This window comes from Harpia harpyja, chromosome Z, assembly GCF_026419915.1.
Source record: "Harpia harpyja isolate bHarHar1 chromosome Z, bHarHar1 primary haplotype, whole genome shotgun sequence".
Taxonomy (NCBI): Eukaryota; Metazoa; Chordata; class Aves; order Accipitriformes; family Accipitridae; genus Harpia; species Harpia harpyja.
The window spans coordinates 53,909,495-53,975,051 of NC_068969.1; the positions used below are offsets into that span (position 1 = coordinate 53,909,495).

General features: G+C 37.6%; 2 long non-coding RNA genes across 3 annotated transcripts; both read left to right on the forward strand.

The window, feature by feature from the left end:
• Positions 1-5,545: 5,545 nt before the first annotated feature.
• LOC128137659 (uncharacterized) lies at positions 5,546-8,144 on the forward strand. Of its 2 annotated transcripts, none has more exons than XR_008233779.1 (3): positions 5,546-5,790; positions 6,193-6,281; positions 6,924-8,144. It is a non-coding gene; the product is annotated as an uncharacterized LOC128137659 (long non-coding RNA). The 2 variants fall into 2 exon arrangements; XR_008233778.1 differs by having other exon boundaries at positions 5,546-5,675.
• A 1,950-nt stretch (positions 8,145-10,094) lies between these two features.
• LOC128137660 (uncharacterized) lies at positions 10,095-37,389 on the forward strand. Its single transcript, XR_008233780.1, has 3 exons — positions 10,095-11,428; positions 35,653-35,704; positions 36,084-37,389. It is a non-coding gene; the product is annotated as an uncharacterized LOC128137660 (long non-coding RNA).
• The last annotated feature ends 28,168 nt before the right edge of the window (positions 37,390-65,557 follow it).

Sequence of the window (65,557 nt, forward strand, 5' to 3'; positions counted from 1 at the left end):
TTAATGGAACCATCTCAAATGTGTGTTTTTCATGATTAACACAGAAATCACCTGATTTTACTTGTATTATTTTCTGTTCCTTGAAATAGGAAAGTATTCTGTTAATATCCAGAAAAAGAAGCCACACTCACTTAAGATTTTATTAGGAGTCGTAACACATACTTAACTACAGAATTTTACTTCATGTAATTTCACTTCATGTAATCTAAAATATAATTTTTTGTGTGTCTTCACTGTCCTTTTTTTTTTCTTTTTTTCCTTGTCCCACATAATCTAGAACAGCCCTATCAGTTATTATGGGATATATAAAATTAATACAGAATTCTAATTTCTTTGCAGGTGTTCCTATTTTATTTATTACCAGAGCATCTGAGTGCTTCAGTGATATTAGTTACTTTTCTTCCCTACTTCTTCTGAGATGCAAATAAGTTATAACCATAATGAAGCTATATTTATTGAAACACAGGTCTACTGCCTAATACTAAGAACAGCTAAAGAGGTGTTAATATTGAATTTCACAGCTGATCATTTTCGAACATGACCTGATGTCAGCATCTTGATGTCAGCATTGGCCTTGATATACAGACACAGATGTGTGTGATGCCTGTTCAGTAGGACAATTTTATGTATTTGAACACTGGTAATGCTATATGCCTCTTTACGAACTGTATAGTGTTCCCAGGCAGCTATCAAGGATCTGAATTTTAGTCTGTATGACAAATACATCAGATTAGTCTTTTTCCCAAACAAGTATCCTAAGTCATAAAGATATCTAACTCTCAAGTTATGGTTGAAGGCCAACATGAAACACTGATAGTATTTGGACCTCTTTATAGTTGCACTTCTTTACTGCAAAAATTCATTGTAGCTAGTAACTCCACATGAGTTTTCAAAATTAAGCTCCACAGATTTCAGAACTGGGATGCAGAATAATACAACTAGTGGCCATTACAGTTATTTTTAATTGGAATAATTTTGTTTGATACAGAATGTGATTCTTTCCCTCATTGCTATCAATCCCGTGCTCCTAATGAGGCAAAGATTCCAATGGAAATGCAGTATGCAACTATTTTGAGAGTTTATGATAACTCAGTGTCCTCCACTACTTTTGTGGTAGTCTCCTTTCAGAAAATAGGCGATGTTCCTTGTGTCACCAGGCAAGGAAACAGAACTTTAGTTTTGCCTGATCTTTGTGCACACTTAGTGCTTTCACTGAAACTATTAGCAAATGCAGTGAATAGAATAAGTGGTAAAATCTTTCCAGCCTTCCCCTCTTGAAGAGGCTGTCTTACATTTAGCATTCTGTCAGACAGTAGCAGGAGCATGAACATATGTACTTCATAACACATATACACAAAGCAGGTAATTCTGAGTATGAAATACAGCACATTAGGGAACTGAGTTGCTAATTATGACCCATCATCAGTCCAACTCCATATGCTGTATACCTTGTTTGTTTAAGTGCAGAAAATCTAATGCATTTAGGTTGGATTGTTGTTACTGAGCACATTCATCTCAATTGTGCAGTGCATGAAGCATCAGGTTTGACTGTATTCAGGAAAAGCAACTATAATACCGTGCTTCAAAGCTAGCTGTTCTCCGTACTTCAGGCTTCACATTCAGGCTTCCTTGACATGCATGATTTTTTTTTATGCCAGGGATGCATAGTTTATATCTAAACTATCTGCCAAAGCAAAAGAGAGATGGGCTAGTTCCTGTTCCAGGCAGTGCTCCACAGGCTGCTGTCGAAGCTGATATTTCTATTTCTGGAAAATGACATTTTCTGTTTGAGGTGCCTAGAGGAGAATACATTGTCTCTTTCTGGAGTACAAGCTCTTCAAGAAAAATTGAAAACAGCAACTAGAATGATCATGGTCATAACATTGCTAAAACATAGATGCTGAGGGTGTACTAGGATAATGGAAGAAGGAATGGTCTAGAAAGTGGCCAGGCTTGTGAGCTCTACCTAAACAGCATCTCTTACTTGTACCATTGCAACAGATCAGTTGGCTTGATGGAAGGTTAATGAGATTTCTCAATAGTTACTAAATTTTATTGCACTAGGAAAGAAGGAATTCCAAAACTTTATGGTTTTGGGCAAAACCCACAGTCCAGGTTTAAACAAGACAGTGAGAGAGCTCAGGGAATGGCTGCCAGGATCCTTCCTAATAGAGAGCTGACCTCCAGATTTTTATAATTAATACATTTACTTGAAAAATCAAACATTAAATTGTCCTGAAAACATAAAATCAAAACATTATAGCATATACAAAAACATTCAACAAATGTAGAATCCTGTTTAAAATCCTGAGACTTTAACTAAAAAAATTTCATGAGATACCTTAAAACTTGCAGGATTTAAACATAGGTCAGTAGATCTTCTGTTGTCCCTATTACCTGGTAATTACATACAGAGGAAAAGCTGTCTCACTCTGAAATGGATGACAAATTTTCATTTAGATAAGACAAGGAATTGAACTACAGTACATAAAGTATATGTAAAACTTCCTATGATGTTTTAAAAGTACACAAAGATATGGCAAAATTTAAGCATATAACTGATTTAGGAAACATTACTATTGCACTGGAAAGAAGTGTACAGTTAAACGTTTTCTGAATTCTCTTAAAAGTACTTTGAAATGTCACAAAGAACAAAGACTAACAGAAATTTTAGTAGCAGTAGAGGCACTGGCAAAATGTATTAAATATATACGTTTACACATTTAGAAGTCCATAGTTAAATTTAACTAGTGCAACAGGGATACTTGAAATTAAAGTAAAAACTATAATTTAATTCTGCCCTCCCGAATATGAAGGGCCTGAAACTTTTATGAAAACTGGTCAAGAACCTTGATACTGAGAAGATGTCCTCCTAGTTCATTAAGTTATGCTTAAATTATAGTTTATATTTGCTTATTGAATGTCTCCAAAGTTTGTGTAATTGTAGTTTCAAAACAAGGTTACAGCCCTGATCTTGGACTATTTCACCCACTATTGAGCTTTGTGAAATATGTTCTGTTACATGTAAAAAACTTAATTTACCTGCAGCTGCCTACAAACATTCCGTGCAATGTTTTCTGTGAGATTTCTTTCTTTTTTTTTTAGATCAGAGAAATGTCTGTGTATGTTTCACACAGTTTTTTACACTGTCTGGATGTGTGAGGTATTATTCCAGCAGCCCTTCATGTTTGAGGCTGAATCTGTTAAACAGAGGTATACAGAACTGGTATATTTCTAATTGCATAAGCCTACTTCATGTTCACTTGAAGAGTTATCAGATGTCTTGCAGAGAATAGTTGTGTACTCTCATTGGGCAAAAAATATCCAAGGATCACCACTCTCCAGCAACAACAAAAACCTTGTTGCTAGAAACACCAATATTTTTTAAATTTTAGGGATTGTAATTTAGGGATGCCAGCCACCTTGCTTCAGAAAGAGTATACCAGAGATAATTTCAAAAAAATGCCAGTAGAGAAGAGGCAGCTTTTTGTTTTACATGGCCAGCTGTGGGATAAACTTGTTCACTGGGTGAACTGATTTACTATGTGAGGTCCAGAAGAAAATTCTTCTGTGTTTGTTTGCTGCTAACAGCTAGTGACTGAAATACTAAAACTTCAGTCCCATCATACAGTGCTATTGACACTGAGATGCCAAAAATAAGACTGTTTGTACTTACTAAACAGTCCAATCATCATGAGCATTGTTACACTATTCATAGAATCATAGAATGGTTTGGGTTGGAAAGGACCTTAAAGATCATTTAGTTCCAACCTCCCTGCCATGGGCAGGGACACCTTCCACTAGACCAGGTTGCTCAAAGCCCCCTTCAACCTGGCCTTGAACACTTCCAGGGAGGGAGCATCCACAACCTCTCTGGGCAACCTGTTCCGGTGCCTCACCACCCTCATAGTGAAGAACTTCTTCCTTACATCTAATCTTAATCTACATGCTTTCAGTTTAAAGCCATTACCCCTTGTCTTATCACTACATGCCCTTGTAAGAAGTCCCTCTCCGGCTTTCTTGTAGGCCTCCTTTTAGGTACTAGAAGGCTGCTATAAGGTCACCTTGGAGCCTTCTCTTCTCCAGGCTGAAGAACCCCAACTCTCTCAGCCTGTCTTCACAGGAGAGGTACTCCAGCCCACTAATCATCTTTGTGACCCTCCTCTGGACCTGCTGCAACAGGTCCACATCCTTGTTATGTTGGGGGCCTCAGAGCTGAACACAGTACTCCAGGTGGACTCCCATGAGAGCAGAGTAAAGGGGGAGAATCACCGCCCTTGACCTGCTGGTTACGCTTCTTTTGGTGCAGCCCAGAATACGGCTGGATTTCTGGGTTACAAACGCACCCTGCAGGGTCATGTTGAGCTTCTCATCAACCAACACCCCCAAGTCCTTCTCCTCAGGGCTGGTCTCAATCCACTCATCCCCCAGCCTGTGTTTGTGTATGGGATTGTCCTGACCCATGTGCAGGAACTTGCATTTGGTCTTCTTGAACTTCATGAGGTTCGCACAGGCCCACCTCTCAAGCCTGTCAGGGTCCCTCTGGATGGCATCCCTTCCCTCCAGCATGTCAACCGCAACACACAGCTTGGTGAGGGTGCACTCAATCCCACTGCCCATGTCGCCAACAAAGATGTTAAACAGTGCTGGTCCCAATACCTACCCCTGAGGAACACCACTCGTCACTGCTTTCCACTTGGACATCGGGCTATTGACCGGAACTCTTTGAGTGTGACTTTCCAACCAATTCCTTATCCACTGAGTGGTCCATCCATCAAATCCATGTCTCTCTGTTTTAGATACAAGGATGTTGCACGGCCTAATATCACATGCTGTGCACAAGTCCAGGTAGGTGATGTCAGTTGCTCTTCCCTTATCCACCAGTGCTGTAATCCCATCGTAGAAGGCCACCAAATTTGACAAGCACAATTTGCCCTTAGTGAAGCCATGTTGGCTGTCACTTTTTGTGCACAGATGCCTCTCACCATTTGTAATTTGAATCATAAACAGTATGTTCATGACATAGTCCTGTATGACTTATTACTCTTTAATTACAAATCATTCTTTTATGTTTAATTTTGAAACTACTGAAAACAATAATAATTTTGAAGAGAGGATTATGTAATGGGAATTCCATTTTACAAAAATGCTGCCTATAGGAGAACAAGTTCTTCTTTTTTTCCTCTGTGCTTTTCTTAAAATAATTATTTTTCCAAATTATTTGCCATTTTATCATGGTATTTGTTAGATTTTAGAGTTATTTCCTTTGCCATGCTGCATTGTTCTTGAAGATTTGTTCAGTGACTTTTGGCTTTTCTCATAGCCTTCCTTAAAAAAGTTAGATTTCAAAAATTAAATGAAGATTAAATGTCAGCCAAACCAACAATCCAGAAGCTCAGTGACCCAATTATGAAAATAAAGAACTGGCAATCTCCAGAATGGACGTCATACACACGACCTGAATCCCCTTGACAGATGAGAGTTATATTTTGCCTTTTATTGGACCATCTGTCATTAACTCATCTCTAACCTCTAACTGCTGTTTCTCATGCTTACTTTGCTCTGCAGTGATCTGTTCAGACAGTGAAGTGGGTAAGCATTGGAGAAAGTCTTCATCCTATGTCTCCCAGAAGCTAAGGGCGAAATTTCTATGAAACAGATTTCGAGTCTTGCAGGTAAATATCTAGATGGGTAATCCCTGTAGAAAGGAAGTTTTTGCTTCTGAGGAGAAACCACAACAGCATGACAACAACAGGAAAACTGGACTTTTAGCAAAGAGGAAAAGAAGAGGTGAGAGATGAAGCCATCTTGCTTATTATTTTTCTTTGTGGTTTTGTTTTTCCACCTTCTCCTTCTCCTCCTCCTTCTCCTCCTCTTCTTCCTCCTGGCAAGCAATACTTTGTCAGGTGGGATATTCCAGGGCCTCTACAATTAGAGTAGGCACCTAAATCCTTTAGACCACTTTTCAGTAAGATGAAGATAAAATGTAAATAATATTATTTATTTGCAGCATCAAAAATAGAGAACAATTAAATATTTCTTTAAGGCTAAATGAAGTAATGAAACTACATTACACCACTAATACTCTTTTTAAATTAGAAAGATTTTTTGTCTCTTATCCAGATGATCTTTTACTTTCTCCTGGCCAGGTAGTAACCTGGGTTTCAGTCCTGTGTATATTTTGTATCACAGGTTACTACTGTTTGCGAGACCATAACTCAAACAACTCACCCATTAGCAATAGTGCCTGTCAGACAAGACCTTTGGGAGGATCTTCTCAGGTTAGTTCATTTTCCAACTTCTTTGCTTTCATAGCTAATCCCTCCCTTGCTGTCTTCAGGAGGTCTAGATGGATTTAATTTCTCACCCTAAATCATTATATTCCTTACCTACTTCCTTGTCATTAATTGAAACATGCTTTTTTGTGTTTGTTTTCTGGTTTTTTTTGTTGTTGTTTTTTGTTTGTTTTGGTTTTGCTTGGTTTGGTTTGGTTTGGTTTGGTTTAGCAGAGGTATCCTCTCTTGAACCTGACTTTTAGTTATTGTTTATTTAGTTATTTTGAACCAACAAGGGATAAAACTATCTTCTTTCTTGTCATTACTTTATTTGTCCTGTTTTAAGTGTCTTTTGAATGGACCTTATATGCTCTATCAGCCTCTACACTACCCCCCCCCCAAAAAAAAGTAAAAAAAAAATCAAGAAGCAACAAGAACAAAAAAAACCACCCTGCCCTGAAACAGACACATGCATAGCATAAATTTAATTTGTTCATTATAGGCCTATGGTTTAGCTCAGACACAATGGCCACTAACGACCACTGATGAGAAAATGGACATGGGATAGCTGATATCCAAACATATACACAACAGACTATAGATAAATTATCATCACCATTAACTGTATCGTTACTAATATTGCTACAGAAAAGTTGTTCTACAAGAAGTTGGACCATCAGTAAGATTTGACCAGCTTCTGTAAAGGTGAGTGCTATTTTTCCTGCTGTTTTAATAGATGAAGTAGTCTATCTAGGTGCTAATACCACTTCTTATTATTGTACAATATAATAAAATTTTTCCTCCTCTGAATGTGGTGTCTAGATGCTAGAAGATATTTTACCTGTCAAGGAAATGGCTAAATGGATGACAAAAAACATATACTTCTTTGCTTAGTAAATGACTAAGAGAGAGAAGGTAAATTAAAATGGTCCTTGATGGAATTTATTTAGTAGATTTATCCTTCAATTAAAACTAATGATCAGAAAAGTGATCCTTTTACCTATGGACAGCTTTCTCTGTTACAAAGCAAAAGTCATTATTCCATATTATTCTTATTACATCTATCCATCCTGCTTTAATGTAAAAGTCACACAGGCAAGACTGTCAAGTGCAGTTCAGATTTTTTTTTTATTGGTTTTGATAGCCTTTAAAAGACAGTTCTAATTTTGGACCTCAAAGCTAACAGTGACCTTTCATTGCAAGGATTTTTGAATGCAATGAGCACATTTATTAATATTAATCCCAGGTTAGCTCTTATGTGAATTCCTCCTACTGACATTTACAGCAACCCAACAACTATGACCTTATTTTAAGGTTTAAAACAACCCTCTCAGCTGCTTTATTAATGATAAGAATTAAAACAAAATGAAAATAAGAACTTTTTTTTAGTATTTATTTTATTTCTTAAAGATTCAGTGAGATACAAAATGAAAAGAGTTGTACTTTCTAAAACACAAATGCTGTGATGTTCTTTTATAAATGTCATCCTCAGCTACAGGGTCAAATAATGCAGAAAAATTGATTCATGAATATTTTCATGAATAGCATTGACAAGACCATCTGACTTGAGGTCACATTATTTACAGTTGATAAGTGACTTGGTTGGTCACTTGGAATTAGTCAACATGCTCACAATTCCGAAGTCTTCCACTTACTTTGCTACAATTATGACTTTCATGGGAATGCGTGTGTTCTTTGTTTATTCTTTTTTACTGCTCTTCTGCTGAAAATGGCTATGTGTGATCCATAATGAAGTAGGAATTTTAATTCATAGTCTTTCTGCTGAGAGCGCAAACTAGATAAAACATTGTTGTGGTTTAACCCTAGCCAGCAACCAAGCACCATGCAGCCGCTTCCTCACTCCTCCCCACTCCCAGTGGGATGGGGAGGAGAATCAGAAAAAAAAAAAAAGTAAAACTGGTGGGTTGAGATAAGAACAGTTTAATAACTAAACTAAGCTAAAATCTAATAATAATAATAATTACAATAATAATAATGATGATGATTAAAAGAAATATAACAAAAAGAGAGAGAAACAAAACCCAGGAAAAGACAAGTGATGCACAATGCAATTGCTCACCACCGGCTGATGGATGCCCAAGCAACGATCTGGCCCTCTTGGCCAAGTCTCTGCAGTCTATATACCGAGCATGACATCATATGGTATGGAACATCCCTCTGGGTACTTCAAGTCAGTTGTTCTGGCCATGGTCCCTCCCAGCTTCTTGTGCACCTGCTTTCTGGCAGAGCATGGGAAACTGAAAAATCCTTAACTTAGGATAAGCGCTACTTAACAACAACTAAAACATCAGTGTGTTATCAACATTATTCTCACACTGAATCCAAATACACTGTACCAGATACTAAGAAGAAAATTAACTCTATCCCAGCCAAAACCAGGGCAAACATATGGGAATTTAAATAACTAGCTGCTCTTCTGGGTTTTCTGTCAAGAACTTGGCTAAAAGAGACCTGTCTGAGCATAACAGCAAGCCTAGCTTGACTTTGGGCTATGTTTCTTACTTTGTTTGGTACTCCCTTCAGTTTCATAAAAGCATCTTCTCTATCATGAAGGACACTACTGTGACTATGTGGCAACATAAGGAAAAGCAGTGACAACATTAGGTTGCAGAAATAATATTAGAATAAAATTGTTTCGTCTCTTTTAGCATGGGAAAAGTTTAAAATGGAAGCAGAAGGCAGAAGTCCTCAGACATGGAAATGAGCAAAGGCACACTTGATGCTTGATTTTGACTTGTTTTCAAGGCATTTTTATAGGGTTTTGGTAACCTGAGTGTTTTGTTAGATGCAATTTAACAAAATAAGATTCATCTTCATGTATCTCAGGTTTGAACATAACTAATTTGTTGAACTTGTAAGGCTGCATGACTATAGTCAATACTGAATTAATAAGATCAAAAAAGAATCAAAGATCATGAGGACATGTTTGTTACTATAGATTTCAGTGTGCAAAAACCAAAGTAATAAGATTATTCATTATGCCAGGTCCAAATTTTTCACAAAGCTAGGAGTGAAAAACATAATCTAGCAGGTGGAATCTCCTCAGTAGCCATTTGAAGCACTGTGGTTTCATGATTGCTGTCTGCCCTCCCTGATGATGAACCTTTAGGTTCTGTTAAAAACCGTATTATTTTGTGGATACAGGTGGGCAGGGGCATTGTGTCTCATAAGGAATTAAGCACTTAATAATGGCTAACCAAGCATAAAGAGAGTCAGCAACTGACTCCTGTGGTAGATGAGGACCACTGATGACTTGCTTTTTGGATAGGGAGAGATACAAGAAATTCTTTCTATTTTGGCTTCACAGGAAGGAGATGAAGGTATATTCAGGTATAAAGAGCAGAGGAAGGACTTAAATTTGAATGAACTGCAAAGTTAGGTCTGGATTTATATTTAGTGTCATGCAATAAAAACTTCAGTGGGAAGTAGAGACTGGAGCTTTGAACAGGTTGTTTATAGAAGTTTATGGAGGAAGAAAAATCTTGTGTCTCTCATTTAATGCCATCTTAAATGAATATCTAGGATATTTTCCTTTCATTTCTATTCAGTCACTCGTACAAATTCTTCAGCTGCAATGTCTGCTTTTTGTTTAGTACATGAATATCTTTATTTGCTATTAGACTAGTTTTGAGAATGGTTTTAGTGTGGGGAAATCTGAAAGTATTTAATCCCTTTTGGGATGGTTATTCCAAAATCAAAAGCTTCTGGATGCCTTTGATGTGACCACCAATCCGTCACATATTCCCCCAGGTATCTAAGTAGTGAAAAGGATTTTCACTGCTCTTACTGTGTGGGCTTTCCTGAGAGCTGGAAACAGGAGCATCTGTGAGGAATATGTATCTTCTAGACTCCATAAGACAGAAAATCTCTTCATAGTGTGGCAAAATAGTGGGCAACATGCCTGAAGCTTGAGCGTCCCAAGGGACATGTAACAACTCAAGATAATAACTTTACTAACTAAATTAGGGGAATACTATGTGATTTAGGTAACAAATCACATATTATCAAATAATGTAGCAAGTGACTAAAGCAGCACTCTTAAATTATTTCAAACATATCCATATAAAGTATAACATTCATACTGAGTGCATCATTACAAATCAGTCTGGGGAAAGTTTACCAAGAGAAAAAATAGAAACATTGTTCCTTATAAATAGTTAGCCTTTGTGTTTATGGAACAGTCAACATAATTTATAGAAAGATTTTCCTTTTTGGGGAAATGTTTTTCTAGCATTTCCCTCCAGATACACAGTATTTGTAATTTGCTATACTTTATTCACATATATATGCATATCATCTACATGGTGGTGACAAACAGACATTGATAAATTGAACTAATTCTGTGGGGGTTTTGATTTAAATTCTCAATCCCAGTAGACAGTGTCATTTTAATATGATGAATAAAGCAAGCAAATAAATATTTCCTTTCTCCCAAATGTGGAATGAATTATTTCCTTTTCTCACAAAAATATGGACTTCCCTTCTACAAACTACAGTGGAACAGAAGAATATTTAAATTACAATCTAGAAGTAATTAGAGGTAAGGTAAGTTTATGTATGTTTTGACCAAGTCAGTCTGGAAATAAACTGCAATCCTTGCCAGAAAGGATTTTTTTTTCCCCCTAATTTTCAAAGATCCTGTTCTAGGTGCGGATACAGTACACACAGGCTATTTTTAGGCATTTTAAAAACAGAAGGGAAAACAAGACTTTTCACTTTTCCATACTTCCACATGCAGAAATCTTGTACTGTTGATAAAGGAGACCCTTGGTATTAAAGGTGGAAACAAGGTGTTTTATTTTGAAGTTATTTTAAAAAAACTCTTTAGAATTAGCATAGTTTTCCTGTACAATGTTTAATACCTTCCAGTATAACAAACTTTAGTGCAGAGACTGTGATTTTTTTTATTCTTATTTCACCTTAGAGACCCAGCCAATGAACAACATGAAAAGATGAAATGCAGAGCAAAAAGAAGCCCAAACCCATAGCTGAATTACTGCATACTGTGGGAAGCAAGCAATGAGTCACGTGACATGCCAAAGTAATGTTGATACTTTATACTAACATGTTACATTTCCAAGTGCGTATGTACTTCAGCATGGTGTGGAGGCACTGCTGCTTCAGTCTGGTTTGTAAGTATGTGTTTCACTTTTTAACTAATGACCAATTTTAATAAATACAGCAGAAGAATATGCATATCTGAAATAAAGAATGTCTTTTTGAGCTTTGCTGTGCAGTAGAGACTGCCCAGACCATTTTAGGATCAAGCCCACAGAGAAAATTTAATGCAGTTATTACAGTAAGCACCTATAAGTTACTGTGTTAAAGGTATATGCACTCTTTCATTGGTGAAATAAAATAAGTAATATGTAAATAGTGGTTTTGTAGTGATCATTTTAGTGATATTCAACTTTTGCCAAGTGAGACATGTTTGTTTGAATATCCTGCTCTTTGCAGGACAGCTTAGTAGTATGCATTTTCTCTACACTGTTCTTCAGCTTTAAAGCCAGTGCAACAGGGAAGGGAAATAGAGGACATTTTCTAACCATGTAAAAGCCACTTTCTTATTTGTTATTTTTCTTAGATTCTACATATGTAAGAATAAATTGTTATGGTTCTAATTACCTGCTAGCCATGAGATTCCAAATGCCAGATTTCCAAAGATATTTTTTAAAATTATTTTAAAAAAGTAAGAATTAATTTTCACTAGCATGCTTAAATCACAGGGTTCACTTGTCACTTTGTTTTCTGCTGTGAGAGCTGCAGTGGGTAAAGTACCTCTCAGAGGAGTTAAAACAGCTCTGGCTCCCACAGAAAATATCGCAGCCTCTGGTGACAGTACTTCAATCTAACCATAGTAAAAAAAAAAAAAAAAAAAAAAAGGGGTTGTAGCTTCTTTGCTTGCTTATTGCTTCCAAAACCTATGAACTATTTTGTATTCCACTCAAATTCACCCACTTCCAGTAAGAAATGTAGCTTTTTCAAAAATCAATAAAATATGCCAAGAACTGAAGAAAAGCAGGACATGCAGCTGAAAGCATGAGAAAGGTTTTGTTGTCCGATTATAATTTCTAAGACTGGCTGACAATTCAAGGAATATTCACATTCTTAACAAAAACGTCAGTGACTGAAACAAATTCTTCCAAACTCCATTTTGTCTGCCATCCACATCCTCTTTTAATGTCCTTTAAGATTGCAACTCCTGCATGCATAGCTGCAAGTTAATTGGAAAAAAAAAAAAGTGGGGGCAACTAACTGTAGCAATGGAGCTATTCATTTTGGAAAATATTTTGAACTACATTCATTTGAATGGTGAGGTGATATTGCTCTGGACTGCACATGTACTGCCAACAAAAAGTTAGGTATTCTTCAGATATTTAAGAATAAGGTCTGTATTTCTATATGATGTTCTAAAATGTCTTCTGATAAGAGGAAATTCTCATCCATGTGAAAACTAACTGTAGAGTTAGTTCAAGAAATTCAGCTTAGGACCCTGAAAATCTTTCAGTAGTTCCCCAGAGTTTTCCAGTTGGCTGTTTTGAAATCCCAAAAGAAACATTTAATGGGTGGAAGTAATTTGATCATTGACTTCTGACCTCCACTTGCATTCCATGCCACATCATATCAGGATATCTTCAGAAAGCCTTTCACAATTAAAAAAAACAACACTAGAAATCACCCCTAGTTTATTGAAGAAGCTGTGGGTGGCAAAACCTACTTGTATCTGAGTATTTAAAAATCTTTGGTAAAACAGGGAAATGTTCTGAATGAATAAATATGTGAATAAAAACAATTTTAGTGTCCAGAAATCTTGCTGTCTAGAACTCTTAGGAGCAATAAATTAAACAAATATGAGATAGTGGAGTCCATTTACCTCAGTGTTTTTCTTGACTTGTTGATACTTGGCAGGACTCCTTAAGCATATCGTACATTCTTTGAGGAGAATTTTAAACAATTAAAAAGCATCCTCTTTCAGCAGGGTTATGGTAAGTTTGTACCAGCTGCCAATCAATGAGATTTCATGATTCAGATTTGTTGTCACTTGGTATGAATTCCAGCTTTCTCCTTAATGCAAAATATTAGAACACTTAACAAAGTACAGATAAATGAGCATGAAGAAGGTAATGTGACAAGTTTTCAAAAACAAGTAGAATATCAAAAGACCCATTTCCAGAAGAAAAACAGTATGAGAAAGATGACCAATATTGATGAGATGCTATTCCCTATCCTGCAAATTTGCTAGAGATCTTGAGGTTTTGGGGGTTGTTGTATTTTAAACATAAATATTTTAAACACTTTTTTTAAGATGTTGTAAATGAAGAATAGCTTTTTAAATATAATTTTTTTCTCAGAGACTAAAGCTTTGTTTTTAGATTTTTTTTCTTTGCTTTTCTTCTAGTAAAATCTCTAACATAACTGGGTGGATGAAAAGGCCAGCAGCTAATGTGCTGATTAAAAGTAAACTTTAATAGATTAATCAGAGTTTTAAATTGAAGCAAGAAACCGCAAAGAGAAATAATAAATTCATTAGTTTTAGCAAAAGGACTATCAAACAAAAGTTAACTGTTTTAATAAAAAGATAACTGTTTCATGTCATTATTGTAATTTGTCATTCATGAGGGATTTTCTGTCTGAAAAATACCTAAATATTACTACAGTTAGTTTAACAATGTTAGTGGTCAAACTGTACTTTTATGGTTCACATTACATTTCACACAACATTGACAAATTGTTCCTTACACAACCTGTAATTTGGTCAGCTTTGCTTTAATACTACAGTCATTTATCTTTGTCTTGAGAACTTGACATCTACGTATGCAATTCAGTAAAGCTCTTTTAAGCTCATTTACTTTACAGTATGTTACTAAAGAGGTACTTATATTGTTCTGGTTTTGAGATTTCAGACCTGCTACTGAAATCCTAATACAGCATTGTCTTTCAAAAGGACAAAATCTGAAGATATAAGGAGTATTTGCTAAAACTATTGACTATAACTTCAAGTTTCTTACTATCACAATTGTAGTGAGAACAGTGTCATTGAGGTCACGTAAGAGGTTCTTTACATATTTTGCATCATTGCCTGGTGTTTCATGTGCAATGCACTGCTACTAGCTCTAACAATGAAAACTGGATTAAGAAATTTTCCTTGAGAGTTTGTAGTCAGGCATGTAAACCTAGTACATGATTCTGTGCCTTTCACTGCTCCTGGATGTCTATCTCCTGGATATCCTGCTTTAGTGTTTTATCCCTTTGCATAGTGTAATGAGTCAGAAATTGTCAGTTATTTGCTAAATGTGCTAAATATACTAAGGCTATTTTTATGGAACAGAACATAGCAAATTCACTCCAAATTTGAATGATGCATTCCATCTGTGGTAGTGGGCTGAACACCTGGGATTCACTTGCCTACGCAATATACACTTATGTAGAACCATCTCACTAAAGAGAATACAGAGAGCATTCAATCTTTTGTTTAATATTTTTTTCCCCATTGAGTGGTCTACAAAAATGATTATATGTTGAGACTGGTAATTAAAGCATTTTATTTCAATGATTTTTTTTTCTATATAATTATAACTTTGATTAGTATGCCACTTTTTAAAGTTTACTATAATATTTATTTCATTTTCAAAGGAGATGTAACTGAAATAAATGTTTCTAATTAGAGGTAATGTAATTTTGGAATAATATAGGTTTCTTCAGAAAATGCTGATTAATCAAAACTGACATTTACCTCATTCAAGGCAATTCTGACAGACCTCCTAATTTAAGTAAAAGGATTGTAATTTTTTTCTGTTTTGACATATTCAACATAAAAAAATTTGCCTTTCAGTTAGAAACAATCTTTCTTTTTGGCTATTCATTAATTTTTATTGTTTCATTTGGAAAGCTAAAATCTAAACTAAATAACTGTGTTGAGCAGCTTTGATTCTATCAAATTTTCCATGTTCCAAAACAATTTAAAGATTTGGTTCTTTCAAATCTTAATTATAGTTCAGTCCATATTCCGAAGATCTAGACTGCAGAAAGTAACTTATGCATTCTGTCTATCCATACTGCATGGCAATAGCTAGGTATACCTTAGTACAACAGTCAGTGTTACTTATTTAGTAACACTGCAAGAGATTTTATGCCTTTGCACTTAAATACAGTTACAAATGTGTCTTAAACCTTTCTGTAGAAGTAAAAAAGATTCCACTATACTGAATTATACTGTTTGAATTTGTTTAATTTATTTAATATTTGTTAAATTCTTCTTTTAGGAAAAAGTCTTTGTTTAACATTTATTGTCAAATAATTCATGAACTTTAACAGTCCATATCTGGTCCACATTATAAAAAATCTCCTTGAAGTGCTTATATAAATAAAGAAAACCCTTGAAAAATTTTAATATGAAACAATAAATCTAGTTTTTATTCAGGATAACTTTTTATTCACTTCAACAAAAAGTGAACTTGACCACTGAACCCCTTGCTCTAATCGCTTGTTGTTATAAGTATTTGGGTATTAATCCTTGGTCTGGCCCTTTCTTTATCCCATCAGCATACACCTATTAATCCATGCCACCCCAAATTTACCAAATCCAGCTCCTTTACTTAAGACAATTCTCATAAACAATTTATCTGGAAAACAATATAAAGGAAGGAAGAACAATTATCTTCCAATCTCTGGCATTTCCTTCAATGACAGTTTTAATTTCTATTTGAAGATCCAGAGTAATATAAAAATACCAATACTGTTATTAGTTAGTGCATATATTTTTCATAAAGAAACTTTCTCTTCTGTGGGTAAAAAGATAAGTATAAGTATACTGAATAATATTTAAAGCACAATGCCTTATACAACTGGAAGAAAAATGACCTTAAGGGTAATGCAGAGACCAAAAGAAAAAAAGCTGTGATTAATTAAATAAATTACCACTTTTCTGTCCTCAAAGTCTTGTAGCTGTAAGAATAGAGGTATAATTAATTATCATTCTATATTTCAGATTTTTTAACCTATAACCAGAGTTTATCTAACAAATAAGTCAGCTCTACATGTGAGATGGGAACCTAGAACAAAAATTGTTAAAGAAAAATGTCTAATTTTGATGGTGAACAGTCTGTTTGTATCAGACAGTTGTAGTGTAGCCAGACAAGATACACTTCAAGAACAGAATTTTCATGAGAAGTATAGCTGTACTTGAATTTGCAACAGTTGTCTGCCCTTTTCAGATGAGATTTTTACAATTCCCATGGAAACAGTCTTCTTACTTACAATCAGACTGTTGAAAGACATAAGATTACTTTTGGTCTTGGGGAAATATAGACCTCAAAAAAATCTACAAGAAAGCATAAGCATCTGATTTTTTTTTAACTGTTTTGTTTTATTTTATTTTATTTTATTTTATTTTATTTTATTTTATTTTTAAGCAAAATTGCTTGAAATTGAGCCAGATCCTCACCCTGCTGGAAATCTAACACATGGCAGATTAAAGAAATTATAAATAATTAACTAAAATACTACTGGAGTTACTGAAATACTATCTGGAATACCACTGTTCACTGGTCGCTTTTGTGTGCTTACTGGAACATGTGAAAATTAAGACTTAAGAAAAAGGACTTTGGTACAGACAATTTGTCTTTGGTCGCAAATAGTGACATGAGAACTTTGCAAATAAGTGTGAGAACCTTTCCAAATTTCTATTTTTTAAAGATAACATGAGGAGTATTACCAGCTAGTGCAAGGGATGTACACCTGGATCAGAACACAAAAGAAAGAAACTCTTTGGTTACAAAACATTCAGAGGTGATTTTTCTAAGTAAGTGTAGTATTACCAGGTAGTGATTTTGTTTATTTTTTTAATATTCTTGTAGCTATATTTTAACAGGTTTCTTTACCAGAAATGGTTTTAAGATATTTCTGGTCAAGGACCAGAAGGCTGCAAATTCAAAGTATTTGTACCATTCCTCAAATATCACCATGAAGAGAAGAGAAACAGTAACATGATGCATAGGAGAAAGTCTAAAAATAATTCTATTTAGGGAGAAAGTAGAAATTATACCTTACCATGTTAATCCTGAATGTTTTCTTTTTTTTTTAGTATCTGCCCTACTCAGAAAAACATAAGCACACACTTATTTCAAATCATAACATTACTTTTAAGTTACAGTTAAACATTCTTTTAAAATAATGATGTCTTCCTGAATCTACGCAAAAAAAAGTTGAATCTTTCTCACATGAAGCAAATCACCAGCACCTTCTGGCATCAGTCTGGAATGTTACTTTTCAAACTGCTGTTCCTCATTTTCATTAGGAGTCCACCTACGTACACTATTAGGAAATAAGGGTCCAAAGTACTTTTCAAGGATTCTGGTCTTAGGTTGCACTTCCAATGCTTCCAATGTGAAAAATGATATCACAGAGCAATCTGAGACTATTCAGGTCCTGAAAGTTCAGCAGGTTTTACTTCTAAGTCAAGTCTATTTCTTAAGCAAAGAAAACAGGATTTTTTTGAATGTTGGAAAACATACAGGGAGCATCTTGTAAAGTCTGTATCCAAATTGTATTAACACATGATTAGGAATTCCACCACAGAAGAAACCCCTATGATTATTCCTTCTGTGAATATCAAAGTATCCTGGGAGTGAAGTATTTAAAGCTGAAATCTTTCCATCACTTGCAAAATTTAAATGCAAAATTAAATTGTATTTAAATAAAATCATCTCACTAACAATTCAGAATAAAGACTTATAAGTAAATGTGTCATTCTGAAGTAAATTTGATTTTTAAAAGTTATTATGAAAAGCTTAATGAAGTATTGTCCCTTTGAAATTGAAATTTATTTATCTGTCTTGCTGTAAGTACGTAATATGATTAAAGACATAATATAACAGAAAACATCACTTGTTAGCTACAGGATTCTAATTATCTGCCATTGCACACACACACTTTTTACTTCATCAGCTTAGTTCCATTTGTTCTCTAATACCACTACTCTGGTCAAAATGTAATATACCAGACAGCTTTTTAAAAGAACTTTTCACTAATGTTTACTCTTTCAATTCTTGTTTGTTTGTTTGTTTGTTTCCTAGTGGAGAACTTAGTGACCTATCAATTAACATCAGAATGAACTTGCCATTTTTCTGCTCAATTGTGATCCATGCAGACATATTATCATACATGTTCTTTTTAGCATTTATATTTCACATAATAATGAGTTAAGTTTAATCACTAAAGTTCTTATGCAATTTTTTTTTCTATATATTTACTCATGGAATGACATATTTGGAAAAAAGAATTGTGATGCTATAGGGAGAAGTCCGTGACATTATAGTGTCACTGACTGCTAAATCCTGTCACCTTTGTTGTCATGATCTTCTGTATTCTGGGGGCTTGTAAATTGAGCAGTAAAATAAATTCCTTTTGGAAAAAAAAGAAGAAGAATCAATTTGTGTTTAAGACAAGTGAAAGGAGAGAACAGTCAAATTTGACCAATTTATATTAAAAAATGCAAAAAAACCACAGGGACTTTCTGAGGGAAGTTTAGTGCTTTCCCTTATTGTATTTTCATTTTACATTTTGATCAGAAGACTATTTGTTTTATCAAATGTGAACCATTTGTTTTTGCTAATTTATTTACTAAATAGTTCAATTTATTCATAGACCATTTTTACATCTCAGTATGTTTCCTGACGAAAAAGATGTGTGCCTGAAAACTGTAACGGAATTCACATTTTATGCATCATGCTTAGGAGAAAGCCTCTAGCAAACCAGAACCATATAATACATCAATAATATTTAAAGACATGCTAATCTGCCTGAGAATGCATGCTGGTATATTTATAAAAAATTGTACATTTAATTTTTTTTTCATTAATTCAAATAATTTTCTTGTCTCTGGTTGACCACAGTTTCCCTCACAAGCCATTCTATCTGTGAGATGATAAGACCTTACTGTAAATAGATATCCAACACAGGTTATTTTTTTTCCTTTTCTTAATTACCTTCTATGACATTACTTTTAGACTTACATCACTGTAAATTACATCATATCAATCAAAAGACATTCGTCATGAATTTGGAAGATGAAGGTCTGGTGATCAAAAAGCACTAATTTGGCCAGAAATGTACGTTAACATGAACATCTTAAGTTGTACAAAGTACATCAGTGGAAAAGCTTTTCTCCAAAGTTTTTCTGACCACCTGAACTCAGTGAAGAGGTTTTGGCTGCTAAATACAAGACATGCATGCTTGCATTAATAGATAGGGTCAAATTTGAGTGAACAGCAAAGGGGCACACAACACCTAAGAACTGAACATCATGACATCAGTTACTGGTTTGGAGACAGGAAAGATTAAAAAAAAAGAAAAAAAGTGATAGGAAAACTAGACATTGAAAAAGTAGTTGGAAAAGGAGAAGGAACAGAACAGGAAAAATTTATTACCTAGATTTATCTTCTGTCTGTCACTATATAGGTTAGAACTAGAAAACAATAGAATTTAAGTTTATTTGCATGCTTCATATCAACCACAGATGCTCAAAGCCTTCTAAGAAAACCAGATCTGGTCTGTATCAGCAGAAGTTTGCATCAACATCATCATCTTGTTCTCATAACTGGTCCCCTGTTCCCTTCATCCACATTTCCTTATCCAGATGAGTGAATGGACTAGCATTCACCTAACCCTGTCAGAGAAGACCTAGACAACTAATCTGCTGTCTTCACTTCAGATTATGAACTGAAGCCTGAAGGGCTGAAGAGGTGGGTTGTGAAGATGGTTGGCTTTATGTGTGAGAAAAGATTGCTCAAATTAGAATAATCCAGTATAGAGGAGAGGAATAACCATGGGACTTTAATGTGGTAATAAAATTACAAAATGTTTAGTGATGTCTAATCAATCCCTCTCTTTTATATTCACCTTCAGTAGCAGAACAAAAGGGCACTCAAAGTAGTAGCAATTAAATTCAGGACAAATGAAAAGGACATTTTTTACATGATACATATTCATTGCATGGAATTAATGGATAGAAAAAAATCAAAATTAAAAAATGTGGGTGGGGTTTTAAACTGTTTCCTTCATGCTGAAGTAACTGCAGCTGATTTTCCTGCCATGAATTCGATTTAAATCACTAAGGACAGAGTAAATGAATTCCTGACAGCCATGTGAACACCAGTTATGACATGGGTTAGGAAATAATTTTCACCCCTTGTCAGAATTGCACAATTTTCTCGTTCATTAGGGGAAATTTGCTTTGGGTATCTCTTCCATTACCCTGATTCAATGACTCTTAGCTGATTTAACAAACCGTCTGTTCCTGTATGATTTTATCAAGCTCAGAAATCACAGGAATATTAGTTATTTATTTCCTTATGAAAATAAGCTTGTCAATATCCCAAACTTTTAAAACATACCAACTTTTTTTACCAGAGGTGCTGGAGAACTTTAAAAATATCAATACTTGTTGAATCACAACCCTAGAGATATTCAGTCCTTCCCAAAATGAATAGATATATGTTTCCTTGAGTGAATGGTAAAAAGCAGAAAAGCATAGTAAGAAACAGCAATTGGTTCCCTAAAGGCAAGACCAACACCAACTAGGAATGCAGCAGAACAAGTACTGGAAAAACAATGAAGAAATCCTAACAGTCCAGCATACATGGTATTTAATAAAACAAAATATGAATTGGCTCATTCAGAGTACAGAATTTAGGCCCCATATATAGTCAGATGAAGAAGTTTTATACAAAGGTAACTAGGTACGTCAGAAGAGTAATCCCAAAGTCTCACAGGCAGAGCAGGAAACAAGGAGAAATACTGAGCTCTGACCTCCCAACCCTGTCAGAAACGAGACCATCTTTTTTAGGGCTACCTAGCAGATGTTTTGGTCACTTGAGCATACCCTTTCACAGGGTAGATACTTAAAAGCATAAGGCTTAAATTTCTTCCAAAACCTCTATCATTCATTAACATTTTTATAGCTCTTCTTTTTCATTCAGTTTTAATTTAATTAACACAAGACAAAGGTTTTGAAATACATAGTTTTCATTGAAGCTTGTGCTATGAGTTTTCTTTTTCTTCCTTGTCATTTCTTTCTTTTGTGGGTGGAAAAAAAACCACAAAAAAACCCCTAACCAAAACAAAAAACATCCAACCAAACAACAACAAGAAAACAAATGCAGAAACTCAACTTTGAAAAGAGCCCATAAAAATATAGACTGCAGTTCAACCTTTTGGCAGTTGGACTAGGTGATCGTTGCAGGTCCCTTCCAACTGTAAATATTCTATTCTATTCTATTCTATTCTATTCTATTCTATTCTATTCTATTCTATTCTACATGACACAAAGCCTGCTGGCAACAGATAGGGTACACCTGTCTCAAAGCGGGGAAAGGATCTTTGCAGAAGAGTTAGCAGGGCTTATTGAAAGAGGGATTTGAAGGGGGAAAGGGATAAAACCAGGCTTACTAGAGATAAGCTTGGGGGCATCAAGTTTGAGGGACAGTGGGCTAGCAAGGTCCTTCAGTCTGCTCCACGATGTGCTGAGTACACTGGAGCACCTTTGAAATGTCCCTGTACTAATGTGCACAGCACCCTAGCCACCTCAGTGGAGGTAGGGCATGGGGATCCACGTGGCAGCAAAGACGTGAGAGTTGTTGATGTGTTAGAAAGCACAGAAGCAACTGAGAACAGTCACATAGGAATTAGGGCTTGTCCCCCAAAATAGGTGGCAGGATCAACAGCCCAACTGAAGTGCATCTACACCAATGCATGCAGCATGGGCAACCAACAGGAGCTGGAAGCCATTATGCAGCTGGAAAACTATGATATAATTGCAATCATGAAAACATGGTGGGATGACTCACAAACTAGAGTGCTGCAATGGATGGCTATAAAAACTTCAAACATGATAATCAAGGAATGAGAGATGGTGGGTAACCCTGTATGTTAGGGAGTATTTTGGCTGTCTAGAGCTTGACAACGGTGATGAAAAAGTCAAGTGTTTATGGGTAAGAGTCAAGGGAAAGGCCAACAAGGCAGATATCATGGTGGGAGTCTGTTATAGACCACCTAACCAGGATGAAGACAGATGAAATATTCTGTAAGCAGCTGGGAGAAGTCTCACAATCACTAGCCCTTGTTCTCATGGGGAACTTCAACTTACCAGATGTCTGCTGGAAATACAATACAGCAGTGAGGAAAGTTCAAACAGTCTAGAAAGTTCCTGGAGCATGTGGAAGACAACTTGCTGGCACGGTTGGTGAGTTAGCCCACTAGGGAAGGCATCCTGCTGGACCTATCGTTTGCAAACAGAGAAGGACTTGTGGGTTATGTGATGGTTGAAGGCTGTCTTGAGCACAGCGATCATGAAATGATAGTCTTCAATTCTCAGAGAAGTAAGGAGGGTAGTTAGCAGAACTGCTACCTTGGACGTCCAGAGGCCAGACTTTGGCCTGTTCAGGGGCCTGGTTGAGAGAGTCCCTTGGGAGACAGTCCTGAAGGGCAAAGGAGTCCTGGAAGGCTGGTGTGCTGGTTTTGGCTGGGATAGGGTTAATTTTCTTCATAGGAGCTAGTATGGGGCTACGTTTTGAATTTGTGCTGGAAACAGTGTTGATAATACGGGAATGTTTTCATTACTGCTGAGCAGTGCTTACACAGAGTCCAGGCCTTTTCTGCTTCTCACCCCCCCCCCACCAGCAAGTAGGCTGGGGGTGCACAAGAAGCTGGGAGTGGACACAGCTGGGACAGCTGACCCCAACTGACCAAAGGGATATCCTGTACTATGTGACATCATGCTCAGCATATACAGCTGGGGGAAGTAGAAGGAAGGGGGGGATGTTTGGAGTGATGCTGTTTGTCTCCCCAAGTAACCGTTAGGTGTGATGGAGCCTTGCTTTCCTGGAGATGGCTGAACACCTGCCTGCTGATGGGAAGCAGTGAATGAGTTCCTTATTTTGCTTTGCTTGTGCACACAGATTTTGCTTTACCTATTAAATTATCTTTACCTCAACACATTAGTCTCTTCACTTTTCCAATTCTCTCCCCCATCTCACTGGGAGGGAGTGAACAAGCAGCTGTGTGGGGCTGAGTTGCCAGCTGGGGTTAAACCATAACAGCTGGACGTTCTTCAAGAAGGAAATCTTCAAGGTGCAGGAGCAGGCCACTCCCATGTGCTGAAAGACGAGACAGCAGGGAAGAAGACTGGCTTGGCTAAACAGAGAGCTTTGGCTGGAACTTGGGGGAAAAAATAGAGAGTTTTTGACCTTTGGAAGAAGGGGCAGGCAACTTAGGAGGACTACAAAGATGTCATGAGGTTATGCAGGGAAAAAATCAGAAGGGCCAAAGCCCAACTAGAACTTAACCCGGCTACCGCAGTAAAAGGCAATAAAAGAAGTTTCTTTAAATACATTAACAACAAAAGGAGGGCTAAGGAGAATCTCCATCCTTTATTGGATGCAGGGGGAAATATAGTGACAAAGGATGATGAAAAGGATGAGGTACTTAACGCCTTCTTTGCCTCAGTCTTATACAGTAAAGACCAATTGTTCTTAGGCTACCCAGCCCAGTGAGCTGGAAGACAGGGATGGGGAGCAGAATGAAGACCCATAATCCAAGGGGAAATGGTTAGTGACCTGCCTACACCACTTAGACATACACAGGTCTATGGGGCTGGATGGGATCTACTCAAGGGCACTGAGGGAGCTGGCAGAATTGCTCACCAAGTCACTTTGCATTATTTTTCAGCAGTCCTGGCAAAACAGGGAGGTCCCAGCTGAAGTTAGCAAATGTGATGCCCATCTACAAGAAGGGCTGGAAGAAGATCCAGGGAACTACAGGCCTGTCAGCCTGACCTTGGTGCTGGAGAAGGTTATGGAGCAGATCATCTTGAGTGCCATCACACCGCAGGTACAGCACAACCAGGTGATCAGGCCCAGTCAGCCTGGGTTTATGAAAGGCAGGTCCTGCCTGACTGACCTGATCTCCTTCTATGACAAGGTGACCCACTTAGTGGATGGGGGAAAGTCTGTGGATGTTGCTTACCTGGACTTTAGTAAAGTTTTTGAGACTGTTTCCCACAGCATTCTCCTGAAGAAACTGGCTGCTCATGGCTTGGACAGGCATACTCTTCACTGGGTAAAAAACTGGCTGGATGGCTGGGCCCAAAGAATGGCAGTGAGTGGAGGTAAATCCAGTTGGCAGCCAGTCACAGCTGGTGTTCCCCAACGCTCAGTATGGGGTCCAGTTTTGTTTAATATCTTTATCAATGGTTTCGATGAGGGGATTGAGTGCACCCCCAGCAAGTCTGCAGGCGACACCAATTTGGGCAGGAGTGTTGACCTGCTTGAGGGTAGAAAGGCTCTACAGAGGGATCTGGACAGGCTGAACTGATGGGCTGAGGCCAGCTTTATGAGGTTCAAAAAGCTTAAGTGCTGGGTCCTGCACTTGGGTCACAACAACCCCATGCAATGCTATAGGCTAGGGGAAGAGTAGGGAAAGCTGCCTGGTGGAAAATGACCTGAGGATGTTGGTCAACAGCCAGCTGAATATGAGCTGGCAGTGTGCCCACGTGGCCAAGAAGGCCAATAGCATCCTGGCTTGTATCAGAAATAGTGTGGCCAGCAGGACTAGGGAAGTGATTGTCCTGTGTACTCCGCCCTGGTGTGACCGCATCTCAAATACTGTGTTCAGTTTTGGGCCCCTCACTACAAGAAAGACACTGAAGTGTTAGAGCGTGTCCAAAGAGAAGCAACGAAGCTAGTAAAGAATCTAGAGAACAAGTCCTATGAGGAGTGGCTGAGGGAACTGGGTTGTTTAGCCTGGAGAAAAGGAGGCTCAGAGGAGACCTTATTGCTCTCTACAACTAGTTGTAGTGAGGTGGGTGTCAGCCTCTTTTCCTGGGTAACAAGTGATAGGACGAGAGGGAATAGCCTCAAGTTGTGCCAGGGGAGGTTTAGATTGGATATTAGGAAAAATTTCTTCACCGAAAGAGTTATCAAGCACTGGAACAGGCTGCCCAGGGAAGTGGCTGAGTTGTGAAAAGACGTGTAGATGTGGCATTTAGGGACATCGTTTAGTGGTGGAATTGGCAGTGCTAGATTTACTGTTGGACTCAATGATCTCAATGGTCTTTTCCAACCTAAGTGATTCTATTCTATTCTATTCTATTCTATTCTATTCTATTCTATTCTATTCTATTCTATTCTGTTCTGTTCTGTTCTGTTCTGTTCTGTTCTATTCTATTCTATTCTATTCTATTTGATTCCATTCCATTCCATTCCATTCCATTCCATTTGATTCCATTCCATTCCATTCCATTCCATTCCATTTGATTCCATTCCATTCCATTCTATTCTATTCTGAAGAAAAGACAGTTAAAAGAAGCCCAATGTGTTGATCCTTGTCCCCAGGTGGGACAGTTTTTATTATCTTTGCTCCTTTCCAAATAAATCCAAGAAAAACTTTCTATCAAGAGCATCTTCCTTTCTTCCAAGCCACATTCTTATTGCAGGCCTTTATCCTTCCACTCATCCTTCAAAAATTCTGCTCAATCTCTGCCTCTGGGAAGGATGAACAGCATGATGAAGTGTCTCTATTTTCAATCCTGGTGTAGCTTCCAGTCTCTCCTCTCACTGGTCACAGCCAACAGGTCACTCAGCTCCTTCAGCTCTTTAAGCGCACATCTTCAGTGTCTTGAACTCTCAAGTATTCAGACTCAGGTCTGAAAAGATTAATCTTGCCATCATAGACGCAGTATGGTGGGGGAAATCTCTTAATAGCTACTAATTTTTTCTTTTAAAAGCTTTGTCTCTCTCATTCTTTGATTTCCCACTAACAAAACAGCCTCTTTCACTTAACAATTTGCAGTCAAGGAGAAAAATATGACAAAAAATTGAAGAGTTTGTAACATTTAAAAATTAATACGGAAGACTGTTCTATTACTGAGGGAAAATTTCCTTCAACATTCAGCTGAGTGAGTACTAAGGGAGCTTCTTTTCCTTCTTGGCTCAGTGGTAACGATTAACTTTTATTATATTAGCCCAATTAAGAATTAAATAACAGAATTTTAAGGAAGTTATTTATCCCATATTTTCATTCTCTGTTTTCTTTTTTGGCTTACCACTGTAGGAATAATAAAAACGTAAAGGATTTTAACTCAAGTCAGTGGATTTTTTTTTGACTGATTGCATAGTTTGTGCAGGCTGTGGAATCTGACACCAAGACTTGGCTATTAGTATCTTTCATATCCTTGGGACAAAAAGAGGTAGTACAGAGTGGAATTTAAGATGCAGTATTTAGCTACATCTATGATTGTTTATTAAAATAAATAATATATTTCTATAAATACAAAAGTAGATTTTTTTTTATAGACTACAGTAAAATAACAAATATTTGTAAATTATTGTTAGATAAATTCTCTGAACATGGAAATTTACAGCTAAAGAAAATTGATGCAAGAACAGAAGTTTGCCTTTATATCCCTGTTGACATGATTGATTTAGGGCGGTATATGGTAGGTACGGGGGAAACAGCTTTTTCTCTATATCTGACTAAACACATGTCAATATTGCTTAATGATGTATCCTGCCAGTGTTGAAGACTTCTCAGAAATAGCAGCACCTTGCTACCGCATTCACGCTCCTTAAGCATACAGGAAACTAGTTTTTAATATTTGATTTACAAAAAATACTCTGAAAAGGCAACTGATTTGTGTACAAAACACTGTTATTTTTCAACTAGCATTTTAAAGTTCCTTTCCAACACATTTCTAAGAAAAATTCTTAACCGGTGTAGGAACAATTCTTTGAGTTTGATATTTAAAGCTCGAGCTGATATGGTTTGTTTGGATGCATGAATTACTCAATTTTCTGTCACCAAATGCAAAAATATAATTCATTAACTCATTCAGTTTGTGGCATTCAACATTGCCATCATCCAATAGGTTTCTGAAATTCAACTTCATAAAAATGATGCCGTATTTAAGCTGTTCTCAATGCAGCCTATGAGAGGATTGATGCCATGAATCTATTCCCTGTTTTAAACTCTGAGAATAATTGCAACAGTTCATAACATGTAAGTAAACTAGGCTTATGGTCAATTTGATGTTTTGACAACTCTCTGTGGCCACAAGGGACCTTCTTTACAGCTTGGTAGGCTAAACATTTGCTTTTCTTCTAAAGTATGTTACTTGTGCTAGAAAATATTTTGGGTAACAACCCTAGAAATTCAAAAGAACTTTGCTTGATTTCTATTTTCCAGGAAGGTATTCCAGGGGGCAGAGCATGGTCTGTGATAATGGCAAACATTTTCAGCAGAAAACTGGAAAAAAACCACAAACGCCCACAAACAATAACACAAAAAAACTCCAAGAACAGAGATGTAAGAAATGAAATTTGACCAGTGATCAAGGAGTCAACAAGATTTTTCACTGTTCATCAGATATAGTAGAAAATAAGACAGAGGGCATTTCTAAGCTTTTCTTCTCATAAATTGTTCTAGTCTGTTTCCTTTTATACTGGTTCAGTTTCTTGTACTCACCACACCAGTGTCTGAAAGCTGCATGTGATTCGTAGGTTTATTAATTTAAATATGAAATAATTCAAAAATTTTTCTATTGATTCTTTGCCAACAATTGAGAAGTGGAGTAACTTCAATTAAGTTTTTGTAAACTAGTTTCCTAGTTAATGAAACAAGCATCTGAAATATTTTGGATTTTGTACTTTTTTTCAGAGCAGCTATTGACATTCACACTCACAGCACTAATTCTGGAAACACTTAGAATTTATATAACTAAAAATATAACTACTGGATAAATATATTTTTTCAAATTCTATTAATGAGTCCATCTTTATATTAGCATTCCTACTTGTTATCACAAGTCCCAGATTATTGATTACAAGGCACTGTCTTGAACTGGACTTCTGTGGAGTGAATCTAACTAACATGTTTACTTTATCATTAATCTTGTTGGTCATTATATCATTTACTGTTCATTATAGCAAGAGATGAATTGCAGAAATGCTTAATATTGTTAGTTCAGCTTGGCTGCATCCTTTAGTGACACTAATTCTACCGAGCAGTTGGGCAAAATCAATGTCCGATGTGCGATTTGTATTAAATTATGCTTGTTATATGATTGAATCAACACTACACAGAGTTTTCTCAAGTTAATTGATCAACTCCTACAAAATAAATTAATATGATACATTAAACTTAAGCTGAACTGTAGACCATAACAGAACAAACATGAACACTGAATGAAAGCCAAGTTGCATCAGGCCACATGATCTATTCCTTGGTTTAGATGGGATCAGGAAGTCACATTTTTGTGTTTTGAAGAAAATATCAAAATGCAAGTTTAAAATGAGATTTATCAGCCAGAAAGCCTATGAATTATCAAATGGATATTCCCCCAAATATTTTTCAAATTAATTCCCAAAATTTTACTTAGATTCAAGTTTAGCAGAGAAATTCAGCCTGCATATGACTCAGCCAGGGATTCAATTCATTGCATGCAAGACATTAAGCATGAATTCACCGCTCTTTTATCCAAATGTGTTTAGGAGGGATTTGACGGGATTTGACCATGTCTCCTCTGCTAGCTACTTGTTGCTTCCTACTTGTGAAGTCCGAATTGGTCTGCTAGGTCTGCTGCTCATCTAAGCCCCTCCTATTTTGACTGTCAAAACGAGTCAGATTAGTTTAAACCGAATTTTGTGAACAGTTTAGGTAGGGCATGAGAGGAATGATAGTCCTTGATTGTACCTTGTTCCCTCACAGGAGTGGAGGGGGGACTTGAGAGGCAGCAGAGAAGCGATTTTATTCTAAGTAAGGATAAGGGGAGAGAAAAGACTTAACTGTTCAGCCAGCTGTTATGCTCCCCTTTTACTGTGATTGATCATGGCTTATGTTTTGTTGTGCAGACTGCAGATGGGTAGAGGGCAGGAGACATTCTTCCAGCTGATAGATAATCTTTCCTAGCAATCATAAATAATCTTTCTTACGTTTCTTTCTGGTTGCTGGTGTCTCTGTCTTAATTTATAGCAGGGCTATGAAGCCTTTTCACCACATGAAGAGGGATTCATCTCACCTACCTTTTGGCATCTACAGTGCAAGCCTCCATAATGGGTCTCTGATTTATTTACCCTGGGCTCACTTTCTAATCCATAGGGAGAAATCATGAACTTCTGGGGCACATCTCCTTTGACCTATATTAGACAATTACATTAGGATAAGATGAATCGCATACTAAATGTCTCCTTCTGTTCTTGGACTATTTGGGGAGCAACAGTTGAATAGTTCAGAGGTTATTCTATAGATGTAGATACCTGCTAACAGGAGTACTTGTTCAGCTATCTTTCACTCCAGATGCCTATCATCTGATCTCAGGCCTCATAGGTTTGAAGTCCTGAATCTTAGGTTCAAGTATGGAGATCCCTGTTTTGGGACCGACCAGAGGCAGGCTTTCGTTCCTCCAGCCTATTTTACATGCATTCCACATGTGCCAAAGCACAGCATGTGCTGAGGCTACCAAACTGGATGAAACTGGTTTGTTTGTTTCCTGGTTTGTTTGTTTTCTATCTAATCTGGCAGAAAACTTTAAATGTCTCAACATTTCTCCAAATTTCTTGCATAATGAATAAAAGTCTAAACCAGGAAGTACTTTCAACTCCTTGAATCTTTCACGTCATTGTAAAGTGTATATAAATAAGGGACCGACTGCCTTATTTTGGGTCTATAACCAGTTAACAGAGCCATTCACTTGCAATCATTAGGTGTAGTATACAATTGTCTGACATTTTCATTTTTAAGTCAATCGTGACTAGATTTTTAGATCTTATTATTCATTGCCCACTTATTTTGGTAAACAATTTTAAATGTGCAATTAATTGTGAAATAGCTGCACTGTGGTGAGTGCCATATCTCCTTCATTATCGCCTTTAGTAAAGAGATTGTAGGTGGATCTCTAAGACATTCTCAAATGAAACATTAGAAATTACTTTGTAAAATTTGGCCCAATAAAAGATATTACATGCAAACTATGAATTGAATTTTATGATACTCTGTGGGTCATACTTTATAAATGCTGTTTGAAACCACTCATCTAAGTTTTCCATACTATCAAACTTTTTTTAAAATACATGCAAGTTATCCTTTGTGCTTGTCTTCTGTTGCTCCTATGCTAAGAGGTTTAAGATACACATTACAAATATTGGTAAAAAATCACAGCAATAGAAAAGTTAATGGATCCTATTTGGAACTAACTAACTTTCTTAGAGCTGATGGTATAAATATCAAGAGTGTATGACAAAGTTTGGCAGCACAGTTAGGCCTTACTTAGTTGGTGACTCAGAGCTCCCTCAGAGAAATTTCTATTAAGTGTGTTTATTATATGTAAAATACATTAGAAGTCTACTTAGATCAATGCTGAAATATCTATTGCAGATTAAGATTTCAATAAAATTTTCCTAAGAACATAACTGCAAAGCAATAAGAATACAGGCAGTACAAAACTTTGAGAAGCTTCTCTGCTGAAGTGAAATATGGCGCAGAACATGTTTTAGGTCAATTTAATTTGGCATTTATGGAAGGTAGCTGTCACTGAATGCTCTGCTGGAGTCTTCAGAGGTGGTTCTTACCACCTTTTCTTTTTTCTTTCTTTTGAAAGCCTTTTCAAAAGGCTTCAAAAGCATTTTCAAAAGGTGGAGGAGGTTTGGGTTTCGTATACTGTAGTTGTCATAATGGGAATTAAATGTTTAAAGTATTTTGTTTCATTGCATGCCCACTGTCAGTAACTCCTTTACATTTGTACTGGTAAATGGGTTCCCTCAACTTTTAAGAGGAAAAAAAGGCAAAAATTTCTGGAGCAGTGTCCCGATCCAATGTCGGGGAAGGTTTCGATATGATCCCAAGAGCGAGATTAAGACACAAACGAGGTCAAATGCTGTATAGTCAAAAGAGCTTCTATTATCAAAACTATCAAAAGTGGAAAATGGTGGCAATAGGATAGAATGGAAGAAAAGGTAGAAATTAAGCAAGCAGTCGGGATAGGATTGCTAGGATAGTCACCACCACGGATCCAGCGGCATCCCGTTGGTCCTCAATCTTCAATTCTTTGGTGGTGAAAAAGGCCACCACAGCTTGTCTCTACAGGTTTTTATAGGGCATATTTCGATGATGTCATGTGCTGCAGGTTTCGTCTATCACACGACCTTCGCGTGATTGACACCAGATCAGCTCCAGCCTGTTTCCTCCCCTGGATGCCTCAACGGCCTGGCAATCATCCTTATGGACAGAGGAGTGTCCTGCTTAAACAGGCCATCTTAGAGACAAAGGGCTCGAGATAAGCAATTCACAGTTCCTTGAGATGACAGCCCAGTCCCTCACATCTAACAATCTTTGAGGCAAATGGTTCAAGATAACAATTCAGTCTCTTACAAGCAGACAGAGCAGAGATGAAGTAGACCATATACTGCCCATGTTAAGTTACATATCCAGCACCATAACATTCTTAAGCATTCTGTAAAATAGACAGATATATGTATATGTGTATGTATGTCTGTGTGTATAAAAAGGAACATAGAATTTAACTTCCAGTGAAGTCCTTAAAACTTAACAATGAATCTGTTCATGCAAGACATATTTTCATCTTCATTCAACCAGGGATTGAGTATGATAAATACATGTGATATAACTCAGGCTAGAATTAAGCTCATGAAGAACTCTGACAACAAGTAAGACATGGATCTTTTACCACAAAGATGATGATTTACATCACTAATCCAGGCTGTGCATCGGTGAATATCAAATCTGTGCATGATTTGATCAGTGGCAGTAAAAAATTACATAAGCAAGCAATGATATTTCTGTCAAATTAGTCAGACTACAACATTATGCTCTTTACACTGAACGGCAGTTTGAAACTCACTGAAGTTCCCATACCACATCAGAAACTCTATCCTCATCGGAAAAAGGCTGCCTATCTTGTGTGGAATGTTTTAGTGTGACTGCAACTTACAGCAACCTCCCTGTCCATATACAGCTGAAATGGTTATGCTATTACAATGTGATTTAAATGTTTTTATCATGCAAGAAGGAAGATATGAATGATATTTTTCAGCTATTTTTTTAATGCTCTTGCTATCCACAGTAGAGAAGGCCATCTTCCTAGCCTTTCACCTTAATTTTTTTTTCTTCAAATCACATTATTCATTCTTTGAATCTTTCATTGTAAACCCAATCCTTAATATTAAACTACTGGCAAATTCAACCTTTAGACCTAGGATGCACTCCTTCCTGGATTTGCAACTGAAAAATCTAAGCAATATTGTGTTACTAATCTTTAAATATAATGAATCTTGGAAGACACTAGAAAGACCTGTTTAAAAATTGGTATCATTATATGGTTCACTATGAATATGTTGCCGAAATCCGGAATAAAACTCCTTAACAGCAATGAGAAGTTAAGAAGCAGGCACTCCTTTATTGCAGCGCTGGGCACACCCGGGATCGCTCCACCTATCGTGTGCACCTGTCTTGTCTAACGATACAGTTAAATACACACCTGTTATACATATTCACTAGATTTCCGAGAAACATTATACATAATCATTAGTTTTCCGGGAAACTATTAACATATGTAAATGTCCTTTATGCAAGCGCAGTAAAGGTCTCTGGTGGTCTTCAGAAGCCCTCTGGTGGTCTTCCATAGTCTTCCTCACTTGTCCGCTTCTTGACCTCTCAGGTGATTCTGCGCAGTACGATTCTCACTATCATCTATATTAGTTTACATAAAAATGCATACTATGTCTATTCTTAAATTTAACCTTTATATTGATTGGTCCTTCAGTCACACCATTTTATTAATATTCTTATGTTAAAACAATCATTGGTTAATCTCTCTTAACTCTACTGATTAGAATCCTCGATACTCAGATCGAGATGGGAGGGGTAAGGGGTTTCCAAGCAGCAAACTGGTGTCCATGACGGTTTCCTTAGCTTCCTAGAACAAAACACTATAAACCAATAAATCTTTGTCAAAGTTTCTGTGGTTAACTGATTTTAGACAATACTTGTATTCTTATAGTCACATATAGTACATTTCTTAAAGTTCCTAAGTTCCTATGACTACATTTCAAACTTAACATTCCCATACCTAAAAGCAATCATTTTCTACTTCTTAATCAAACCAAACTCTTATATATATAATTGGATTTTAATTTCTTTATCAGAATATTTTCAACAAATAGAATTCACAGTAATTTCACAAAGTAAAAAGACAATGAAGAAGACATCAAAGAGAAAATCAAGTGGACTAAACTTATTTCATGTTCACTGGATTTGGGCAGTCCGTTGCTGAACCTGAAGCTTGAACACTAGTAATTCTACACCATGAAATTTTTCTTCATTTTGTGCACAAGGTAATTTATTTTAAGATTATTTTCCTTATGTATATTTGTTAAAGCAGTAGTACTTGAGTAGCATTACTGGAAACTTTCTAGGTGCCCTGGAAATCTATATGCATGTTTAGAATGCAGTGTGATGTTTAATTTCAGTTCATTAAATTGGGTAACTCCAGAATCAAGAAGAGTTATAATGTCAAAATTATGCTGCAAAGTATTGGAGATCTGCTGGCTACAAGGGAATTATGTCAATTCAAACCCAGCGAGACTCTGGTCCAATACTTTCAGAATACATGCAGCTATGTTTCAATCTTACGAGTACACAGGTTTAAAATATAAGTGGTTAGTGCAGGCAAATTCATTGCTGTTTGCTACTATGGCTCTGGGGGAGGGGAAGTATTTGAAAGCTGCACAGATTTACGTATTTAATTTTTTTTTTTTTTTATATGAGAGTGATAAAACAAGAGAAGAAACTATTTCAATGACAAATCCAGGCTAAAAGAAAAAAAAAAAACAAACCACAAACTTTTCACAAGGAAACATTTTAAAAACTTTTCTACAAGTACAGACATCCTTCTCCCTGACATTTCCCAACCCTACGATTTTCCACAGATCATAAGCCTCAGAGACTTAGTTACCATCAGGAACAATAACGCAAAAGACACTGTATTTATTGATGTGATGACCCATAATTTGATTGCCACAGTGTTTTTTAAAATATTTACTGGTAGGCTAGTAAAATGCCTCTGAATCTTACAATATTTTGGTGGTTGATGACACTACCTCTTTGTCATCTCCTTGACTTAACCTACAAATGCCTTATAGCACCAAGGTCATCTTCTCAGCACTGATAGATTTATTCCACAACTGGTTTTATACCTAGTGTTAAATATTCCAGAGCTTTTCCTTTAGAGCTTAGAAGGTAGAGAATATAAGTAAATACTTTTTTGGGGGGGGAATATCTCTGCTGCATTTAATGTATTACAACAAATGTAAGCAACAGAGAAGTAGAGGAACAGTTGATTAATATGTAGATAATAGACTTCAAGTTTGAAGATCCTGGGTCATGTCTTTATTAGTTTTAAATGCAAATTAGTTCAGTGGTATTGGAGTAGTCCCCGGTGAGTGTCTGTCTGCATTGCAAGAGCACAATCTATTTATATTTTGTGGATGTTTGCTTTTGAAATGCTTAGTAGCAGTGCTACAGATTTACAATAAGAGCACTGTTAAGTCTACAGTTTGCTGGTGATCTAACAGGCATCCTGCCTCTTTCCGAGCCTCATTTATAAAGGATAAATAAATAAATAAAAATCATAAAGATAAACCTTAGCTTCTGAATCATGATAGTCTATATATGGTGTAAAAGTTCTCAGATAATATATTTTGACATTCCAACAGAAATGTAATTCAGTAAATGCATAAAAGTGAGGAAATTTCTGACAGGTTATTTTCCTTGTGTTTGAGATCTGTTAGAAATTTCTGTCTTTTCCTATGTACTTGTGTATCAGATGTACTCCAGCCAGGAGTAACATATCTATGGAAATCATGGCTCTTCATGCTGTCTACAATATTTTCAAAGTATTAAAATCTAGGTGTTTTTTTTTCTTCCATGTATTACTTTGCATTTTTTATGGTTCCTGTGATTTGTATTCTGTTGTAAAATCTTATCCTAGCACTGTGGCTTTGTTTTTGGGATCAGATGTTTGATGTATGTTGAAGTGCTATCTTACAATTTGTGTTCCGTGATTCATGATAATACTTGCACTGAAACTGATGATTTCTATAAGGTTAACATAGCAGTAGATTGTTGAATAATGAAGTAGGATTTAATCTGCCTAAAAGCTAATTAGGTGAAAGATAAACAGGTTTAACAGCACTTCTTGAGCTAATTTTTATGTTAATCCATGCATTGTTCAAAGTATACACCAGTGATATCAGTGAAAGGAATACTGTTTCTCATTATTTCATGTTTTTAGGCAAAATGCAAGGCAACCCATTCTCAGCTATTATTCACTCTAAATATATTGAGTGAGTATTTTTCATAGTCATTTGCCTACACACATTAGACTTGTTTAGTATGTTTCAACCATACATTATCTTTAATTATTTGAAAAATATGACATATACTTTTAAAATTTGTGTATTCATAAGATACAGAAGAAATATTATCCTAATTTGCATATGTTAATTAAGAGCATATTAATTCTATTTTTTAAACAAGTAATTTAATATTTTGGTGAAGATATGACAGTAATTACATTAAATCATTTTTAAATGTCAAGGTTTAACAATATTTCTTCTACATCTGTTGAGAAAAGTTTAACTGTAATGAATATCTTTGTGTATTGTTGATTGACCTCTGCTACATCAACATATGCTCAGTTTGTTCTTAATTTTCCTCCCTCAGACACAGGACTGGTGATTAATATCTCTTGTTGTGTTACCTTGGTTGTTAATGAAAAACATTGGGTGTTCCCTTCACTACGCAGAGTGCAAACTCATAAAAAAAAAAAAATCACGGGTGAACTCCTTATGAACACTTCTAATTGCTCAGGCACAGTGTTTGAAAATCTCAAGTAATTTGCCATTAAAATAATGAATAGCATAAACTGTAATTCTTCATAGTAATTAACTTGTGTCAGCACCATTATTTTTCATTAATTATAAATGAAAAAGAATAAAAGATCACCTGCAGGAACAGATGTGTGAAATTGTCTCTGAGGTTCTGTTGTAGCCTTTTTTTCTTCTTCCCTCCAACAAGTTATATTGAGAATGGTATCCAGCCATGCAAGAATGCAGATGGTAGAGACAGTCCAGGAGAGAATGGGAAAAAAGATATTTGATAATGTTGCTCTCCGTGAAGTCTAATATTTTAATGAAAAATGGAATTATTACTGGCCAAAAAAAGGAAACAGCAAAAAAATCGAAACATTTTGTAGCTTACAGCTGTAAGAAGTTAGGAAGAACAATCTGACAGTAAAATTCATTGGGTTTTGGTTTTGATTTGGGGTCTTTTTGGAATGCAAAAGTCTAATTGCATAGTTTGAAGCTTTATGTCTCAGTTTAACTTAATTAAAAACTCTTTTAGGAAATATTCCTTATTGTCTCAAATGCTGTGGGGTTTTTTGTTTGTTTATTTGTTTGTTTTTAAGGAGGTCAGTGGGGTTGATGAAAAATAAAGTTGTATACCATTAGGTGTTTTCTCTGTTGTGTCCATCTTCTACACATCTCTTTCTTACATTCAACTCAAGTCAGTTTTGATCCCTATAGGGTTCTGCTGAATTATGAATGTTTTACAAATAACATACAAGCTTAAGTCCTGTTGATACCTTCACCTAAAGTCCTTTGTCTACTATATTACTAAACTACTGCCTGAACATCTACTAAACTATCATATTAATAAAATCTGGCCTTTTCTAATTAGAACAGAATGATAGAAAGATTTAGGTTGGAAAGGACTTATGTAGGTCAGCTGGTCCAATTCTCTGCACAAAGTGGAGCAAACTTCAGTTAGAGCATGTTGCTCAGGGCCTCATCCAGTTGAGTTTTGGATATCTCCAAGGATTGAAATTACTTGTTTGGGAAACCTGTACCAGTGCTTAACTTCTCCATTGTACATATCACAGAAATGTGTCATAAAAACATCTAACAAATGTAGATGTTATTTAGAATAATTTTGCTAGTAATAAACTGGCTATATTATAAACTCTTGCAAATCACAATCTCTTGCAAATAAAATGTATTCCTAAGTATAACATTAATATATTGTAGGTGGCTATGTATTTTCTTACAATTTGTAAAGCTTTTATAAAAAGGAAGCAATTTTTATAACAATATTGCAGACACTTAATGCACACTCTTAGCTAGAATGTACAACCTGAAATTAAGTCACTGCATAGTCTATTTTAAAAATTCTATAACTATTAAATGGAAACCTTTCAAGGCTGATAAATCATCAGTGCTTATATGCCCCTATACATTAGTTGATGTATGGTGTTCCTGCATATACACACACAACGTGTGTATATTGAATCTAGTCATTCACCTAAGGACAGAAAAGTTAGAGAATAAACCAGCAGAAGATCTTTGTAGCCTGGTACTTTCTCTCTGAGAACATTCAGTGATGGATGTCTAAACTACAGCATGAAAGAGACAACTCCATGACTTTGTCTTTCAGTCACATTCTCATCACAGATTTTGACAATTTGGCACAATGACTTACTAAGCTAGAAAATCTTAAAAACCTTTCAAAAGATTTTCTGCCTTACAGCACTAAAATTTATCCCTGAACTAGATTAAAAGTAACAAGTACAAAATAAACATAATACGTAGATGACTACATGTCATTTCCTACACACTATCTATTGTAACACAACCCATCAGTCACTAGTTAGGATACTTTTCTTATTTAAAAATTGTATAAATTTAGTTCACATATAATCCTTAATCCTCCTTTTACACAATATTAACTTTATATTTAGCTTCTGTTCTTTTGTTTTTACTCCAAAGGTTTTGACTAAAAAAGGGCAAAATTGTTATTAACTGGAATGCATGAACAATTCCTGAATATATGTTTGAAAATGGAGGCAAGACACGTCAGGGGATTTTCAGTAAAACTGTATGCAATACTCAACATAAATTAACAGTTCTTATGATTTGTCCTTGTCAAGGTCAGTGTCCTTTTTTGGAGGAGCATAAATCTTATGAAACTTTTCATGTAAGAGAAAATTCTTAAGTGGGAACTATTTCAAATATGTCTATAGATGAAAAGTAGTTGCTTATTTAACACCTGGATGAGAATAATTATTTAAGAAATAATCCAAAAATTGAGATGAAAAAGGTTATAAGCATAAAAAGTGACATTAACATGTCATTATTTGTTTTTCCCGTGTGGTAAAGTTAGTGTTTTTACCTTCATTACTTCAGTTGCCAACTGGTTAACATTTCCTTCCCTAGTAACAGCCAACATGAGTATTCACCCTGGCTTCAGAGATGTGCCTTATTTCCCTTGAGTAACTCCAATTATTAGATATTTTGATAAGAAATACAAATTCTTTCATTCCCAAGTTGCTGCCAACTTGAGACCATATGGATTTTTGCTGCAGAAACCAGGGCATCAACTGTAACTCTCAGAGCTAGGCGTGAGTTAGGGAGCACTGATGAGAAACTTCTGGCTAGGCAGAAAGTGGAGATGAGAAAGCCCCTGGCCACCAGGGACTCTGCAGCAGCTTCTCAGGCATGATTATTTCCCATCCTGCTGATAAGCTAAGTAGTAGCAACTGACCTCTGAGTAGCCATGGACTCCTTCCCTCAGTTTGTGAACTGCTGTATTAAAAATGGTTGTAGTGGAATAATTTGGTCTTAATCCATGCTTCCTATTCACTATAAAAACAAAACCCATTTTGTTCTTCCAAATCATACTCCTTAGTAAAAAGAGGCTAGTGTTCTTCTTAACCTTTGACTACAAACATTTGAATCCCATTCTAAGAGATAGTGAACACATATTTCTGTATGGCAAGACACAGAATACAGAGGAAAAAAAATTTTTTCCATTGAACAGAAGTACGTGTAAAGTACATTTTTAATGATCAAAGCAAGGAAAATTTTGCTTTCTAAAAATGAGTTATCTGGCTTGTAACAAACAAAGTTATTAACTCAGAAATCTAGAGGAACTGAAAGCAAATATAGTTATAAATATAATTAGCTTAAATGTTTGCTTTCTATGACAGATCACTTGCAGAGAGGAACTGGAGCAGAATAACTTGCTGCTGGTTTTAATGTGATACATGATTTCTTAACTTGAGAATGGGAGGAACAAAAGGAACAGCTCTTCACTGTCAGTGTTTTGAGTCCATATGGATCATGTAATGTTTTCCAGGTCAGTAGGAAATCTATAATCACACTGAGAATATTGAATCATGTTTTAAAATTTCATCTTTTATAAAACAACAAAAAATCCAAGAAACGAGAGATTCATTGGATCTTTTTGATCATACATGCCACATTTCCCAGTGTTTTCTAGTTTTCCTACAGTTTTCTTTACTAGTCTGTATTTCAGTTAATCTTTGGTAAATAAACTATGTATTTCTGTTTGTTTCTTACTACTAGTCTAGAGAAAACAAATATTTCTCAGGGTACAAGGAAGGAGAATGGTTATATTCAACATTATTCAATACCAGAATGATGATGTGACTCTTGTCTTAACGAAACAGTTTTGCTGCATACATCTCCAGTATTCTGCTAGATAATATATTTTGCTTGAAAACAAGCAACATTATTGTAAAATCTTGCATGCTTTAAATAAGTTTTCTACAAGGAAACCACGATGGTATAGGGCATCTATTTCTATAATTGCTCAAGCCTCAAATGCAGCTGAGTGCAGACAAAAAAGCTTACATGGATAATACTATGAGGGAGTTGTTAGATGAATCAGCACTTAAATCACAAAGGAATACACTACAATTATGATGTTATCATATGTTAAATAAGTCACATAAAATTGCAAAAATTAAAATCTCCCTACAGATATTGCCATGAAGCTATATAATTTTAAACAATATTATTCAGCATTTATATGTTTAATTTGATCTAGTGGTCCAAATTTTGGTAGTTTAAACCCAGGCACTCATCTTTAAGTATTGTACCTTATGTCTGCTGAGAACCTGGATTCTCAATAAATACATATTTAACCAGGAATGCATTGCAAAGTAGACTAACAATACTTCCTTATTCACAGTCAAGTTTTAGTTTTCCTAACTGGTTAGGCAGAAGATGGTTCTAGTATCATGTACATAGCCCATGAATATAAGATCTGAACTTTCCAGCAGGTTTGATCAAGACATTTAAAGAGGCTTTATAATCCTCTTATTGATTATATTTGAATATTCCAATTCCCTTGTTTGAATTAATTTAATCCAAAGTCTATTTTCAATATATTGAAAGAAACAGAGCAATATGGAAAAGAGAAAAATTTACGTTATTGTGAGACATCTCTGATTTTGCAACATATGTCTAGCGACCCTCTTTTTTCCATGAAAACTTGTGCCAAAACCTTTCTAATACAATCAAAATAGAACAATAATATTGCTTACTGTCAACAGAGAATCCTTCTACTTATAAAGGGGAATGTAAATTATAGCTCCATGTATCAACTGTGGTTGTGAAGCATGGAAAAATTACATACTGCACCTTGAGTTTTGATAATTGCTTTTGTATGAATGACATTGTTCCTATTAAGAAGGTAGGCTTAATTTAAGGGCTAAATTTAATCAGTGTTTACAGTGCTGCAGGATGTTTGAAACCAGATAGGAAAGTCACAATTACTGATTTTTGAAATAGTTTTACTTTCTTTATTTGGACAAAAGACACTCATTATTATTCTTCATTATAAAGCCCCAAAGAAGCCATTATATTGTATTATCTGTAGCACAAATAATGATTGCTCAAACCCAATTTGCCCATCAAGCCCACACTACTATTTGAGCTACAACATTCTAGTGTCCCAGCTTTTAATAAAAGGTATCTAACAAAGGAAGACTCTTTCCTACAAACTACATGTCCATAACATGATAGAAGGACTTGTATGCTTCCATGGGTTTCATAGATCCACCTATCAGGAGAACTAATGCTAAGCTAAACAAGTCAAAAGTGAATCCTAAATGTAAGCACTTCTCTAGTTATCTAAATTTTAGAGCTAAGAAATTAGTGTAATGTCTTTACCTGAATAAAAAGACTTGGCATAGAGAAAGAAATAGACAATGGAAAAGGGGGGATGTCTGAAATTTTCAAAAATATGAAAAAGTTACAAGACTGTGTTGTGTACTTGGCATCTTTCAAGCCAGTTGCCAAGGAAAAACTTGCAGGAAAAACTATGATAAAGGAAATGGGAGTAAGTTTGCTACAGCTGTTTGTGTTATCAGAAACACCTACCATCAAAAAAGTCAGTAAATTAATCTTAATACCCAAGAAAATCAGAATCATTACATGGAAGGAACAGAAGGTTAAAAAAAAAAAGACTGGTATGCCATACTTAAATAAAAACAGTTATTCAACCTCAAAAGTATCCTAAAAAAAACACAATACAAAAAAAAGCATTTCCAAGACCCTACAATATTCCACAGTGAGATGGGGCTCTGGGAAAATAAGATTCAATCCTTGAAAAAATTTCAGTGAGGATAAAACTTGGAGTACAACTGGGGAATTAAATATCTGATTCATATCTGACACTAATGTGAGATTGTGAAAGGGAGAATTATTTTCCACGAGCTGTAAAAATAAAGCTAATTGCAAAATGATCTGAAATCAAGGAAATTTCTATCTCTTTCTTAGTGATTTTATGAAAATGCTGATAATCTGACCATCAGAAGGCATACAGAAGGTCGAGAAGACATTTGTGGACTTGAAGGTATTCTGAAGAAAAAGAATTATATATAAGATCAATGGAGCTATAACCAGATCTAGATGATTAATTATAGGCAACTACAGCATATTCAGTAGATTGTTGGCATTTGACATCCTTAAAAACTCAATATTAAAATTTCAATGCCTGTAAGAACATGAAAAGTGAAGAGAAATGCAACAAGTCCATTAAGAACAACCAGTAAATGCAGTGAAATCCCAGTGATCTCACCAGGCAGTCTTATTGTGCTGAAAAAGATCAAGAATTATCTTCATCTCTTTAAAGGCAATTCCTGTGTTGTTTGAATGAATCTTCCAAGCAATTCTTACAATCCCAGCTACCCCAGTTCATGACAATCCTGCAGACTTAGGGTGAAGAACATCTAAACAAACAAGAAAATGAGTATCAATGAGGGAAAAATATGGGGAAAAATAAGAAGGAAGGTGGTCAAAGCTGTCATGCCCAATACTTCTCTGTTTCTTTAAGGACTACTGCTCTGCACTGATACTTGATATTCCTCTGCCTATCCACTTATATTTAATTTTTGAGCAATTAATTGAGATCTAGTGTTCATTTTTTTCTACATCCCTCTAGTTATTTGCAGTATTTTAGAATTTTTTCTTAGCTTTTTCTTAATCCTTAATGTGGGCATAAGCAGAATGGAAGCATACCTGTTTTCTGACATAAGTGGTTAATAGTTATTTAGCATAAAAAACTATCAAAAGATACCGGAAAAATGATGAATTAAATCAAGATACACAAACCCTGTGGAACAGGAGATAAAGGAAACAGTAGCAAAGAACAGAGGTCTCAGGTCACTGACTGATGTGTCACTAAAAACCCCACAAACATGGTCATAAAGAGACAGTTCCAACAGGTCCTGGTATCTAGAAAGACAGAGGAAATGAGACTATCATGAGTCCCATGGGAAAGACCACACTTAAGGTGTGACATTTGAGGGGGTTTGTGGGACTGCACAAGTCTTCTTACAGTATGTTTTAAGGGAACCATGAAACTGTGCAAAACCTATTATAGGTTGTTTAGGGGAAGGGCCAAAGTTGGGGAAAAGGAGGAATCAAGGTTGATCTGGGAAGAAAATGGGATGGAGGGGGGTTTAAAAAGGTCTGTCTGTGAGTAAACATGCTGCTGGGCAGTCTGCTTGTCTGTCCAAGCCCTTCGCTTGCTCACTGTAATCTACCCTATCTTCTTATTAAACCCCAGTACTCACAAATCACAGAATCATAGAATCATAGAATGGTTTGGGTTGGAAGGGACCTTAAAGATCATCTAGTTCCACCCCCTCCTGCCATGGGCATGGACACTTTCCACTAGACTAGTCTGCTCAAAGCCCCATCCAGCCTGGCCTTGAACACTTCCAGGGATGGGGCACCCACAACTTCTCTGGGCAACTGTTGCAGTGCCTCACCACCCTCATAGTGAAGAATTCCTTCCTTATATCTAATCTAAATCCAACCTCTTTCAGTTTAAAGCCATTACGCCTTGCTTTATCTCTACATACCCTTGTAAAATGTCCTTGCTGGTTTTCATGTGAGCCTGCTCTCTGTTCTGCATGGGTGCAGATGTGATTTGTGAGTGAACTTCAAGATGGATCAGCCAGCAAGGAAGAGGGGACCTGCACTTAGAAACAGTTAGGGTCTGAGTTGGTGATCCGGCAAAGGGTAATCCCGCATGGTTATTAGATAGAGTTAAAAGTTATCGAGGGATCTGTGAACATCCACGTGTGTATGAATAAAGACAGCAAATATGTGTATGTTTTTTAGCAGAAAAACTCAGTCCTTGCCAGCTGGAAAAAGGAATGAGACTGGACTTGTGCTTGGTTTTCCCCAAGTGCTGGTGAAGTCACTGCTCTCTGTGGGTTTGCATGGGTGACTGTGTGCACAGCGGCACCTTTGGGACAGCTGCTCAGCCTCACACACCAGCACAGCAGGAAGCACACTGAGAGGAGAAATCTCCTCCATCCTAGCATCCTTTGGAGTTGGCTATCCTTAATTCTTGATTTTTCTGCTTCTCTAAGTGTGGATGTTACACTGAGTGCCTAACTGCATCATTTTACATATGGCTATATGAAAATATCGTTTTTTCTTCCTTTTTTGTTTTAAAGAAACTGATATGTAAAGAAAGAGATTTGGATTATTTAGTACAAAAGATCTTCCTTACCTTTATGTAGAAGTCTATCACCTTGTATGCCTGTAAACATAAGAAACAGCAGTAAAAAATTGTAGAGGAGCACTTAGAGATTATTTCAAGAATCCACAGGTAAAGTATCCATTAGTGGAATTCCCATTAAACATAATTGTTTCTGAGATCAATTAAACACATTTTAATTCTGTCTAACACTCCTTCTCTAATTCTTTAAACACTCTGTGGAAATTACTGAGTTCTGTTGACTTTAAATTATTCCACTTTAATTATTCCTGTTTGAGAATCTCTCCAAGTTCTGATGTAGTAGCAAAACTTGCTTATCACAATAACATGTGAACACCTAACCCTGTTTTTTTTTAAAAAAAGTTTTTTTCAGAATCCCATCTTCTATTATATTCTGATTAATATTTTCTATGCATTTGTTCTAGTGCAGTTATGTAATTTTAAATACTTTGCTCTCAGTGTGATATACTTCCTTTTGATTCTGCCTGGTAAAAGTGTTGTCTTCAATAGTTCTAAATTCTTTTTTCAGTTTCCCTAGTTTTCAAATTAACTACTTGTTTATTGCTATCATTATACGTACTTGTCCATTTTTGATAATCATATTTTCTCATGTGAATTAAGTGTTCCCAAGTATCTCTAAAACCATAATTTTTAACCTTATTTTTAACTACATTTTAAATTGCTCAAATCTCCTACTTAATTGCTAAAATGAAAATGTGACCGACAGTCCTCAGCTGACTTCCATCATCTTTCCCCAGAGCCAACATGTTAGACTGCCTCAGTTTTGTCTGTACAAATAATATAATTATTTGCCATGTGTGAAAATGAAGAAAGAATTAAAAATGTGTTGGAATCAAAACTAGGAAGAAAGACCTCCTTCAAATGATTTTAAAGACAATTAGTAGAATACAATTCAGTCAAAAATATAAAATAAAAGAAATCTTTACATGCATTCAATACTTAGAAGAGTGTTCTAAACCCTTTCTGAGATAGTTATCATTTTTATCATCAAAGTTGCCATTTTATCCTCTGGTGAACTGGTCTCTCTGTGATTAGAGACATCAAAATCTGAGCTGAACTCCTGACCGCACTGCTAAATTATCTGCAATTTATTTAGCAGTTACTGTGTAATTAGTGTATCTTAATTTCAGCTATTGAGTTCCACGTGTAAGATTTATAATTGTAAGACCAGTTCTCAGGTAGCTGATTACACTAGTAAGAGTTTTGCTTGTGGAATATTAAAATACTATTTCCAAATGACCATGGTAAAGATGACTGTATTAGTCTGCTTTAAATTAAAATAAGCACATCTACTTACATCCTGTATAAATATTTATAAGACACTAGGGACAGAAGAATGTAAAAGCGCTTGCTTAAAACCAAGAAAACTGATTCAGCAAACTCACTTCAGGACGTGTGTGTGCATATATGCATGTGCATGTCTGCATCTGTATGTAATTTTCATTAAATAAGCTTATTACTTCCTAAGAAAGTTCTTTTTTCCAAAGACTATAACTCCATGCCAGCAACATATGGAAATGACAACAACAACAAAATAACTTTTAACAAAGCCTGGAATACCTCAGGAAGCTCAACTTTGTGCTAAGCAGTTTTCAGCTGTTATACAGACCTACTGGAATGTTTTAAAATTACTCTTTACAGCCTCAGCAGCCTTCACAAGCTCCGGTATTGTAGAAACAGGACACATTTTAATGAATTGGTCTTCAGAGCAGATAATGGGCTTTGGAGAAAACACTAATCAATCTGTACATCTTGACTGTACCCGTTGCCAATGGAGCCTTTGTAACAGCAGCCCTGTCCCTGTAGAAAAAAAAAGTTAAAAAAAAATAAAAAGAATGTCAAATATGAGTAGCCAGTGCAGGTTCATTACCTAGTATTGCGGTTTTCCCTTCCAGCCTAGGGAACCAATTTATTTTTACTAAAGTTAAACTCAGAAGTTTGATACCTACATGAAATAAGCAATTGATAGAAGCAATTAGAGGGAAAGTTGTACAGGCCACAGCAATCTAAAAATCAGAGAACAGAGAAAAGAACTGAACTGAAGGGAAGAAGAAAAGAGAAGGCAAAAATGAGCAAAATAACGAGCTCGTGAAGAACTCAAGGAAGGCAATTCAGTCCTAGAGAGGGAAACATTTCTATGTAGACAAAAGGATAGCTTCCATTAGCAGTTGCCTATAGTTAAACTTGCAGAAACATATGGACCACACCTCTGAATGTCCTTCTGGAGCATCTGCTGCAGATGGCCCACTCAGTAGCCTCTCAATAGGTTTTTGCAGGCAAGCCAAGACCCGAGCAGAAAATTCCAACATGCAGTTAGTTCCCCACTGCCAGTGAAGCCACGCATATAGATGCATGGCTTCATGCATCCAGGTGCATGGGGCATCCAGAACTAGGCTTTTGTTCTGCAACTATTATTTAGATATGCTTTCATATTAACATTTTTTAACAATTCCAGTGCTAATAAAAAGAAACAATTTTAATATTAATTTCTCCCAGTTGGATTTTGAGTGAAGCCATTAATGTGATTTATGAGGCCACACTGAATTTTTCTCCTACTCAGGGTAAGGGAAACAAATGTAATCTGACTTGGTGCCTTTTTGAAAAAAAAAAAAACCCAAACAAAAAAACGACTGGCAAATAAGCAATTTTTGAGACATTTGGAATAATAGTAATAATAAAAGATGGAATGGAAAATTCTGTAAAATCTGTTCAACACCAGCCTTAATTGTTAATTCAGCATCAAAGTTTATTTGGAGCATAAAGCCACAACAAGGGCAAAATAGAAAAATGTTTGTGTCTTAGTTCACAGAGTTAGGTATTATTAAGTCCTGGAGAGATCTAGAAATGTGGTGCTTAGTGGCTGAATGAGGCCAGACTTTTCTCTAGAGAGTCTTAAAAGTAACCCCTTTCTCTCACTTCATCTAGTTGTCAAACTGCATAGGAAAATACTAATTCTATTACCTTTCAAAAAGCAGGGAAAATTCCCAAAACTCATAAAAGGAAAGATGGCAGAAAGCTAGGAAAACAAAAAAAAATAACAAACCAAAAGGTATGAAAAAGTCATAGGGAGAGCAAATCCAGTGATTTTTTTTTTTTTTTTTAAGATTAAAAATAGGTTAATAGCAGCCACCACTGTTACTTTAGTATTCTGTGGTTGGACTTGTGTTATCAACAGATACTTCCATTGCAGAAAATAGCACTGTGCCAGATTGACACCAGTGTAGTTTCAGATTTTCTAGGTATCAAGCAATACTAGCATTTTGACACTACAAAAAGGGGTTTGTAAAAAGCCACAGTGCAAAGGCACACCAAGTGGTAGGCAAATTGTGGTTCCTGAATCTGCAGATGCTCCAATACACAAATTTACTGTTTCCTTCCTGTCATCAAGTTGTTAATTTTGAAATACCAGACTCTGTAATTATTTCATTGCTGTCCACTTTCACCAGGAATAACTCATTCTCAAGCAATCACCGATATCTATCCAAGTAACAGAAGTCCTTCTCTGTCTGTTCCATATCTATCTAACCTTCAAATTCCCCTCAGAAAACTATTCTGCTGCTTTAGGTAATCAATATGTAATTCAACAGAAATATAAAGCTAGGGGCAGCACAAGTTTTAATTGAATTAAATACCGCAAGGGCACAGCCTCCATTTTCAAACCCCTTTTTTGTAGCTGCAACAGAAATTCCAGTCAGTTACAGTGGAGTGCTACAGACTGCAGGCCTTGTAGCACAGAATTCAGGTTAGAGGTGGTGTTGCAGAAAACATGGGAACCTTGATTGCAGTGGGCATTTACTATAATACAAATAAGTCTCTTCTACGCTCATGACCAGCACTTCTGCAGAAGAAAAACATTAAAGTGGTGCTTGTATCCTTGACACAATATGAAGTCAGATTAAGATAAGCTTCTCTCTGGGTAAGTATAACAAAAGAATTAAAATTAAACAGCATTTTTTACAACTGGAGATGTGGTAAACTACCTGCACATTAATGACTGCTGTCAGTTTAACTTAAGAGGAAAGAAAATGCATGCTTTCCAGTTTTATTATGGTAAGCCTATTTAAAAGCCCTTTTCTTCTCTCTTTCTCTGCTGTCTGTAAGGCACCTTTCACCTTGAAATATAATTCCCTAATTTAGGCAAATGTAGTTTGGGTAAACATGTCTGTCCTAGTTACCAGATGCACTACTGCCGTCTGTCAATGAGTGTAAAACAGTAGTCTCTATTCACGATACACAGAAAAATCCCAAGTCCCTTCAAATCAATAAAATTTTCCATTAAGTTTGAAAGGGGTAAAGATTCTAAAGCAAAGGAAATGATGAATGTATAAATGATTAAAGAATTATTTATAACATAGCAGAATACACGAGACATAATGGCTTTGTCTCCTTTTTCTGTGTAAAAGTACTGTGGTGACACAAAAGAACTCTTGCATGCTTGTGGCGGGGCAGAAGTATGGCACAGCATGTGCACCCAAGGAAAACCACCATCTCCTTCACAATCCAGGCACAGACGCAAGAGGTATAATTGCAGCCACAGGGAGCAGGAGGATGAACTGTGACTCATAGCTCTCAACAGCTGCCAGGCCCTAGTCCCATGGTCTTCCCACACCTAGGGCTTGTTGGCAGGTAGTCACAGAGGAACAGACCCATCTAGGAAAGCACCAGTGTGAACAAGTGAGGGACTAGGCGACCAGCATACAGGGGTACAGTGGTAACCTAAGCTTACCTAAATCATGTCTGGAGCCACTTCTCTCCTGAATCAATGAAGTTTGGAGGGGCAGATTGAATACACTGCCTGCAGCTCTTCCCCTGTCTGTTCATTGGCATTGTTTGGCTGGTACATGCCATCATCCATGGGCCAACGTCACGTCCCAGCCTTGGCTCATCCCCATCCCCATGGAGGTGCCTGATACCCAGGCATGTGGCTGCCCTGGCTGACCCCAGCTTGCCCTGCTCCCCAGTCCCCCTGAGCCACATGCCTTGAGGACCATAACTCACAGTATTCCATTATTCAGTGACTAGGTTGTAAAAAAGAAAAATGTATAAAATTATCCTGATTGTGAAAAGGTAACACTTCACTATGCTCTAAAGAAGAAATTATCTTCAAAAAGAATGATTAAAAAAATGGCTTTCATGTGGATGGAACATGGGGATTTCACAGTCTTTACTCCTCTTGTGGTACTAGCAAGACCTTAAGAGAGTTTCTCCCTCTTCATTTGTGCCAGGAACAAATTTAAACAGCTGTGGAAACATGTATTTCTTCCTCAGTCACCATCTAAGGTAGATACCAAAATGAATGCAGCCCAGAGACCTCTCTCCTTCCAACCTTACAATTCCATAGCTAAGCATGGCTTTCAGATTTCTATTGTCACAACATTTTACAGCATTCTGCTACAGTTTCTGGTAACTTTGTTCTAAGACATGAGGTATAATTACTCCCTAACAGGTTTCTCAAAGCAAAAGTATATTTTTTTTTTTTTTTCCTTCATGGTTCTCTTCTCAGGAAGACATCAGGAGAAAGAAAAAGCCTCTTTCCATATTTCATGACTACCTAGTGTTCTGTGACATCCTCAAAAATCTTTTACAGAAAAGACAGCTACGGACACAATGGCTATTTACCTATTTTTCTAATATCTCAATTGAAAACAAAGGTGACAATACAGACTTCTGTGACCTGTAGGCTTTAAATTTGCTCTAAGATAAAGTTTAGGCAGGCCACCTACAGCAGTATGTTCCCTACATCCAGCGTATCTGTCAGTGCTCTAACTGATAGGACAGATGCTGTTATATATAACATTTGCTGAAAGCTCTACCAAATGTGAAATAAGCAGCAGCTGGACAAACAAACGTATAAATAAGTTTAAGATACAATCAGGAGTTTCAGATTCTATATGTAATATTGAACTCATGTCATTGGAGCTAACATCACTAGCTTCCTGAAAGAGATTTGAGTCAAAGTTCTCCTAACCTTAGGGGGTTTTTATCCAATTAAAGTTGATAATGTTAGGTGGTGAATATTTAATGCTGCAATAACACAGAGATGTCGTATTTCCTTTAACTTGTGTAATAAAAGCAGCCAATCAAACCATTAGGGCTGCAGTCATATGGTTGTTATTAATTTGATTCTGTTCACTTTCAGAACTTGATCCCTTATGTTGCTTAATATTTGTTTTACCTAGTGCATACATGGTATTACAAATACCATGGTGATGATGAGCAACCATCTTTGTAACGACAAGTTATAAGCTATGGCATATTTCACATAGGGTCATATTGAAAATTAAAATATAAAATATACTAGCCAAGTTTTAAGTGGAATTGACACTTAATCATGTGTAGAATTGATATGGGAAATTACCAAGTAACTTTATAAGTGAAGAAGACAACTAATTTAATACTTCATGTCTCAGTGTTCAGATGCTTCATATTCACAAAGCATCTTACACCTAAGTAATAATGTTCCAGCATACTCAACCCAAAACTAAAGTTCCAGACATAAAAATTACTTTCCAAAGTATAATCTGTGGTTTCTAAAAAAACATCAAATGAGTTTTTGAAAAAGCAGAACAGATTTTGTATCTAATATGCTGCCAGTCCAGATGTACCACAATGTTTTCTGTGTCCCTATGTCCAGATATCATTTTTATCAGAGGCCTCATTGACAAGCAAAAGCGAGGGGCAATGCTGAGCCACACAGAACATTAACTGCATCTGGTGAGGAATTAAAGAAGGAATCATTAGAAGACTCAGCACATAGTATGGAACAGAAGATTAAAATAAGTGCATGGTACTATATGTGCACAACTGGTGAAGTACTTACTTGTGGTTAATGGCTTTTTAAAGCCATAAGCATTTCCTTTTTTTTTTTTTTTTAATAAACTTAGCAGAACATTTTGATTAGTGGAAAATCCATTACTTGTATGACAAGGGAACAACTGACTTTCCCACACAGCTGCTGCGGCCATACTACATCTATTTGTATATCATAAGTACACTAGCAATATTATAAATCTTTGTAATAATCTTCTCCAAAACTTTCCACTCTGCAGTTATCTAAGGAGCATTAAACTAAACACCACATGATTTACAGATTAGGCTGGCTAGCCAGTTTCAGTAAACTGGTCACAATGTGCTGTTAATAGCCAATATCTGAAGAATGTCTACTTAAAACAAAGAATCAGTGGTAGAGTCAGAGCTGTTAAACGCTCGTATGAGACTACATTAAAAAAAAATGAAATCAAGGAAGTTAAACCTTAAAAAGAGAGAGAGAGAGAGCTAATGGCCATCATGCTAAAGACCGCAATAAATTTAGCTGAGTTTCATATGAAAAATTTGGCAGAGTTATTCAAGCAAGAAGTGGGTAAGAGGTAATCAATATGGTTGCTTACACTGCATGGAAGACTGATAGAATATCAATTCCAATGAGAACAACTCTGCAATAGTATAAAAGCAGTGTCAATATGGGAAGGAATTATAAATCCATTTGGTTACAATGGGATCATTCATTATATACACACTACTTGAGAAAGGTGATAGATGTCATCCCTCAGTTGCTATGGCTGGAGGAGAGTAAGGAAGTAATGCCAGTACATACAATTATGCTTGTGCTATCTTCCATTCAGAACTAATTATATGCATACTGCAAAGACATTTGAGCAACATTACACATATACAGCTCCTATTGAAGTTAATGGGTAAAATTCACAGCTCGCATAGTCTCTTTGTTTGAGTGGAATCATTCCATGGAATGAACAATAATTCAACAGGCATATTTGGGAGCAAAATGGGGTTCTATCAACACACTGACATCATTATTTTCCCTGATGAGTGGGATCACTTCAGTTACAGAGGCATCAAAAACCCTTCATGCAAATACATCTAGAACATAGTTGCAGTAAAATCAAAACAAAACCTGCGATTTTACAAAGTTCCACAAGTAATTATATACACTTAGTGTGATTCAGGTGCTTAAACATAAGCAATTAATGCCTTTTCAAATGGATGTCAGGATATACAAAAAAAGTATAATCACATCCATGTAGATGTCTGATCTTTGAGAATGTCTGTCTACATATGTTATGGCAACTGAAGACCACTCGAAGAGTTTTAAGGGAACAGTTTTAAAGTGCAAACATATGCATTTTCATAAATGGTATATTCTGGGGCTGGTAGAGGTGGGCAAGCCTGTTGACACTCAGCGATGGTCTGAAAGGAAGAAGGGCACCAGCTGGTATTGTAGAATTATCCCCAAATCCCTCTGACCTAAATGTGATTTAACTGCATATACTGGTTGGCTTCTGTGCAAAGAAATTGCTCACAATTTTCTTTTTAACTCTTCAAGAACCATTTAATGATGAAATAGAGGAGCAGCCTAAATAGGAAAACATTACATATGATTTTAATCAAAGGGGTCTAATTTACTTAACCAGCTATACACAAGCTTCTTGTAAGAGTAAGTTGCAAGGTATCTGAAATCTGTTCAGATTTCTTGACATTCTGAGAGCTGTTGCTACTTGAAGGCAGACAGGACTTTAAATAAAATAGTGATTGCGGAACATTCACTTAACAAAAACCACAGTAAGGTTATGGCTGAAATTTGCCCCAGGTTTTATTTTACCCCGGAACTGATTCCTTTATCTCTACTGAAAGATTAGTAATTCTCTTCTTTCCCCAGTAACAAAGTAACAGTTTTTGCAAGGAATGTTTTATAGGCTATATAGATCCAATTACCAGTAATTCTTAGCTGAGAGACTACCACTGTTTGCCTGTTGTGTAAATAGATACATATTAGTACTTGAAACATTGATTCTTAGAATTTCCTCCTGCCAACCATCTGACTTTGTAATTTCTATTACCTCCTGCACTGAAAATGGTCTAGAGTGTGGTTGCCAAAATGCTTGGTCAAACATCTACTGACGAAAGTGCAAATAAGCAGTTTGATGTGTGACCAAAATATAGATGTCCTAAGCAAAAATTAATTCATAAATGACAGTTTGACTTATAATTTCCTATACATTTACAAAATAAAAATAACCATAAAACAACAAGCCTATTAGTTGAATCCACGTAGGCAGGAAGTTTAGATACTATAAATTGACCTGTGTGCCCTAGGTACTGGTAATACAACAGCAGCATTTAGGGGCAAGTAAAATATTGGTGGTTTTTGCTTGCCAAAGAATATTCTTTTGTTTGTGGCTTTTTCATATGGTATTAAAAAGCAAAACTCAAAGTAATATAGACGTCAAGTTCAATATACTTTTAGAAAAGTAATTTCCTAACACTCAGAATTGTCTAAGCCCTGACATTTAAAATCTGGTAATGTTTATATGATAGCATATGATCATTTAAACATTTATATGAAAGAGGGGTCTTAAAGAAGCCTCACTTTTACTAATTATATTGAATTGTCTCAAAGATATGGATTTATAACTGTTCAATAAGATGCCTGGAATACGAATCTTTAGAAAGAGGCTGAAAGTTCATTGTTAATTGAGAATTTATAGGTCACTTACTTACAGAATGAAGTAGATAATAATTTGTAATAATTGTAGTACAATCTAAAATTTTTTGAGAGAACTTTAAAATTTCTGGTATTTTAAACATTATTTATCCTTGTGAGTAATGCATGACACAAGTATTTCTAATGAGAGAGCTGAGGCACCACTTACATAAATGTTAACGTTAATGTCTGTATAAAACTTAGTCCATGAGATAAAAATACTACATTTTCCATTACGTGTTTCTTAAAGTAGAAGAGGTTTTATGTGCTCTCCTCAAACAGCCTTGTCATTCGTGTGCAGCTACTGAGACATAAGCATGTACCTATAGAATCAGCAGATAAAAGATCACTTAAGAAGGAGTTGCTTTGCCTGAGCAGTCTCAACAAAGATGATGTTGCTATACTTATATTATAGTGACGTTATATAGAACTAGCAAGATGAATAATCATTCTAGTTAGTCACATTATATTTGGGGAGAAAAAGGAATATGATCTTATTAAGATCAAATGTAATCAGAATTTAATGTTAATGCATTTATTTCTGAAGCCAGGACAAAATATAGGGCCTCCTTGAAAGGCTCATGTTTCTTCTGTGTGAACTCCCACATCAGAAAAACTACAGGCTCTGAAGTGTGCCTCCCTTGATTACGGAACAACCTTTCTTCGATTTAGCATTAATATGTTATTATAACTGAATAGAGTACTTATTTCTGATCTTTGCAACCACATTGCTTAGAAGGTACTACCAGATAAAACGCTGTTGGATGGTATCAGATTTAACTTCAGACAGTACCTTTTGTACATAGCCGTAACTAACACACCGCACCACGACACATTCAAACGGCTGTGTGCTCTACATGTTACTAAAACAAGTGTTGGGAGCAATTCAGAAGGCCAAGGAAGTGCAGCCTTTGAATTCAAGTTCTCTCTTTTCAACCCCTTCAATACACATGACAGTCTTCGTTTTTCATTCAAAACAGATAGGAAATCAATATGAAGGTAGTATAATTCAATCAGTCAGTCGCTGAGGTGACCAACTCCAGAGCCGGCCCAGCAGGGAAACATCAGGGCAACAGAGAGACCTGCCAGGGGCCAGCTGCTCTCCTAAGGGACACTGACAAGGCCTGCATGTTGCCAGAGCAACCGCAGCCACCCCCACACCTACCCAAAGCAGGTGAGGGAGCACGAGCGACCAGGAGCGCTTCAAAGTGCTGTGAAGAGAATGGGCACGCAGGGCGTGGCATGTCAGCTAGGGCCTGGCATGGCAGTTCACATGGCATTTCATGCAAGAAGGTGGTCATTGACATTCTACCAGTTCAAAAGGTTAGTTCAATTGGTCATCATCCTCCCAGGAGGAGCTTTACTATGGTATCCAGCTGACAGAAAGCTATGTCCTCTGCACTCACCAGAATGGATGTGGCAACCTAGACAGAGCTCCCACAAAAACATGAAGCCATCCAGGTCTCAGGCTGCAGGGCATGCCAGAGCCTTTCACTAGTAACTGATGGCAGTAGAGAGAACAGCTGTGGTAGGTGTGACCAAGTAGATGATGTGCTCAGCCTGGTGGCAGAGCTTTGAGAAGAAGGGGACAGGTTAAGGAGCATCAGGGAGTCTGAGAAAGAGATAGACTGGTGGAACCATGTTCTGCCCTCCCTGAGACAGAAACAGGAATATCCACCAGAAAAGACAGAAGATCAAGGGGATTCTGTATCTTGCCCCCACCAGGTAGAAGGCAGTAGCTTAAAGGAAAGGAGTGAATGGAGGCAAGTCCGTGCTCAGGGTGGCAGGTGAACCATTTCCTTGCCTACCTTGCCTTCCCAGGTACCTCTATACAACAAGTATGAGGCTCTGGATGTGGAATGTCCGTCAACTGATGATGTGGATGATGGCCCATCTACACCAGAGATGTTGCCAAGGTCAGAAAGGCCTACCCCCTGTATCATGACCACCTCCACAAGGAAGAAAAGATGGGTTGTAGTTGTAGGTTGACCCCCTTTTGAGGGGAACAGAGGGTCCAATATGCTGGACAGACCCTCCTTTTAGGGAAGTCCGCTGCTTCCCTGGGGCCTGGGTTAAGGACATCACTAGAAAACTTCCTAGCCTGGTATGGCCCTCAGACTATTGCTTATTATTGCTCTTCCATGTGCGTGGCAATGAAGCTGCACATGAATGAATCAAAAGAGACTTCAGGACCTTGGGACAGTTGCTAAAGGAATCCAGAGCACAGGTAATTTTTCCCCCTATCCTTCTAGCTGTGGGCAACGATACTGGAAGAAACAGATGGACTCAATCTTTTAATACATGGCTCTGTGGCCGGTGTCACCACCAGAATTTTGGGGTTTTCGATAATGGGGTGGTCTACACAGCACCAGACCTCCTGATGTCAGATGAGATTCATCTTTCTCAAAGGGGTAAAAAGGTCTTTGCTCATGAGGTAGTGGGGCTGATTAACAGAGCTTTAAACTAGACTTGAAGGGAGGTGGGGGATAATATCAGGCTGAGTACACTGGAGCACATGTGAAGTCTTACAGAGATGAGCCAGGGGCTCCTGAGGTAATAGGAGCCAACAGGGAAACACCAGTGAAATACCTCAAAGGAAGTAAGTTGTGTTCCTCTATAAACAGATGACACAGCTGACAGCCCAGCTGAAGTGCCTCTTCACCAATGGACAGCATGGGCCACAAACAGGGGGAATTGGAAGCCAGTGTGCTGCTAGAAAGCTACGACTTAGTTGCCATTACTGAAACTTGGTGGGACGAATCCCAGGACTGGAGTGCAGCTACAAGCTGTTCGGAAGGTTCAGGTGAGGAAGGAGAGGCGGAGAGGTTGCCCTCTATGTCAAGAGATGGATAGATTTTGAAGAGCTGTCTCTGAAGAATAGCCATGAGCCGGTTGAAAGCTTATGAGTAAAAATTAGAGACTGAGGCAACAAAGGGAACCTTGTGGTTGGTGTTTACTACAGGATGCCCGATCAAGGGGAGCCTATTGACAAAGCGTTCTTACTCTAGCTACAGGAGACATGACGCTCGCAGGTCCTTATCCTGCTGGGGGACTTCAACCACCCCAACATCTGCTGGAAAAATAGCACAGTGAGCTTCAGGGAATCCAGGAGATTCCTGGAGTACATCAAGGACTATAGTGATAGAACAAGGAGTAACTGTTTTAAACTAGAGGAGGGTAAATTCAGGCTAGATATAGGGAAGAAACTGCCCAGAGAGGCTGTAGATGCCCCATCCCTGGAAACATTCAAGAACAGGTTGGATGCGGCTCTGAGAAACCTGATCTAGTGGAAGATGTCCCTGCTCATTGGGGGGGGCGGGGGGGGGGGTACATGACCTTTAAAGGTCCCTTCTAACCCAAACCATTCTATGTTTCTATGAAAATTCTCTGCATACTCATGTCCTCTAGAGTCCGAGTCAAAGTGGTCATCCTCCTTCAAAATCAAGACATATTCAGACTTGAAATATTTAAGGTAATAATTTCATCCATCTAAGATGGTCTGAATAGGTCTTCTATTGTCATCTGAAGTTATTCAGACTTAAACTTATTTTCTCACTTCAGCCTATTAAACATTACAGGTTTTTGCAAAATCATACCAATGCTCCGACATTTACCTCAGAGAACTATTTTAATGAGGCAAATTCTCTTTCAGTAGGTTGAACATGCACAGAATAATGCCACCAAAATGGTGCTACTACAAAATGACTCAACCTCAAGAATATAGGACCCAGGAACTTATGGACATATCTCAGTTTAAAAAGAAGTTAAACTTTCAGATGTGACAAGTTTTTTTTCTCTGAAAAACACTTTTTGAATGGGAACCCAAAAACTCCAATCTTACATCAGTTCTCAGTGCAGAGCATCTCGATCATGATTCTCTTCAATCCCACAATGCAGATGTGTACATCCAAGCACTGAAATGAATATTTAAGTATATAATATGTATCTCCTGATTTGTCAGAGTTCTCATTACCCACAATGTTACCTTTCAAATCTACCCAAGGTTATTTGGACAGTGGCTTCAAGGTAGTGATTAGGTAGAACATCAAGCAACAGTTGATAAACTATTCAGAAAAAATTTACCATAGCTACAAGTTTAATGCTTCTTTTCTTGCTTTCAGTTGCTATTTTCAGACATTCCTCATTAACAATACACACTGTCACATTCATAATTTTCAACCTTCCTTTTTTCTGCTATTTCCATTATATTACACTAGACTTGTCTAAAAAAATGTTATTGTCTATCCTTTTATTAAAAGAAAAAAAGTCAGTATGGATTTCTTCAGTGGGGCAAAATAAAATGCTGTCTCACTTAAGATCTATGAAGCTTCTACGTTGCATTTTTTTCCAATGGGTCTTTAAAGACCATTAACACTTTAGATACTTGCTTATCCTATATGTCTCCCATTACTTCCTCTCTCTTCCCCAAATCTCTTTCTGCGTAAATAGTTCTGCCAGAGGTTTATATCAGAAACAAAACAGGACAAATGGACAACTACAATTAATGTGCCATACTCAAAGGGTGGAAAATCTTGAGCAGGTTAGAAAACTAGATGACAGTCAGAGACAGAACATCACACAAACAGATTGTGATAGAGAATTTGACTGAAATGGTAGTATAAGCATTAAAAATAGGGCTGATTTTGTTTGCTTTGTAGATTAGCAACTTGGAAGAGACAATGTTCAGTGCATTGGTGGAGTTTACCACACAAAAAAATGGTTGCAGTCAGCACAGAGGTGGAAGAGAGCAGAGAGAGTTCAGTATGACTCAGAAAAGCAGCAGCTTGTGCTGATAAGAGGTTTCACCGAGACTAATGTAAAGCAATGAGATTATTGACAGATAATTCAGAAAATAAATGTACACTGAGACGTGCATTGTGGGTGGGTGAGACAGCTGAATAAAACCTGAGAAGTCCAGCACAGTGATTTATTTTTTTTAGTAGTAGAAGGTATAATTTGAAAAGTTGGATAGGAGTACTGACTGTAATTTGAAGGGACCTGTGTTACATGAGTATTGAGGTTAGCTTCACAATTTGTATGGGATGGCACTGTGATAATGCTCACTTAAAATTTGCTCTTCTTCTGCTGGAGTACATCCCATTATTTCATACTTCTCCTTCAGCTACACAAGCCACACAGGAAAATAATTCATCAATCACACCCCAATCACTAAGTTGAATACTCTGTATTCTTGTAGATTAGACATGAAGAGATTACAAGGGGAGATATCAAGAAGTAGAAAACTTGGAAGAAAGCAAAAAAACCAGATTTGTCTGTGATAAATTTATTAAAAAGTTGCATATGGACACTGCTGTCCTCATGTATTATTCATCTTAAATGCAGCTTCGATTCCCTCTGCCAAAATAACAAAATATATGCAAACATTTCTGTGAGCAATGGCAGACTAACTAATAGTTTGAAAATTTGATTGTAACACCCAGAAGAAAGCTTCAGAAATTTGGTGAATGCTGTGAATCGGTTTTCTTACCTTGAAGAGAAATGTTGCCCATTTTCCATGTTTCCCTGTGAAGAACTACCAAGCCAAGTGTACCATCAAGAAACAAGTTATAGCTTTCTAAGCCTCTGCTTGGCCATCCACCAGGAAACTTTTCACACAGCTTAATGTAGCCTGAGTATAGAATCATAGAACTATTTAGGTTGGAAAAGACCTTCAAGATCATCAAGTCCAACCATCAACCATGCCCACTAAACCATGTCCTGAAGTGCCTTATCTACGCGCTTTTTGAATACCTCCAGGGGTGGTGACTCCACCACTTCCCTGGGTAGACTCTTCCAATACCTGACAACCCTTTCAGTAAAGAAATTTTTTTCTAATATCCAACCTAAACTTCCCCTGCCACAGCTTGAGGCCATTTCCTCTCGTCCTATCTCCACCCATCTGACAGAAGAGACCAGCACCCACCTCGCTACAACCCCCTTTCAGGTAGTTGTAGAGATTGATAAGGTCTCCCCTCAGCCTCCTTTTCTCCAGGCTTAAAAACCCCCATTCCCTCAGCTGCTCCTCATAAGACTTACACTCCAGGCCCCTTACCAACTTGGTTGCCTTTCTCTGGACATGCTCCAACACCTCAATGTGCTTCCTGTAGTGAGGGCCCCAAAACTGAACACAGTACTCAAGGTGCAGTCTCACCAGTGCTGAGTGCCGGGGAACAATCACCTCCCTGATCCTGCTGGCCACACTATTTCTGATACAGACCAGGATGCCATTGGCCTTCTTGGCCACCTGGACACACTGCCAGCTCATATTCAGCCAGCTGTCAACCAGCACCCCCAGGTCTTTTTCTGCCAGGCAGCTTTCCAGCCACTCTTCCCCAAGCCTGTAGCGCTGCATGGGGTTGTGACCGAAGTGCAGGACCCGGCACTTGGCCTTGTTGAACTTCATACAACTGGCATTGGCTCATCAATCCAGCCTGTCCAGATCCCTCTGTAGAGCCTTCCTACCCTCAAGCAGATCAACCCTCCCTCCCAAATTGGTGTCATCTGCAAACTTCCTGAGGGTGCACTCAATCCCCTCATCCAGATCACTGATAAAGATATTAAAGAGAACTGACCCCAATACTGAGCCCTGGGGAACACCACTTGTGACCCACCACCAACTGGATTTAACTCCATTCACCACAACCCTTTGGGCTCGGCCATCCAGCTAGTTTTTCACTCAGCGAAGAGTACACTTGTCTAAGCCATGAGACGCCATCTTCTCAAGGAGTATGCCATGAGAGACAGTGTGAAAAGCCTTACTGAAGTCCAGGTAGACTGCATCCACAGCCTTTCCCTCATCCACTAGGCAGGTCACCCAGCCATAGAAGGAGATCAGGTTGGTCAGGCAGGACCTGCCTTTCAGGAAGCCATGCTGACTGGGCCCAATCCCCTGTTTGTCCTGCACATGCCATGTGAGCGCACTCAAGACAAACCGTTCCATAATCTTCCCCGGTACCAAGGTCAAGCTCACAGACCTGTAGTTCCCTGGATCCTCCCTCCAACCTTTCTTGTAAATGGGCATCACATTGGCAAGCCTCCAGTCCTCTGGGACCTCCCCTGTTGACCAGGATTGCTGATAAATGATGGAGAGTGGCTTGGCAAGCTCCTCCGCCAGCTCCCTCAGTACTCTTGGATGGATCCCATCTGGTCCCATAGATTTGTGTGTGTCCAGACAGCGTAGTAGGTCACTAATTATTTCCTCCTGGATTAAGGGGGGTATATTCTGTTCTTTGTCCTTGCCTTCCAGCTCAGGGGGCAGAGTACCCTGAGGATAACTGGTCTCACTATTAAAGACTGAGGCAAAGAAAGCATTAAGTGCCTCAGCCTTTTCCTCATCTTGGTGGCAATGTTCCCTTCTGTATCCATTAAAGGACAGACATTCTCCTTGGCTCTCTTTTTATTGTTAACATACTTGTAAAAGCATTTTTTGTTGTCCCTTACAATAGTGGCCAGATTGCGTTCTAGTTGAGCGTTTGCCTTCCTAACTTCTTCTCTACATGACCTAACAAGATCCCTGTACTCCTCCAGTGTTGCTTGCCCTTTCTTCCAGAGGTGATAAACTCTCCTTTTTCTCTTGAGTCCTAGCAAAAGCTCCCTGTACAGCCAGGCTGGTTGTCTTCCTCAGTGGTTCATCTTGCGGTGCATGGGAATAGCCTGGTCCTGAGACATTAAGATTTCCTTCTTAAAGAATGTCTATCCCTCCTGTACCCCTTTGCCCTTCAGGACTGTCTCCCAAGGGACTCTCTCAACCAGTGTCCTGAACAGGCCAAAGTTTGCCCTCTGGAAGTCCATAGTGGTGGTTTTGCTGACCACCTTCCTTGCATCACCAAAAATTGAGAATTCTATCATTTCATGGTCGCTAAGCCTGAGACGGCCTCCGACCATCACACCTCCCACCAGTCCTTCCCTGTTTGTAAACAGTAGATCTAGCAAGGGTCCTCCCCTGGTTGGCACACCTACCAGCTGCGTCAGGAAGTTATCATCTTCCACACACTCCAGGAACCTCCCAGACTGCTTACTCTCTGCCATGTTGTATTTCCACCAGACATCTGTAAAGTTGAAATCCCTGTTACAGAGGCATATACAATCAAATCCAACAAGTGTTAAAAGTCAGATTTATTCTTCAGTAAAAAGTCAGTTAGAAGTCCAGTAACATTTTATAAACCACAGGCTTAATGATGTTAAGAGAATTAATACTACACAGCTGACCCAAGCATTCCCAAGATTTAAAGTGATAGCTCAAAACGCGCATATCACTCACCTAAAAGATAAGGGCTCTCTCCCTCGAGGAGTTACCTTGGGCAGTGCCCCAACCCAAGGGGAAGTCCCTGACTGCAGACCTGCTGCTCCAAGGAGGACTGATTCCAACATGTCCTCCGGTGGGACCCCATTTATACCCCTGTCGAATCTGATCTGTAGTCATTTAATCCCTATTGGCCAAGAAGGTCACCTTAGTGTACCTGGCATGTCTCGATTGGTCTGTTCAACTTTCAGCCTGCGGCCTCTAGGGTTTGGGTTTTTTTTGTCTTCTCCCTGCCTGGAGAAGTTTCATTTCCTGCTGGGGGGACTGTACTGCCACAGTCCCCTATGAGAACAAGGGCACATGATTCTGAGACTACTGCCAGCTGCTCGTAGAATGATTCATCCATCTCTTCAACCTGGTTTGGTGATCTATAACAGACTCCCAGCACAGTATCTTCCTTGTTGACCTTCCCTCTCATCCTTATCCATAAGCACTCCACCTTGTCATCACAATCCTTTAGCTCTGTACAATCAAAACACTCCCTAATATAGAGAGCCACCCCACCACCTCTTCTACCTTGCCTATCCCTTCTGAAGAGCTTATAGCTGTCCATTGCAGCACTCCAGTCATCGGAGTCATTCCACCATGTTTCTGGGATGATGACTAAGTCATAGCTATCCTGCTGCACAATGGCTTCCAGCTCCTCCTGTTTATTGCCCATGCTGCGTGCATTGGCATAGATGCACTTGAGCTGGGCTATCAAATCCACGCCCAACATTGGCATGCTGCCCCCAGGCTCATCTCTGGTGCACCTTGGTTTGTCCCCTTCCCCCTTCGAACCTAGTTTAAAGCCCTCTCTATGAACCCCATCATCTCATGAGCGAGGATCCTTTTACCTTTTTGAGATAGTTGGACTACATCTGTCGCCAGCAAGCTTGGTGCCGTGTAAACCTCCCCATGATCAAAAAACCCAAAAGTCCACCGATGGCACCAGCCTCTGAGCCATGTTAATCAGGTGTGTTTTCCTGTTCCTTTGAGTATATTTCCCTGCCGCTGAAGGGACTGAGGAAAACACTACCTGTGCTCCTGATCCTTCCACTAATCGCCCCAGTGCCCTGAAGTCCCTTTGGATTTCTCCCTGCAATCTCATCACTGCCAACCTGCACAACCAATAGCAGGTAATAATCAGAGGGCTGAACCAGACCAGGGAGTTTCCTGGTAATGTCTTTTACCCGGGCCCCAGCTAGGCAGCAGACTTCCCTGTGGGATGGGTCAGGTCTGCATATCGGGCCCTCTGTCCCCCTTAAGAGGGAGTCGCCTACAACAATTACCCTCCTTTTTCTTTTTTCAGAGGATGTGAGAATGCATGGGGCTGCCTGACTGAGCCTAGGCACCCCCCTGGATAGGCCTGCGTCTGCACCCTGATCTTCATTGGCCTGGTCCTCAAGTTCCAGAGCCCCATACCTGTTGTGTAGGGGCAACCAGGAAGGTGAGGGAGACCAGGAAGGGATTCACCTGCCTCCCCGAGCAGGGACCTGTATCCATTCCCCTCCATCTCTGAGGTCCCCTCCTGCCTGGTGGCAAGAGGGCAGGGGGTCCTCCACTTCTTGTGGAGCCTTCGTCTGCTGCCTCTGCCTCAGGGATGGTAGGTGTGGGTCCACCAATCTATCTCCCTCTCACACTCCCCAATACTCCTCAACCTTTCCACTTCCTCCTTCAGCTCTGCCACCGGGCTGAGCAGATCATCGACCTGGTCACACGGCACACAGGAGATGTCCCTGCTGTCCCCCAGCACCAGTGATAGACTCAGGCACTCCCTGCAGCCAGAGGCCTGGACAGCTGCGTGTTTGCTTGGGAGCTCTGTGTGCGTTGCCACATTTTTCCTAGCAATGGCTTTCACCTGAGTGGCAACCATACCTGGGTCTCCTTCTGAGAGGACGATGCCCACAGCTTGAGTAGCCTTCTCGAGCTGGGAAGAGGCGGGGGCTGCGCCCTACCTGTGTGAACTGCCATGTGAACTGCCACACCATGCCCTTTCTGACATGCCACACCCTGTTTGCCGCCCTGGTCACCACGCTCCTGGTCACCGGGGCTCCTCAGGGCCGTTTAAATCTCCTGCAGTTGCCCCGGCAACGCCCATGCCTCAGAGGACTCGTGCACTCGAACAAGCTACTATGATAAGTACAGTCTGATGGTGCCTATTCCCTTCCTTCAACATTGCAGGTTTCTCTGACTTTGGAAAACCACTCCACATGTACATGTGAACTTTACAGGCAATAAGTATCATTTATTGTACAAACAAGAATTTGGCCTTTTGAGTTATGTAACAAACATGACATGGTGACATAACCCCTATAAGCTTAATTTGTGTTGGGCTAGGTATAGTTATTTTTCTTTTAAAAAGTGTGCTGTAAATGAAGTAGTTGATTATGTTTTAACCACTGCAGAAGGGAATTAAGAGCATAACATAAAAAAAAAAAAAGAGCAACAGCCTCATTAAAAACAATTTTGCACAGGCAGTATGCAAGAAAATAGTACAAAACGGAGCTCAAACAACTAGTACTGTAAAATGGCAATGAGTCTTGGTGCTGCTAATCCACATGGCAGTAGATAGTTTGTGAGGTACACAGTTACGTGCTCTTAAAGTGACTTAAGAATGTTGTTTACAGAGAGGAATGCATGGGAGCAATGCAATGAGTTTTCTTAGATTTTATGGTTACAGAGATTCTCTAAGAAAGCAAAAAGCCTACTTAATCTTTTTGCCTTTTCTTGCTGTTACTATTCCTTTTATTGTTTATAAGATTAAAATATAAGTAAGTCAAAACAAATACTGCTTAGCTAAATAAAGATATGTTAACAGATTATTGCCAGATGACTCAAAACCAGCTAAAATATTGCTATTGAAAAATGCTGTATTATTTGAAGAAATAAACACATTAAAATTGGATCACAGGTAGTAAAAGTATTTTGTAACTCATAACAGCATTACTCTGTGTTCGTCATTCTAAAGAACAGTTCAGCTTTTTCAGTATTGTACCATTATAAAGGGTAATGAACTTACGATATGTTATCATGTGTCTTAGGAGTATTTTCACATTTTTCTTTGGATAAATCTGGTTTTAATATTATTTAAAGCTATGAAGAGCTTTCCCCTAGTCCAGACTCACACAGTGAGCAACTGATCAATGTATGTATTGTAACCTCTGTGTTACTTAAATGAAGATTTATGATAGAGAGAGAAAGCGTAAGTAGGAGAACTTTAAACTCTTTTAAAGTATTGCTGCTTCAATTCAATATGCATTTTTATTTCTTCTGCCTCTTATTTTAGCTGGGTATTCAGCAGAAACTATTTCAGCATAACCATTTCTAAGTATAAAAACCTTCAGGAATTCTTTCTGGAGAATCAAAACATGCTGGAAAGATTAACCTTACTTAATCAAAAAAACAATTTCATTTTATGTATCATATTATTATTCTTTTCTTCCCAGGAAGTATGTATGTGTATGCAAATTTGTAAATTTTTGTGGATTCATAGGTGAAGGCACGCAACATTAA